The following is a 72,089-nucleotide window of genomic DNA, read 5'->3' on the forward strand; positions in this document are numbered from 1 at the left end:
CAAACACAAGTTTCCCCATCGATTAAACCCTTAGATTTGAAATCCCTACACTCACTAGATGCATGAAGGAAACAAAAGAAAAGTTGGGATGGAGAGGATGAAGAATAGAGGTTTGATTGTACCTTCTTTGATTAAAACGATCGGTAGAACAAATATAAATCCCGATTCTTCATCAACTCTTGGCAAGAATGGAAGAGTGGAGTAGAAGAACAAGTGGAGAGGATTGGAGAGGGGAGATGGGCGTGTGGAGGGAGAGAGAGACGTGAGTTTTGGGGGCTAGGTTTAGGTTTTGGGTTTAGTCTTCCCTTCCTATTTATAGGATTAGAATAGGCTCTCAAATAATTAGGAAGATTTAGAGAATTAATTGCATGAATATTTAAAAGAGATTAGGGGAGATTTGGGGGAGGGAATTAACGTGAATTTGGGGAGGAGTATGGTGAGATTTTCAAAAATCATGGCTAATTAATTAGCCTATGATTTTATTTGGTATTTCACGGAGTAGAATTAAATAATACGGAGCAGAAAAAATAATAACAAATCCTCCCACAATATGGAAATAGGCGTGCGATTTTAGCCCCACCCACAAGGAAAATTTTCCAAATCTCTAATGGAATAAAGTAGGCAAGATTGGGTAGAATATTTATTATTTATTCATGGAAAGAAATAAGTAAAGAATCAATTATATAATAATTAATTCCTCCTCTCCAAAAAATTAGGAGATTTCGAAAATCTCCATGGACAAGTCATAGGGGTCAAAATTTCCATGGAGGAAATAAAGAATAATTGGCTTTGGATTTAATTTGGATAATTATCCCAAGCAATTAATTACATCTAGGAAAAATAGAATTCCTCTCCAACAATTCATAGTGGTCGAAAATTCTAAATAAAAAGGCAAGATGAAAATTGATGATTCTATTTAAATCTCACTCCCTGAAATAAAATATAATTTATGGCAATATATTTCATTCCGCATCAATTAATTAAGGCCACGTCATCAATCAACGATTTGACTCGGTCAAATCAAAATTAGGTCACCAACGCAAATACATAACAATTCGTTATTTAATTGCGGCAATCAAAGTAATTAATGCAAACGTCTTAGGGTTCGAAAAGTGGGGCGTTACAAAACCTCTCGGCATCCTCGTCGTTATCGGTTCGACCTCCAATGGAAGCGCAAAGCAAAGGTTTCGGTTAGGTCACCCCGTCTCCGGTTGGCCGGCGGTAAGAAGAGGTTGAGCGGTTGAGGTGTCTAGCATGTCGGGCGAGTCCAAGGCAACCAGCTGTAGCAATTCGTCCCTTAGCTGGGTCATTGGGGAGTCAACGGTCACTACAACACGTGATGCACCAAATTGGGAGGGCGCCAAACCGCTTTCCAAAAGTAGATTTGTCTCCATGTCCATTTTCGACAACATCCCATTCTGTCTTCCAAAAGAGGATTTGTTCCTTTATCCACAAATGATGGTTCAACAACATTAGGTTATTGGAAAAGATGAAATCACATCAATGGGTTCGCGGGTTTGTTAAAGACAACTCAAAGTGAATGGAACTTTTTAGAAATTTAACACGATCAACCCGTTATAAGGAAGAAGAGAACAGGATAGCCTTAACTTGGTGTTGCAGAAAGAAAAATCATTGAGTATGAAACAATATATGTAGAGAAACCGAGCTAAAAAGAATTTCACTTCTGCAAGAAAGAACTTGTCACATACATGGTTACAAAATAAAGAGGTGAATCAGTAGTTCCAAGAATAATATTCCATTCTTTGAAGAAAACATGTCTGGAGGTGTGATCATACTGAAGGTCATAACTGCAAACAACCTTAGGAATGAATTTCAATGACGGAAGTTCATAAGGTCAACATATTGTCCTTATGAATGATGAATCAAAGGAGACTACTCAATCAAGCTATCCAATGGTACAAAGGCAAACACAAACTTTCGAGACAAGTGAGTCATAACTCGATATAGGGAAGAAAAAAATATAATGGACATTACTTGCAAATTGGGAGTCAACCAAGGTGTTTAAATAGACAAGGGCTCACGTTTATTCAAAACGTCCCGAAAGGAACTTAGAATCCAAGTAAGTACTGTTGAAAGTAAAACGTTCATTCTAGCTACGAGGGTCGTACTCCCTCGCACATTTTCGCGTGCCTGGACATGGTAACATCGTTCTATGAAATCGTGGATTCCAAGTTGAGATTCATCGTATCGTCGAAGTTAATAACTATTTTAGATGGTCGCATCTTCAAAGCCTTCTTGCCATGTCACGTAGTTTTCGAAATGCATTGCCATTGCACACGTGGTCTTAAAGTGTCGTAAAAGTCGTCGTACTTGTGTCGCATCGCCACTTTGGCATGGTATGCAAGACTGCATAGTTTTATTAGATCTTAGGTATGATCTCACCATTGTGAGGATATACCAAAGTTCGAAATATATACTTTCGTTGGTTTTATCACTCAGGAAAGTGATATTGCAGTTGTCAACTTACAACTAAGTTCTAGCACATTCAGTCTGGCCTACCTCGTAGGCACTCTATAATATCAAGTATAGCTTGAAGTCTCGTACTTCAACGTATATTTGATCATTACCTCACTCAAGCTTCATATGGCTTCTACGTTCGCAACGAAGTTCAAAAGTTCCACATTTCACTTTAATAGTGGTTCTCCACAATACCTCATACTTCATCGGTCATAGATTTTCACCACATAAATGTCATCCATACATTGCACAATCAACACATTTATTCGTATAAATCATTTGGTGTTCCATAGCATAACAAACATCGTACATTAATATATGTGAATAGCAACACTCAGTCAATCAATCATCCATGGAATAGCATTTCATAAATCATGCAGTTCATGCTCATCTGTATCACAATCACAACTCGCAACTACACGTGTATCATGCTTTGCATTTCACAATTTCATAGTCATGAAATTTTAACCACCTAGGCATAAAATTTTGTCGTTCCTGGAAGCAACATGTATTTTCTTCAAGTAAATTTTTTAGTTTCGTGGACGTAATAGCAAATCTCAACATCAACCAATACAAGTTCACAATCATACTTCAATATCTAGCACATTCAACGCCATCATGCCTCACTGTCAAACAAAAGCAATTGTATTATCTCATAGTGTCTCCCGGTTCATACCTTCACAACATTTTCCAAAAGCCATAGTATTTACTTATTTCTCACAGGTGTTGTTTCATAGTATAATCAAGTAATCACATGCATACTTCACGTTTCACAATTCATGTAATTTTCAATCATTTAGAATTTCATCAATCCAAACTCATAGAAGTCCAATCACATATTCGCCGATTTTCCTTATCGGGGTGTGCACAACAGTATTCATCATTTTTGGCATAGTCGTATTAAGCAATTTCATATCCATGTATTTTCATCATCCCACACTTCCAAACAACATTTTCAAAGACGTCATATTATCTTCGATTCCCATCGAAATAATTTCATTTTCCACCAGAGAAATATCCCCATCACACTTTCCAACATTTCACAGGTTCAGATCAAACTTATCGAAACGCTTGTTACCTCGTTCTTCGTGGTTGGGCAGAGACGAGTCGTGGTGTTGAGCCTTTGACGGTTATCAATTAGTAAATTTACACATGAATAAACTTTGACTCAACAAGGCTCTTGGGTCCAGAGCGGAAAGAACTGAGGCTCTGATACCAAACTGTCACGACCGCCCTTCTAGGGTAATTAAATGCGGTGATCGTGACCTAACGGGACTTAAATGCAATCAAAGAAAAGGGTTAGGGTTTTATAAAAAGGGATTTGAGCAAGGAAATAAATGAACAATAAATCAAGAGAAAAGGGTGAATCTTTGACAGATAGACCAAAAGGAGAAAACAATTATTATCATTGGTATTCAAAATAATACGGGTTCAACGTACTCCAAAATGTATCATGTCTTTAGATTCTAAAACGGAACTCAAAATAGTGTCAAGATTAAACAATAAGTAAAATAGATTTCAGTGGAAGCATCCAAGAGAAGAGTGAAGTTATGTATGAAGACACAACGACACTCACAGATCAAAGATATACAATTCATTCTTCAATTAACTTGCTCAACACCACCATACTCTCGTCGCCGCTCAACCTGCACATAGGGAAAACACATGCAGGGCTGAGTACTATAAAATACTCAGTGAGCTCATGCCGAAAATATTTTCAATAAAAGTATTATTTATCATGCTACACATAAGTGACCATCGGGGTTTAGCTTTAGAAAGGCCCGAGGCACTAAAATCATTTCCCATTGTAAAAGTCGACTGATCAGTCATTTTCCATAGACGTTAACCATATCTGCCAATACATGACTTGGAATGTGGCCACAAACCAATTCACTAGACAAGCCAGCCCGTACGCTAGCACACAGTGTACACTAATCCAAGTAGGGTTTGCGGCCCTACGAGGACCCGAATTCGATTTAAATAATAGTGGCAAAAGCCACATCAGATAGGCACGTTAAAATCAAAATACCGCGTGATAAATATAGTTGCATTCCCATCGATAAGATATTTAAGATATGGTCCTTATTTAAAAGAAAGCCCACCTCGACGGCTTAGATCTCAAGTACTTTCTTCCCATTTCTATCACGCTGAGAGCGCGAGTTATCACCTTTAAAATTTATGTGTTTCATAAATCAGTCTCAATTATCGACTCAAAATCATGCATGTCCCCAACGTTTCCCTTTTCCCATCAATTCATTTTATCAACATAAGGAAACACACCATAGCATACATCAACGTACAACACATCACTACATCATAGAATGGGTTCCTTAACACATATGCATCATGTATATCATTCAAAGCTTAACAACATAGATTATCTTTGCATGACTTAAATCTGGCAGAAAAGCGCAGTCGTTTTGTAAAAATCATTAAAACTCCATCCGACCTACGTTGGGGCTGAAGTTTTGCCACAACCCAGTATACACATCAAAGTTCATCCAGTTAAAATTTCACATCAAAATCACATGTTTAGGTCGGTCAAATCAAAAACGAAACTCATTGGTCGAGGATACAAATTCTGACAGAACTGCGCAGTCGACTTCAAAAATTCATTAAACATTCATCTTTCGACCAAAAAGGCTGATTTTCACACACAACACAGAAGACACCTTGAAGTTTACTCAGTTAAAATTTCGAACCAAAATAAGATCGTTTGGTTAGTAAAACATATGTCGGAATCTACTGTCCGAACACCACAGCTGTCATGCTTCCAAATTTTGAATTAGGGTTTATCAAATATTCATCCCAACATCTATATTCATACTTACAACACATAATCATGCTTCAAAAATATCTCACCATCATGTTCTCATATATTCACATAGCATTCACCACAAATCATCCACAAGTTCATTCATAAACAACCTAAATGCATATACATATCCTTTTTTCATGTAACCATCAATCCCCACCCGATTAAATATTAGATCTACGATCTCTACACTTATTATATGCATGATGGAATCAAAATCAAGGTTTCAATGGAGAGGATGAGGAAAAGAAATTTAATTATACCTTTCTTGATCAAAAGCAATCGATAGAAATAAAGTATATTCTTGATTCTTCAACAATTCTTGAGGCTTCATCCATCGGAAAGGGAATAGAGCAGGAGATCTCCTTGACAAAATGGGATTGGATAGAACCCGACTACTGCCGTATGAATGCCCTCACGGCGCCAAGACACCTCACAGCAATCATTAGGATGGATGCAATGGGAGTCCTGAACCTTCGGGTCCAAAATGAAGATGAAGAATAGGGTCAGGTGTTGGATGAAAGGAGTGTATAGTCTTTTGTTTATGCTCAATAGTATTTTGATTTTTGGGAGGGAGTATGATGAGGTCCGGATGTGTGGAACCGAACCGCATACTACTCTTGATCTTTGTGTAGGCACACCACTTTCGGGTGTGGCCACGTTCTGTATACATCTCCTTTTGAAATATAGGGATGAGGGACCCACGAACCCTCCATCGTGAAGGTGTTTGATTTAAAAAAAACAATTCTTGAGGCTTCAACTTAAATTCTTCTCAAAAGATGAAGAATTTATGGAGAAAAATAGAAGAAAAATTAGGAGAGGGTGGGGAGAGGAGAGTGGCGTGAGAGAGAGGGAGTAGGCGTATAGTTTTTTTTTTACACACACACACATTGGAGTTCGTGATACATTCGGCAAGCGAGCTAACCCTGACACACAGCCCCTCTTGGCTCGAGGACTAGCCCTGACACACACAGCCGCACACCAGCCTGTGAACAAGCCCCTCCTCAGGCCCGTTCTCTAGCCTCCTGTTCAACGGGTCCCGGGCAACCGGGGTCGGGACCGTAAACTCTCGCTATCAAGCGGGTCGGGGTCTGCAAGCTTGCCACGCCCCAAGGCAACAAGCCTTGTAAAGGCAACAAGCCTTGTAAAGGCCCACAGGGGAAATTAATCCCAAGTTGCGCCATCCAGGATTCGAATTCAGGACCTCCTGGATGGCTCCATATCCTTACCTCCCTTCTCAATCAGTTGAGCTAGGAGGCTTGGATGGGAGTAGGCGTATAGTTAGTGGGGTTAGGGTTAGGGTTTTCTCATGTATTTATAGAGATCAAGAATATAATCCCACAATTAAATAATTTGAGATTTGAGAAGATATGGGGGAAAGGAATTGGCGTGAAATCTGGGGAGAAATAAGAGGATTTTCCAATTCTAGGCTATTTAATTAGCCTATGATCTAATTTGGTATTTCACGGAGTGGAATAAAATAATACGGGTCAGAATAAAAATAATAAATCCTCCCAATAAATAGTGAGTAGGCGATTTTTATATATATTCTCCCACAAGGAATTAAATTCAAATCCTAATTTAAATAGGATATGGCAAGATCTCCTTAGATATGGTAAGATTTGCTAGGATGTTTATATTTATTCATGGAAGGGAATAAATAAGGGATCAAAATATATAATGAATAATTTCCTCCTCCCATAAATAGGAGAATTTCGAAATCTCCATGGTGTAAGGCATAGGTGTCGTTTTTCTCATGGAGAGAATAAGGAATAATCGGACTTTGGATTTACTTTGGATAAATATCCCAAGCAATTAATTAAATCCAAGGAAAAATAGGATTTCTTCTCCAATAATAACAGGGGTCGAAAATGCCAAATGAATACTTATGCTCCTATTTAATCTCACTCATCCTTTAAGAAATAATTCACCACAATAAATTTCACCCCGCATAGATTATTCACATAGCCACTCACAATTTCAACCATTTTCACTTCCACCACACATTCTCAACACTTTGACCTTTCAATGGCCACGTCATATGTTCCACATCTTTGACTATTCAACAGCCACGTCATATGCTCAACGGATTTGACTAATCAAATCAAATCTAAATTCCAAAATGCAATTAGGTCACACAGAAAACATGCAATTAATTCACTCATCATTTAATTCACATACTTCACGGCATTAAAAGCATTAAATGCAAAAATTTTATGCTTCGCAAATTAGGGTTCCGAAAATGAGGCGTTACAATGATAATAAATAGTTAAAGTAGAGAAAAAGTAAAATAAAAGAAAGAATAATATAGAAAAGACTCTTATCTATTATTCTCTCTTACTTTACTCTTTCTCCACTTAAACTATTTATTACTCCCACCATCTCAGCTTAAGTGAGACGTATTCCTTTTTGGTGCGTCCTAACCTAAGTGAGACGTTTCCTTTTTTGGCAACAATAAACTCACTCCTCTCTCCTACTTTATCACGCCTCTTACTTTAATATCTTTCTCTTACTTTACTATTAATAATTTAATTCACTAAACACCACAACCTAAATTCTTGTGCCAAAATAGAAACTTCTCGCTTAGGCTGGGATGGAGGGAGTATCATTTTTTCAAAATAAGTGCTCAAAATGAAACGCATCTACTATAGAGGATGGAGGGAGTACTATTAAATAGTTACATATAAACCATGAATTATGAAGATAAGCAAAATAAGAGTAATAATATGCTACATAGCTATTGTGAGTTCATTATGTGAGCATCACTTTCATTTGACTCCATAATCCGTTGTTCGTTTAGATTTAAAAAAATAAATTAGTTTAATTCTAATATTTTAAAAAAATGTTATTGAAATTTTTAATTTTATAAAGTTCATGAAAGTACTTGATTTGTTATTTTATTAATTTATTTAAAATTTAGAGAAAACAAGCAAATCAATTGTGATTTATATGAATTTTGTAAAATTAAAAAATTCAATAATATTTTTCAACGTATTAGAATCAAACTAAATATATAAATAAAAACGAACAATGGTAAACGGGCATTAAATGAGAGTGATGCTCATATAAGGAGAGATATGTAGCATATCATTCCTCTGCAAAATAATACTCCATTCGTCCTGTGTTACTTGCACTTTTCTGTTTCGGCTTGTCCCAAACTACTTACACTATTTCTATTTTAAATAAGAATTACGGTATTTAATTATACTAAATTAAGTGTTCCTTTATTAAGTGATCTCTCATTACACTTAAAATACTAATTTAATTACACTAAAAAATTAATTCTAAATTTACAACCTGAAAAGAAATGTGCGAGTAATGCGAGACGGAGGAAAGTATGTTAAATATACACTCAGTATTAAACTATAAATGCAAAAACATTAGCATGCGTATTATTCCATGCAAATTCGTTTATATTTATGTAATGTATGCCCAAATCTGCAAATTAGATTATATTTTTATGATGTATTTCCTAAAATGAGAAATGATATGCTACATACTTTATGTGAGCTCCTTATGTGAGCATTATTCTTGTGTGACGCACATTCAGCGTTGTTCGTTTCGATTTATATATTTAGTAGTATGATTCTAATATTACATCTTTAATATTAATGTGTATTGATTTGTGTTTGTTTTTTAATGGTAAAACACACTAATGGTAAAACACAATGTTCAGTTACATCATAACAAATTACTGCACATCATAATCATATTTCTTCATGGTATACTTTAATCTCTTCATCATTAAATCACATTTATGGTTAAAACACAATATTTAGTTAAAGCTACCAAATTATATCATTTTAAAAATAAATTTGTTCATTTTATATTTTAATAAATTCACCCTAATAAAGAACGATTTTATGTTCAACTGAAACTAGTTTCAAAAATCCAATACGCATAACTTCATCCAATTAAATAATAGAACTCACAACAAATACATTCTGGTAAAATTAATTAAGTCACAACATACCAAATATCTAGACCATATTTACACCACAACACAAATGAAATTCAGTCACATCATACCAAATCCCTTTATCTAATAAACAACTTATTTCATCTTATAATGTAATAAGTTCACCAAAATATGGAATCATTTTATGTTAATACTCCTATGAATATACTTTGAAAATTTCAAAACAAATATATTCATCGAATAATATACTTTATTCATCTTCTTACAAAATCACTTCATATATACAATCAATTCATATTACAAAATTAAGATGAAACAAATTTACCCAATCGAAAGATTCAAATTTATTTTTGCAGATCACAGAGAATTCCATAATTGATAACCAAAATAGTAAAAGTTTTAAGAGAAACGAAAATTAAACCAAACTATAAAAATAAAAATGAAGTGGAAACCACACCAAACCTTTGGTTATAACTCATGGGTTTAATTCCAGATTTTCGTTCATACACTACCACAAATGAAGAAAAATTCAAATAGATTGTAGAGGAATGGTGAAAAGAAAATTAAATCAATCGATTCACCTGCCTTTTCCAATTTGTGGTTTCTGCGTCTCCATTTTGTAGTTGGATTAAACCCTTATCCCTAGGTTTCTTTCGCTAAGAAGAAATCACAGAATTAGATTGAGAGTGGAAGAGAAATAGAGCGAAAACAAAATGGTGAAAATGGGAATGAAATCCCATTTACTATGTAACCTAACTTCGTTCATACCATAATTAACTGCATTGACTAAGTAATTCGAGTTAGGAATGAACTACGGAAATTTGATGTCTCCTTTCTAATCTAATCCATCTAAAATCTGATCTAATGATTATATTTTAGTCTATAGTTCTACAAGTCACTACCCATTACGACCGTGATTACACAGCTAGCTAAGAAAGTATTTCACTCTCTCCTATTACTTTCATCCTCACCTTTCTCTCTCTCTCTCTCTTTTAAAATAACAAAATTAAAAGAGTAAAGATAAATTAACAACTATTGTATATACAATTTGAGCTTATATTTTAAATCGGTTTTAATTTAAACCGATTTTCTTATTAAATATTATTTTCTTACCAACTTACCCTTTTTATAAAATATGGAAAATATGAAAATGTGGAAGACGAATACTATAAAAAAGGTGTCATTTATATTTGGAAATTTTATAAACTAAGATAATTTAATGGTAGCCAAGATTGTTGCTTATGCATATGTTTTAACAAACAAATATACTACTACTAATATTTAGCACTAAATTATCGTTGAATTCAAAATTATAAGATTACGTATCTTAAAACTTTTATATTTATAGTAATTTTTTGTGCATAACAGTAAAATGATGAAAACAAAAAGAAATACTTTACAATTTTAAATTAATGTCATATAGTACAAATTTAAGAAAAAAAGTAAAAGTTTAAAAGGACTAAGCTCCAACGTAGCTTTGGCTATTACATTACTATATGTCAATTTTAAATAAAATAAATAAATAAATAAAATAGTAAAGACTAAAAAGAAGGTGAATATTATTTTACTGAATGATCATATTAGAAAATTAAGTATATACATCCAGTCGTCTATACAACTAAAAATTTCAATGATAATTTAGACAAAATAATTGGATGTAATGTGAAAAACTATGATCATTTCCTTGAATGACGACACTAACAAGTTAAGTGTATATCCAAGTAATCCTTTTATAACTTAGAATTTTATAGATTATTTAATAGAATAATTGGATGCGAATCACTAATTTCGTCAGATGATAACACTAAGAAATTAAGTATATATACAAGTAATTATTTTTATAACTTTAAAGTTAAAGAATTATTTAACAAAAAATAATTGGATGTGAATGACTAATGTTATTTCGTTGGATGATAACAATAAGAAATTAAGTATATATAAACATGTAGTCGTTTTTATAACGAATAATTTTAAAGATTATTTAATAATAAAATAGTTGAAGGTGTATGACTATAATTGTTACATTGAATGATAACACTAAGAAGTTAAATATATATGTTTACATAACTTATATTTTATAAATACTATTAAAATAATTAGATGCGAATGACTAAGATTGTGTCGTTAGATGATAACACTAATAAATGAAGTATATATACATGTAGTTGTTTTTATAACTCAGAATTTTTATAGATTATTTTATAATAAAATAATTAGATGCGAATGACTATGATTATTTCATTGAATAAAAACACAAAAAATTAAATATATATAAATGTAATCGTTTTTATAACTAAGAATTTTATGAATTATAAATTGGATGAGTACGACTATTATTATTTCGTTGGATGATAATACGAAAAAAATTAAGTATATACATATGTATTTGTTTTATAACTTATAATTTTGAAGATTATTTAGTAACAATATAACCGGATGCGAATGATTATTATGTTTTCATTGAATGATAATATTAAGAAATTGAATATAATGCATATAGTTGTTTTTGTAATTCTAAATTGTAAAGATATTTCAAAATAAAATAATTTGCTGTCAATGATTATTAGATAGTGAATTAAAATTAGTACGTATTTATCAGTTTTTAGCAAACTCAAACGATAAATAAACTTTTATATTAGTGTGTGAATATTAAATAAAAGAGAAAAGACCAAAAATAATCCTGAACATATGCACATTTTACGATTTTGGTTCTAGACTTTATCTTTTGAACTTTTGCATCCTGAACATTTTAACTCGGATCACAATCGATTCTACACTAACTGTTCCGTCTATATTTAATAGTCAACGATATTAAACCTGATTTTGACGAAATTAAGTTGTTAAATATGATTCTTTATTAAGTTGAAATAAAAATATTAAATTCTAAATTACTTATCACTAATTGAACGGCTTAAAGTCGACGACGTTGCAGATGGATCAATAACTAAAATCGTAAAATGGACATATATTCAGGACCAATTTTGATCTTTACTCTAAATAAAATTCTTCATTTGTAATTCAATTCAAATGCTTTTATTTTGAAGAAATTCTCCATAGAGTAATACAAATTTGAAGAAATTTTTATTATTAATTTATAACAATGCTTTTATTTTGAAGAAATTCTCCATAGAGTAATTCAACAAATTTGAAGAAATTTTTATTGTTAATTTATCACTACCCAAACAAAAAATGATTCATTGTAGTACTATTAAGTTATACAAATTTAACAATTTTGTAGTAGTAATAAATTTTCAATATTAAATGACTGTTTAGCAAGTGTTTAAAATGATTATACTTTTGTTCTAGTTCTACAAGGTGACCGTTTGAATACAATTCACCCTCACTTTTCTCTCTCTTATGCACTCTCTCTCTTCCTTCCCTTTCCACCTTGTAAATCGGCAGATGGTTCCGTTTGACACACACACAGCGACGTAGTCATCTCCTTCCGGCGACCGACGCAGCACATTCATCTTCGTCCCTCGCTCCTTGTCTCAGCCTCTCTTTTGCTGCTCAACACACACACTCCGGTTTCCTTCCCTCTCTGAGTCGCTGCTGCCCGGCAGATTCCGGCGTGTCACCGCCGTTTTTCTGACTGCTCTAGGCCAGACTCATTACTCCTGTACGTAAGCAAGTCTCTTACATCTCTTACTTGTATATCTTCTTCTTGAATTTAAAGCTAGGGTTCATAATTAAGTTTTTCCCCAATTTGAATTTTGACTAAATCTGGCGAAACTCTAAGCTTTTTATAGCTAATTTCTGCCTAGAAATAGTTAGAGAGATGAAACTGGAAGTTTATCTTGATGAGTCTGGCTAGTGGCTAAATTTGCCTTAGTTTCTTTCTCAGCCCTTAGAGTGTGATCTGTTCGATTAGAATTTAGAAAATGGGTTGTGCTTCTCGTTGGTGAAATCTGAATTTTTTCACCATCTTCCTGCATCTATAGATGTTTAGGCTGATCTGTTCGATTAGAATTTAGAAAATGGGTTGTGCTTCTCGTTGGTGAAATCTGAATTTTTTCACCATCTTCCTGCATCTATAGATGTTTAGGCTAATCTTTTCAAATTCTGGAATGTTTTGACGAAAGTGTTTTAGAACATGTAGATTTGGCTAATTACTCCGTATTGTATCTCTCCTATCATGTTTCTATCTACAAACCCAGAGTCCTTCTAGGTTTGTTTAGTTTATGGTTTCTTTTGATTTTTTTTATCATTTATTAATTATTAGTTTTGTTTTCCTATCAGTAAACCCTGCGAGCAACAAAAACAAAAAGGAATCAAATTGGTAAAATTATGGTGATCGTTTTCAGTTCCTTCATCTCACATTTCAATTGGCGATGGTCCACAAACTCCTGAAAACGACATCATTCTTTCATTCTCTCCTTCTTTGGCCAGCTACTAATGGAACCTTACAGTTATGGAAAAGTGAGTACATTCTGTTTGCATATCAACCATTGTTTGCTTGTGCAATTTTTTACCTGTGCACTTTATTAATGCAGGAAACTGGAAATGCTGCACATCCTACTAATGCAACTCTGTCTTCCTGGGACTAATGTCTCTGAGCCATTTATGTACGATACTATCTCAGAGAAGGTATATATACTATGCACTTAACTCTTTAAATATCAATTTCTTAAACCTCGTGCCCAAAAAGTGCCTCGCTTATGGTTGGAAGGTGGGAGTAAAAAATTACAAACTATAGCTATAAGTTTATTTTTTAGTATTATCTTAGTTGATATCATCCAATATGTTTATGTCAACTTATTATGTGGTATTCCTTTTTCTAAAATGACATGGTGGATTGAGCAAAAAACTTTTAGAATGTTGACTTTTCCAACTCTTGGTATGATCATGCATTTTACCTAGATTTCAATTGAAGAATCCACGTTCAGCATGGTATGAGTGTTAGGTAATAAGCTAATTACTTGTCTAAAGCTGCATTAGTTTACATCATTCATGGACATTAGCAGCAGCCGAAAATTTACAAATTCTATCGGATTCTTTATCTAAAACTTGATGTCCAACATATTAGGTTGTATTTAGGTGGATACTTTTGAATACGCACTTTAAGTATTTGTTACTTATGTTGTGCTTCATTTCTTTATTTTTATTTATTAGCTGATTTATATATTGATTTTGTTTGTTTTGTGTTTGTTGTTTAGGAGTTGAGGAGGTGCTAACTTTTAAAGGGGTTATTAGAGTAGACTTCGTTTTTCTCAAGGGTTGATCTGCAAACTTAGTTGTTGCTTACTAATTTCTGGAGTCCTAGGTTTCCCGTGCTTCAAATAAGTGATAACAGTGTTCTTTGTTGCCCGATTTCTTGAGCTAAGGAGCGAGAACTATTCCGGTTTTGCAAAATTAATTGAAAATGCCATAGGGCCGATCGACTGATTGAGAGCTTTATGAGTTGCAATCTTGTTGATATTGGTGCATAAAAATGATTTAGGCAATAGGAATAAAGGCCAAATATCCAAATTATCACATGCCTGACCCTGCATAAACCCCTAGTGAGCCAGTTTGAGCCACAAAAGCCTAATTTCTTTGTTGAAAATTTTGAAGTCCTTATATCAGCTTACCTATTATATCCATTTGTTGGCCTATATTTTTTTCCCTAGTCACTAAAATTAAAGTGCTAGCACATTCTTGGGAGGGTATTATGGTGGCAAGAAAAAGATGGAGGTTCTGGACCATTCATTAGGTGGTATTCATACTGAGATACAAAAAGTAAGTGAATAGTTGTCCCCTTCAAATGAAAATAGAATAAAAAGGGAGCCTTTCATGAGTAAAAAAAAGCCAAGGCTAGAAAAAAAAAATAAAAAAGGCAGCCTTTCATGTCTAAAAAAAAGCCAAGGCTAGAAAAATAAAATAAAATAAAAAGGCAGCCTTTCTTGAGTAAAAAAAGCCAAGGCTCGAAAAAAAATATTGAGCGAAAAATAGAAATGATAAAAGAATGCTCAAAAGAATAAGTTGACAGATGGTTGAAAAATCTCATGTTTGGGGTGTTGAGCTGTAAGAAATTTGTACGCAGTGAGTGAGATGTGAAAGGTGTTGTGATGGATGTGCTAGTATTTTAAGAACGGTGGTAAGCTACTTAACCAAATATTATCCCACCTTTACCAAAAGCCCCATTACATCCCAATGAATAAGACCTTTTGATTTGTGCATCATATTGACTTTTGAGCGATGAATTTTGCTTGATTTTGGGAGAAAGATCTTATTTGCTTAAAATAAAGAATAGCCGGAAGAACTTCTCTTTATGAGTTAGTGATGATGGTTTGAGACTCCCAAGACACAACTCGAACTTAGATTGAAGCATGGGATGTCTAGTTCTTAGGGAATTAGTTCGTGTACAATTCTTGTTCTAAAGTTTTACCCGCGAGTGAATTCGGGGTCGGCCTATTTCCCTACTGACTTGAAGCAGAGGATTATCTAATATCTTGTGAGTGTGATTTATTGTGTAACTTGCTCGAGGGCTATCAAGACTTAAGTTTTGGGGGTGTTTGATGTGAGTGGGTAATTTTCTAACTTGTTCCTCGGACAGTATACAATGGAATGGAGGGTAGCGTAATACTGCTCCAAGCTAATTTTGGACACTTTGATATTAAGTGTCTCTCAGTTCATACTAAAGCCATCAATGAAGAACTACTGCAAAATCTTTCTGATGCTTTGTCTAAATCGGTCTTGCTTTGTCTAAATCTGAAGATCACGATACCAGGATGTGTGGTTAGCTATTCTCTTCCTTATACATACATTTAGATATAATTTTTGTTTAGTTGTAGGAAGTGGAATACACACAACAATTTATTATTTTTATTTCCTTGGATTCTTTCTATATTTCCACTAAACCTGTAACCCTTTTCTTTTCTGTATTCAGGAAAGAATTTTTGTTTGAGTCAGATTAAAGAGCTGTGTGCCAATCCTATTGCATTTGAGGCGATTGAGATAATTCAACATATGCTCGTGTTACTCTTAGTTGGTCTGAAGGCGGAAGGCGCCTCTCTAAGCATTTAGATTCATTCTTGCAAATGCTATCTCTTGTGCAACTAAGGTGCTTTCTGTGATAGTTCCTCGTGCAAAAATAGACTAGAATTTCTTAGTCAATCTGAAAGCCAAGGCCCAACTACATGGAGATCACTTCTTCAGGTGCTTTCAGTGAAACTGCCTAGTGCATAAATAGACTAGAATTTGTTATGGATACCAATTTTTACCTTTAAGCTTGTTTATATTAGTGGTGTTATAAACGCGCCGCGCAGGTGGACGAGCAAGATCTGGGGGCGGCGGCCTGGTGGGGGCAAGTCGTGTGGCGGCAGGGGGAGACTTAGTTCTTAACTTATAAGAAGCCGGGGGGAAAAGGGTGAGTCTGCTTTGCTTAATTTTCTTCTTCTTGGTTGTTGCGAATATATTTTTCTACTTATTTGATTCAATTTTTGCTTCCTTTTGCAGCTTTATAAATCTATCACATATATTTTTGGGTATTATACTGTGCCTGGTGATTTCCTATTTTTTCTAGTCCACTTCTTGCTACCTTGCATCTATATAATTAATATATACATATTATCTTTTTTTTGTGTCATATGTCGTGTACATAAATGTGCTATATTAGTATTTCTTTTCTTTGATATATAAACCCCATTGATTGTCAATCTTGGCATCTTAACATATCTGTTAAAAATTGTTTTCACATGCTCTTTCCCAAGTACTTCCTAGATATGTTTCTTTTTACTTTTGGCATTCGGTTTGTTGTACTTGCATCTAAAAAAGAAATCATGGGCCTTGGAAGCAGGATGAACACTCAATTAGTGTCAAGTGAAGATGCTTTCTATGAAGTTAGTGTTTATTTTTTTAAAAATCCCTCCCTATTAAGATCCCAAGGACACAAATAAAAGCAAGTTAATTTCTGTTGTTGTGTAAAGAAATCATTCTGTGAGATATTATTTGCCAAGACTAATTTTAGAATTTGCATCTGCCAGTGCCGTCTTGTGGTCTTTATAATTGTAATTTCACGCTCCTGTTTATGTGCATGCCTCCAGGAATAGATCAAGTTTCTGCGGATGTTCAGGACCTCTCTCCTAGTCACATTCAACCTTTGGGTTCACTTTTGAATATCTTTTTGGAAGCTTGTCCCTCTATTTTAAAGGTAATATGGCGACACACATTTTCATCACTTTTGAATACCTTGTTGGAAGCTTGCCCCACTATTTTAAATGAACACGTCACTGGAATATTCTTGCTTGTAAGAGATCAGTATTTCAAAGTTGTATGTGTTGAATTTTATGGCCAAATACTGATGCTAGCTATGATGGAGATTGCTTCTAGCATTTTAGCATTTCATTAGTAAAATGCTTAATTCTCTAAGGGATGTGGTCATTTTTTAAATAGGGAACAGTCTATATACGACTATACGTTTGTTAACTTTTGAGGAATACAATTTTTTTTTCCAAGTACCCTGAAAGGAAGCTGTTCTTTTTGGTTGGATCTTATATACTGATTGTTCTAAATTAATATACCGAAACTATTTTTTATGTTCAAAATAGTTCAATGTTTATTTCTGGTGGGCATGAAATTATTGAATCCATAGTCTGGTTTTGTTGTTGGATTTGTCATGATGTATAGCCAAAATTTCATGTACTGTGAATCTGGGCATGAAATTACTGTGACATGTCGTGCCTCTTAGGTTATGATTTCTTTTTCTTATGTATGGTGTTGGATTGATTTAAGCATCAAGTAGCTAGTTCAGAATTTTGAAGTCAATTCCTTTTTATGAAATGGTAACTAATGGATAATGCTATCATAGCAGAGATGTCATATGCAAGCACTTTCAAGAAAACTAAAGACTATCTCTATTTATTACATTAACTCTCCACTTCCTCTGATCTTTCTCAAGATTTTAATATTGCTGCGATGACAGCTTGTTATTAATTCTATGGCTGGCTGACTCCAGAAATCATATAAGCTCATGTAGGAAAATCAAATCAATGATTGGACATACATATTGGAGAAGTTTTAGAAACAATTTTCCTGCAGTAAATAATTTGATTACTCTTTCTGATTCGTTGATTCTGAAGGGTCGTTTCAGTAGTGTATATAACAATGCGAAAATACTAACACAGTTATGTGTTTTTAAATGGCAGGACTATGCCATGGAGCCTGATGAGAAACTTATACTAAATGCAGCACATTTGATGGTAGCAAGCTTGGCAGGAAGTCTTGCTAATGTAACATTTAAGGTATAGATAACCTTTGCTCTATTACTTTCTTATGTTAATTATTAATGATCTTGTGAATTTGTCAAAACATCACTTTATATACCTTGTGTGTTGATTGAAGAGGCCCTTACATCACATTTAGGAACCTTTACTTGGTTTAGTATCAAGCGAGCTCAGAAGGTCACTTCAGGGCTTGGCCGTAGCAAGTGATCTTCTAGAGCAGTCATTTCAGCTGGTAACTAATGATAATATCCTTTGCATCAATGTCTTGATTTCCATAATAACCATTAAAATAAAAGAAGTGAGGCGATAAAGGCTTGTTTGCATCAACGAAACTAATTGGTTTTATAAATGCAGGAACCTGGAAATGCTGCACATCCTACTAATGCAATTCTGTCTTCCGGGCTTCCTGGGACAAACCTTGATATTAGAATAAGTTGTTTTGATGATACAATCTCATTTTTATATGTTTAAACATATGTGTGCTTGCTCTAGATTATGAAGCACAAGTCCGAATAGCAGCTGTCGAAAAGGTTACAAATTGATTCTTTTTCTAGTCCTTCACATTGAGGTGTGGGTGTATGCCTACATTCTTCTTTTCTTTGTTTATAATTTATCCTATTTGTGTTTGCATGCAATGTTTTCTCTCTATTTATTGTCACCAGACACACTTTTAATGGGTTATTAGTGTACTTTTAGTTTCTCTCAAGGGTTGGAGAACTAAGATTCCCTAATTTCAAACACCTAACTTTTTAATATTTTAATAATATGTGAAAATGAACAGGACATGCTGTTGAACAAGACCATGTACATATCTTATATTTTCTATGGTGTCTTGATATATTCTTTGTGGTGAACGTGGAGTCTGTTGATGTTTTCACCGATGAATGGGATTTACTTATTAAAGCAATAATACTAGCAAATAACTTATTAAAAATTTGGTAAAGACTTGTGTTAATTTTGTCTATTGTGTATGTGTTTATTTTGTTGATGTTAGTTTTTTTATTTTGTCCTTGTTGCATTTTTTAACATTGTTCACATGCAGTCCAAACCAATGATTGGGAAATAGATCAACAACTTTCTATTAGGGGAAAACATAGAGATAGTGTTGTGCCACTTTTTTTAATGCTAGCCTTTATGTGCCAGGTCAAATGTGACCTTTGTTGAGGTGATAATTTACAATTTTTAGAACATCTAAGTTGATTCACGTGGTCAGATATATATTATCTAGTTCATCTTTGTGATCTTTATTTGTGTCTCATTTCATTTGCAGGAATCACAAACAGAGTTGACACCGATGAATGGAATCCATCCACTGACACTCCAAATTTTAAATATTATTCCAGCATTTGTGTTTGTCTATGACAGTTAGATCAGCTATCGAGGGACCAAATTTGCTTTAGATTGCAAACTTGAGTTTGCTCGTACTGCTCATCGAAATTCTGCTACTGTTCATTCCAGGTTGAGTGTAAGGCTGCGTAGCAAGTAGAACTCAGTCCCATGTAGAGAGCGCTACTTCAGTGTTGATAAGCTCTAGAGATGTCCCCTGATCTTCAACAGTGAGGTGTTATAGCTGTAACCACTACTCGTAGGATTTTTATGCTAGTACACTTTGAGCACAAACTTTTGCAGGAACTAACCCGGAGTTGTCCTGGTTCTCACTTCCAGTATAGGGGTGTGATCTTGGCACCACCCCTTACTTGCTTTCTACTCAAACAAGTAAGTATTCTATCCTCTTTACATTTTCTTGTCCTTCACATTGAGGGTAATGTTTGGAATAGTTTTGAGGTGTGGGTGTTTGCGTGCATTCTTCTTTTTGTGGTTGTAATTTATCCTATTTGTGTGTATATGTAAGGTTTTCTCTCTATTAATTGTCACCAGAAACACTTTTTAGTGGTTTATTAGTGTAGACTTAGTTTCTCTCAAGGGTTGGGGAACTAAGATTCCCTAATTTAAAACAACTTATTAATATTTTAATATGTGAAAATGAATTTGTGCTGCTGAACAAGACATGCTGCTGAACAATACCAAGTATATATATTTTCTATGGTTGCTGGAAATTTCCTCTGTGGTGAACATGGAGTTTGTTGATGTTTTTTTCCGTTGAATGGGATTTACTTTTTAAAGCAATAATACTAACAAATAACTGATATAAAAACTTTGGTAAAGGCTTGTGTTAATTTAGTCCATTGAATATGGGTTTGGAATTCATATTGTTTGTATTTTGTCCTTGTTACCTTTTTTACCTTGTTTACATGCATTCCAAACCAGTGATTGGGAAATAGATCAACAACTTTCTACTAGGAGGAAGCATAGAAACAGTGTTGTGCCACTTTTTTTTTATGCTAGCATTTATGTGCAAGGTCAAGTGAGCCTTTTGTGCTAAGCTAGGCCACCTGTCATATTAACAAAACAAGTTTACGAGGTGATTCTCTGACAAATTCTAGGACATCTAAGTTGATTCAGGTGGTCAGATATATATTATCTATTTTCATCTTTGTGATCTTTATTTATGTCTCATTTCATTTTTTCATTTCGTTTGCATAAGTTTGCTCGTTTTCTAGGCAAGAATCGATCCATCTAGAGCTCAAATGCATTACCAGTTTGCCCCTCCGCTTCATCAGTTGGTGGATTTTCCTGGAAATTTGCATCTCTACTTCTGACGGAATAGCACTGGAATTGGTGCTATTCCCCACACACCCGAAATTGGCTCTGACGAGATGGATCCTGTTGGTTCCCAGATTCCTACAGGGTTTGTTTAGTTTATGGTTTCTTTTGATTTTTATACTATTTATTAATTATTAGTTGTTTTTCTATGACTAAACCCCGCGAGCAACAAAAACAAAATTGAATCAAATTAGTAAAATTATGGTGATCGTTTTTAGTTCCTTCATCTCACATTGCAATTAGCGATGGTCCACAAACTCTTGAAAATGACATAATTCCTTCATACCTTCTTGCTTTGCCCAGCTACTGAAGGAACCTTCCAGTTACGCAAAAGTGAGTACATTCATATCAGCCATTATTTGCTTGTGCACTTTTTACCTATGTAATTTATTAATGCAGGAACCTGGAAATGCTACACATCCACTAATGCAGCTCTGTCTTCTGAGTATCCCGGGACAAATGTCTCTGAGCCATTTATAACCTTTGGGTGATGCATTGCATATGTACCATACTATCTCAGAGAAGGTATATATACTATGCGCTTTAACTCTTTAAATATCAATTCCTTAAATCTCGTGCCCAAAAAATTGCCTCGCTTATGGTTGGACAGAGGGAGTACAAAATTACAAACTATAGCTATAAGTTTATTTTACTATTATCTTAGTTGGTTGGTATCCTCCAATATGTTGATGTCAACTTATTATGTTGTTTTCCTTTTTTAAGACATGGTGGATTGAGCATAAAACTTTTACCGACTTTTCCAACTCTTAATTTGATCATGCGTTTTACCTAGACTTCAATTGTAGAATCCACATCCAACAAGGTATGAATGTTATTTAATGAGCTAATTACTTGTCTAAAGCTACATTGCTTTGCATCATGGACATTAGATTCTTATGTAGGTAAATTACTGCTTCTATAACTGTTTGCAATGAACCGAGCTTAAGCATATTGTTCTTGAGTTACTCAAAATATGCAATGATTCTCAGGATAATATTTCCGATGATGACTATATAATTTCATAAGCTGGGCTCGGTCTAGAAGTGGGAATGATGTCAATCCTACATGGTATGTAAAATTAATGTGCAAAAATATATTTATTATGTTGTTTAGATTGATATGTTTTTTCCTTGATATCAAAATGAATTGTTTTGATGATGCAATCTCATTTTTATATGTTTAAACATATGTGTCTGCTTCAATGTTGTCAAAATGTCGTTCGGGTCGTTCGGGTCGCCCGGGTCGCCTGGGTCGAGTGGGTCGAGTGAGTCGCCTGGGTCGCCCTAAACACATGCTATCTCTGATTTTCTCAAATCTCTCACATGTTTTCTGACTCTCTCAATCACAATTCTCTATATATATGCATGCACTACATCAAACAATTCAAAGATCTGTTTCTGCCACCCTTCATATATTCCTTTGTTTTGATATTTTCAGACAATGGTTTCAATTATTTATTGTGTTATGACGTATGAATTGTTTTGATATTTTGATCATTTCTATTTTCCATTTTATCTCTATTCACATGAATTGCGTCTACATTTATATTATTTGATATATTATAAACATTAGAGCAATATATTTATTTTATTTAATATTAAAAGGCAAAAAAATTAACCTAGCTTTGTTGGTCTCTCGACCCCGTCGACTCGTCGACCGACCCGAATTTTCACCCCATCGACCCGGTGCGCCCCGCGACCCTAACAACACTGGTCTGCTTTAGATAATGAAGCACAAGTCCAAATAGCAGCTGCCGAAAAGGTTACTACTTCTATTGGATTCCTTGTCTAGAACTTTTTGTCCAGCATATTAGGTTGTATTTAAGTTGATACTTTTGAATATGCACTATATGTTTTTTTACATTTGTTGTGCTTCATTTCTTTATTTTTATTCACCAGCTGATTTATATGGTTGATTTGGTTTATTTTTGTGTTCGTTTTGTAGGAGTTAAGGAGGAGCTAACTTCTAAAGGAGGCAAGATGAGAGAAGAAATACCTAACCCCCATTCACCTAACTTCCCATGCAAACAGGGGAGTATTTTGTTTCCCATCAGGCCATCACATATTTTTTCCTTCACAATAAAGGGCAATGTTAAGATTAAGATTTGGGGTGAGGGTGTTTGTGTACGTACATGCTTGATTATGTGGTTGTAAATAATATGATTAATCTATCTCCGATGTGTTGATTCTGAAGGACCCTTTTTTCATAAGTGTATATATAACAATGTGAATACTGAAGAAGTTATGTGTTTTTAAATGTCAGGTCTATGCCACGGAGCCTGATGAGAAACTTATACGAAATGCAGCACATTTGATGGTAGCAAGGTTGGCAGGAAGTCTTGCTAATGTAACTTGTTAGGTATAGATAACCTTTGCTTTATTACTCTCTTGTCTAATAAATGTTAATGATCTTGTGAATTGTCTAAACACCACTTTATATACCTTGTGTGCTGAATGAAAAGGCCTGTACATCACATTTAGGAACCTTTACGTGGTTCAGTATCTAGCCAACTCAGAAGGTCACTTCAGGGCTTGGCCATAGCAAATGATCTTCTAGAGCAGTCGTTTTAGCTGGTGACTAATGGTAATCTCCTTCCATATAATGTGTCTTTATTTCCATAATTATGTTAAAATAAAAGAGATGCGAATAAAAGACTTGTTAGCATCAACCAAACTAATTGGTTTTAATTAGAAATACTATACGGCTTTGCAGGAATCACAGGCGACGATGACACCGATGAATGGAATCCATCCACTGATACATATCTTCCTCGATTGATAGCCGCTCTGGAAATGTTGTGATACACTACAAATTTTAAATATTATTCCATCATTTTTATTTGTCTATGACAGTTAGATCAGCTATCCAGGGACCAAATTTGCTTTTGATTGCAAACTTGAGTTTGCTCGTACTGCTCATCTAAATTCTGTTGCTATTCTTTGCAGGTTGAGTGCAAGGCTGCGCTGCAAGCAGAACTCCGTCCTTTGTTGAGAGAGCTATTTCAGTATTGATCATGTTCCAGAGATGTCCCCTTTTCTTCAACAATGAGTTGTTATAGCTGTAAGCACTAAACGTAGGATTTTTCTGCTAGTAAACTTTGAGCACACCCATTTTTAGGGACTAACCCAGGAGTTGTCCAGGTTCTAGCTTCCGTTATAGGGGAGTGATCCTGGTGCCATCCCTTACTTGCTTTCTACTCACTGCCGCGTATTGCTCTTTTTTCACAGCAGAATCGATCCACCCAGAGCTCAAATGCATTTCCAGTTCACCCCTCGGCTTCATCAGGAGCTGGATTATCCAGGCAATTTGCATCTCTACTTCTGACCAAATGAGTGCTAGCATTTACTCATCTGGCCTTGTTAGCACTTGAATTGCTGCTATGCTCCATACACCGAAAATTGGCTCTGACGAGATAGAACCTGTTGGATCCCAGAATCCTACAAGGTTTGTTTAGTTTATGGCATCTTTTGATTTTTATATAATTGATTAAATATTAATTATTAATTGTTGTTTTTCTATGAGTAAACCCTCCGACCAACAAAAACTAAAAGGAATCAAAATAGTAAAATTCTGGTGATCGTTTTTCAGTTCGCTCATCTCATATTTCAATTGCTGATGGTCCACAAACTCTTGTAAACGACATCATTCCTTCATTCCCTCCTGCTTTGGCTAGCTACTGATGGAACCTTCCAGTTGTGCAAAAGTGAGTACATTTGTTATATATATGCCATTGTTTGCTTGTGCATTTTTTTACCTGTGGAATTTGTAAATGCAGGAACCTGGATATGCTGCACATCCTACTAATGCAATTCTGTCCTCCGAGCATCCTGAGACAAACCTTGATATTAGAATGAGTTATTTTGATGATACAATCTCATTTTTATATGTTTAAATATATGTGTGCCTGCTTTAGATTATGAAGCACAAGTCCGAATAGCAGCTGCCGAACAAGTTACAAATTCAGTCGGGTTCTTAATCTTGAATTTGCTGTCCAACATATTAGGTTGTATTTAAGTTGATACTTTTGAATATGCAATTTAAGTATATGTTACATAATATTGTGCTTCATTTCTTTATTTTTATTCACCAGCTGATTTATATTATTGAATTTGTTTGTTTCTGTTTGTTTTGTAGGAGTTAAGGAGAATTTTGTTTCCCCTCACATATTTTTTCCTTCACATAAAGGGCAATGTTAAGATTAAGATTTGGGGTGAGGGTGTTTGTGTGCATGCTTGATTATGTGGTTGTAAATAATTTGATTACTCAATCTCTGATGTGTGCATTCTGAAGGACCCTTTTTTCCATAGTGTATATAACATTGCGAATGCTAAAGAAGTTATGTGTTTTTAAATGGCAGGTCTATGCCACGGAGCCTGATGAGAAACTTATATGAAATGCAGCACATTTGTAGTAGCAAGGTTGACAGGAAATTATGCTAATGTAACTTGTAGGTATAGATAACCTTTGCTTTATTACTTTCTCGTGTTATAAATGTTAATGATCTTGTGAATTGTCAGAACACTACTTTATATACCTTGCATGCTGATTGAAAATGCCTTTCCATCACATTAAGAAACCTTTACGTGGTTCAATATTTAGCCAACTAGGAAAATCACTTAAGATTTGGGCCATTGCAAGTGATCTTCTAGAGTAGTCATTTCAGCTGGTGGCTAGTGATAATCTCCTTTCCATCAATGTTTCTTGATTTCCATAATAACTATTAAAGTAAAACAAGAGAGGCGAATAAAGACTTAGTTAGCATCAGCCAAACTAATTGGTTTTAATTAGAAATACCATATGGCTTTGCAGGAATCACAAACGGAGTTGACACTGATGAATGGAATCCATCCATCGATGCACATCTTCCTCGATTGATAACCGCTCTGGAAATGTTGTGATACACTCAAAATTTTAAATATTATTCCCGCATTCGTGTTTGTCTACGACATTTAGATTATCTATCCAGGGACCATATTTGCTTTGGGTTGCAAACTTGAGTTTGCTTGTACTGCTCATCTAATTTATGTTGCGGTTCATTCCATGTTGAGTGTAAGGCTGCGTAGCAAGCAGAACTCGGCCCCGTGTTGTGAGCTCTACTTGTTGATCAAGTTCTTGAGATGTCCCCTTTCAACAGAGAGGTGTTATAGCTGTAACCAATACTCTTAGGATTTTTATGCTAGTACACTTTGAGCACACACTTTTGTAGGTACTTACCCCGGAGTTGCCCTGGTTCTCGGTTCCGGTATAGGGTGTGATCCTAGCCCCACCCCTTATTTGCTTTCTACGCAAAAAATTAAGTATTCTATCTCCCTTTATATTTTCTTGTCCTTCACATTGAGGGTAATGTTTAGAATAGTTTTAAGGTATGGGTGTTTGCGTGCATTCTTCTTTTTGTTGTTGTAATTTATCATATTTGTGTGTGTTTGCATGGTTTTTTCTTTATTAATTGACACCAGAAACACTTTTTATGGGTTATTTGTGTATACTTAGCTTCTCTCAAGGGTTGGAGAACTAAGATTAATTTAAAACACCCAACTCATTATGATATTAATAATATTGAAAATGAATATGTGCCGCTGAACAAGACCAAGTACATTTCTTATATTCTCTATGGTTGGTGAACATCGATAACATGCTACCCTACATATAAGTTTGTATTTAAGTTGGTACTTCTGAATGTACACAAGTATTTGTTTACTTATGTTGTACTTCATGGCTTTATTTTTATTCATCGGCTGATTTATATAGTTTATTTTGTTTTTGTGTTTGTTTTGTAGGAGTTATGGAGGATAAAGGAGTGTTCTATCTCGCCTCACATTTTATTATCCATCACATAAAGGGAAATGTTTAGATTCATTTTTGGGGTGTACATGTTTGTATGTACTATGTGCACCGTGTATTTTGTGTATAGTGTGAGTGTAGTCTAGTGTAGTGTAGTGTGTGCATTATGTGTGTTTAGTGTTTAGTGTGTGAACTGTGTATTTTGTGATTTTGCGTGCAAGGTGTATTTGTGTGTTTGTAGTGTAAGTATTTTATGTGTGTGTGCGCGAGCGCACGCGCAATGTGTTGTGTGTTTTTTGTGTGTGGTGCGTAAAGTGTGTATTGTGTGAACTGTGAGTTTGTATTGCATGTATTTTGTGTATAACGCGTTGTTTATATTGTGTATAGAGTGCATAAGGTGTATGTGTAGCGCACTGTTTGTATTTTGAGTGTAGTGTGTGTATATATATGAAGTGTATGTTGTGCTTTTGTAGTGCATGTATTTTGTGTATATGTATGTGCCTATGTATTTTGTGTATAGTGTTTAGTGTAATGTGTGTAGTATGTTGTGCTTTACGTGAATGTATTTTTTGTTTACTTTGTGTTTTTTTCTTATAGTGTATGTGTTAGTATATTGTTTGCAGTATGTAGTGTATGTATTAATTTACCCTACGTGTGTATATTTTTTGTTTACTTTGTGTTTTTTTCTTATAGTGTATGTGTTAGTATATTGTTTGCAGTATGTAGTGTATGTATTAATTTACCCTACGTGTGTATGTGTTGTGTATATACTCTATGTTTGTTTTGTGTATATACTCTATGTTTTCTTTTTATAGTATGTGCTTTCGTATACTGTGTGTGCAACTTGTGAAGTTTGTAGTGTATTATAATAATGTGTGCAACGTGTTGTGTGCGTGGTGTGTGTATGTTGTGTATGGTTTATATTGTGTATTGTGTGCATTTTGTGTTTAAAGTGAGTGTGTGTAATGTAACGTGTGTTATGATAATCTCCTTTCCATCAATGTTTCTTGATTTCCATAATAACTACTAAAGTAAAACAAGAGAGGCGAATAAAGACTTAGTTAGCATCAGCCAAACTAATTGGTTTTAATTAGAAATACCATATGGCTTTGCAGGAATCACAAACGGAGTTGACACTGATGAATGGAATCCATCCATCGATGCACATCTTCCTCGATTGATAACCGCTCTGGAAATGTTGTGATACACTCAAAATTTTAAATATTATTCCCGCATTCGTGTTTGTCTACGACATTTAGATTATCTATCCAGGGACCGTATTTGCTTTGGGTTGCAAACTTGAGTTTGCTTGTACTGCTCATCTAATTTATGTTGCGGTTCATTCCATGTTGAGTGTAAGGCTGCGTAGCAAGCAGAACTCGGCCCCGTGTTGTGAGCTCTACTTGTTGATCAAGTTCTTTAGATGTCCCCTTTCAACAGAGAGGTGTTATAGCTGTAACCAATACTCTTAGGATTTTTATGCTAGTACACTTTGAGCACACACTTTTGTAGGTACTTACCCCGGAGTTGCCCAGGTTCTCGGTTCCGGTATAGAGTGTGATCCTAGCCCCACCCCTTATTTGCTTTCTACGCAAAAAATTAAGTATTCTATCTCCCTTTATATTTTCTTGTCCTTCACATTGAGGGTAATGTTTAGAATAGTTTTGAGGTATGGGTGTTTGCGTGCATTCTTCTTTTTGTTGTTGTAATTTATCATATTTGTGTGTGTTTGCATGGTTTTTTCTTTATTAATTGACACCAGAAACACTTTTTATGGGTTATTTGTGTATACTTAGCTTCTCTCAAGGGTTGGAGAACTAAGATTAATTTAAAACACCCAACTCATTATGATATTAATAATATTGAAAATGAATATGTGCCGCTGAACAAGACCAAGTACATTTCTTATATTCTCTATGGTTGGTGAACATCGATAACATGCTACCCTACATATTAGTTTGTATTTAAGTTGGTACTTCTGAATGTACACAAGTATTTGTTTACTTATGTTGTACTTCATGGCTTTATTTTTATTCATCAGCTGATTTATATAGTTTATTTTGTTTTTGTGTTTGTTTTGTAGGAGTTATGGAGGATAAAGGAGTGTTCTATCTCGCCTCACATTTTATTATCCATCACATAAAGGGAAATGTTTAGATTCATTTTTGGGGTGTACATGTTTGTATGTACTATGTGCACCGTGTATTTTGTGTATAGTGTGAGTGTAGTCTAGTGTAGTGTAGTGTGTGCATTATGTGTGTTTAGTGTTTAGTGTGTGAACTGTGTATTTTGTGATTTTGCGTGCAAGGTGTATGTGTGTGTTTGTAGTGCAAGTATTTTATGTGTGTGTGCGCGAGCGCACGCGCAATGTGTTGTGTGTTTTTTGTGTGTGGTGCGTAAAGTGTGTATTGTGTGAACTGTGAGTTTGTATTGCATGTATTTTGTGTATAACGCGTTGTTTATATTGTGTATAGAGTGCATAAGGTGTATGTGTAGCGCACTGTTTGTATTTTGAGTGTAGTGTGTGTATATATATGAAGTGTATGTTGTGCTTTTGTAGTGCATGTATTTTGTGTATATGTATGTGCCTATGTATTTTGTGTATAGTGTTTAGTGTAATGTGTGTAGTATGTTGTGCTTTACGTGAATGTATTTTTTGTTTACTTTGTGTTTTTTTCTTATAGTGTATGTGTTAGTATATTGTTTGCAGTATGTAGTGTATGTATTAATTTACCCTACGTGTGTATATTTTTTGTTTACTTTGTGTTTTTTTCTTATAGTGTATGTGTTAGTATATTGTTTGCAGTATGTAGTGTATGTATTAATTTACCCTACGTGTGTATGTGTTGTGTATATACTCTATGTTTGTTTTGTGTATATACTCTATGTTTTCTTTTTATAGTATGTGCTTTCGTATACTGTGTGTGCAACTTGTGAAGTTTGTAGTGTATTATAATAATGTGTGCAACGTGTTGTGTGCGTGGTGTGTGTATGTTGTGTATGGTTTATATTGTGTATTGTGTGCATTTTGTGTTTAAAGTGAGTGTGTGTAATGTAACGTGTGTTATGATAATCTCCTTTCCATCAATGTTTCTTGATTTCCATAATAACTATTAAAGTAAAACAAGAGAGGCGAATAAAGACTTAGTTAGCATCAGCCAAACTAATTGGTTTTAATTAGAAATACCATATGGCTTTGCAGGAATCACAAACGGAGTTGACACTGATGAATGGAATCCATCCATCGATGCACATCTTCCTCGATTGATAACCGCTCTGGAAATGTTGTGATACACTCAAAATTTTAAATATTATTCCCGCATTCGTGTTTGTCTACGACATTTAGATTATCTATCCAGGGACCGTATTTGCTTTGGGTTGCAAACTTGAGTTTGCTTGTACTGCTCATCTAATTTATGTTGCGGTTCATTCCATGTTGAGTGTAAGGCTGCGTAGCAAGCAGAACTCGGCCCCGTGTTGTGAGCTCTACTTGTTGATCAAGTTCTTTAGATGTCCCCTTTCAACAGAGAGGTGTTATAGCTGTAACCAATACTCTTAGGATTTTTATGCTAGTACACTTTGAGTACACACTTTTGTAGGTACTTACCCCGGAGTTGCCCTGGTTCTCGGTTCCGGTATAGGGTGTGATCCTAGCCCCACCCCTTATTTGCTTTCTATGCAAAAAATTAAGTATTCTATCTCCCTTTATATTTTCTTGTCCTTCACATTGAGGGTAATGTTTAGAATAGTTTTGAGGTATGGGTGTTTGCGTGCATTCTTCTTTTTGTTGTTGTAATTTATCATATTTGTGTGTGTTTGCATGGTTTTTTCTTTATTAATTGACACCAGAAACACTTTTTATGGGTTATTTGTGTATACTTAGCTTCTCTCAAGGGTTGGAGAACTAAGATTAATTTAAAACACCCAACTCATTATGATATTAATAATATTGAAAATGAATATGTGCCGCTGAACAAGACCAAGTACATTTCTTATATTCTCTATGGTTGGTGAACATCGATAACATGCTACCCTACATATTAGTTTGTATTTAAGTTGGTACTTCTGAATGTACACAAGTATTTGTTTACTTATGTTGTACTTCATGGCTTTATTTTTATTCATCGGCTGATTTATATAGTTTATTTTGTTTTTGTGTTTGTTTTGTAGGAGTTATGGAGGATAAAGGAGTGTTCTATCTCGCCTCACATTTTATTATCCATCACATAAAGGGAAATGTTTAGATTCATTTTTGCGGTGTACATGTTTGTATGTACTATGTGCACCGTGTATTTTGTGTATAGTGTGAGTGTAGTCTAGTGTAGTGTAGTGTGTGCATTATGTGTGTTTAGTGTTTAGTGTGTGAACTGTGTATTTTGTGATTTTGCGTGCAAGGTGTATGTGTGTGTTTGTAGTGCAAGTATTTTATGTGTGTGTGCGCGAGCGCACGCGCAATGTGTTATGTGTTTTTTGTGTGTGGTGCGTAAAGTGTGTATTGTGTGAACTGTGAGTTTGTATTGCATGTATTTTGTGTATAACGCGTTGTTTATATTGTGTATAGAGTGCATAAGGTGTATGTGTAGCGCACTGTTTGTATTTTGAGTGTAGTGTGTGTATATATATGAAGTGTATGTTGTGCTTTTGTAGTGCATGTATTTTGTGTATATGTATGTGCCTATGTATTTTGTGTATAGTGTTTAGTGTAATGTGTGTAGTATGTTGTGCTTTACGTGAATGTATTTTTTGTTTACTTTGTGTTTTTTTCTTATAGTGTATGTGTTAGTATATTGTTTGCAGTATGTAGTGTATGTATTAATTTACCCTACGTGTGTATATTTTTTGTTTACTTTGTGTTTTTTTCTTATAGTAAATGTGTTAGTATATTGTTTGCAGTATGTAGTGTATGTATTAATTTACCCTACGTGTGTATGTGTTGTGTATATACTCTATGTTTGTTTTGTGTATATACTCTATGTTTTCTTTTTATAGTATGTGCTTTCGTATACTGTGTGTGCAACTTGTGAAGTTTGTAGTGTATTATAATAATGTGTGCAACATGTTGTGTGCGTGGTGTGTGTATGTTGTGTATGGTTTATATTGTGTATTGTGTGCATTTTGTGTTTAAAGTGAGTGTGTGTAATGTAACGTGTGTTATGATAATCTCCTTTCCATCAATGTTTCTTGATTTCCATAATAACTATTAAAGTAAAACAAGAGAGGCGAATAAAGATTTAGTTAGCATCAGCCAAACTAATTGGTTTTAATTAGAAATACCATATGGCTTTGCAGGAATCACAAACGGAGTTGACACTGATGAATGGAATCCATCCATCGATGCACATCTTCCTCGATTGATAACCGCTCTGGAAATGTTGTGATACACTCAAAATTTTAAATATTATTCCCGCATTCGTGTTTGTCTACGACATTTAGATTATCTATCCAGGGACCATATTTGCTTTGGGTTGCAAACTTGAGTTTGCTTGTACTGCTCATCTAATTTATGTTGCGGTTCATTCCATGTTGAGTGTAAGGCTGCGTAGCAAGCAGAACTCGGCCCCGTGTTGTGAGCTCTACTTGTTGATCAAGTTCTTGAGATGTCCCTTTTCAACAGAGAGGTGTTATAGCTGTAACCAATACTCTTAGGATTTTTATGCTAGTACACTTTGAGCACACACTTTTGTAGGTACTTACCCCGGAGTTGCCCTGGTTCTCGGTTCCGGTATAGGGTGTGATCCTAGCCCCACCCCTTATTTGCTTTCTACGCAAAAAATTAAGTATTCTATCTCCCTTTATATTTTCTTGTCCTTCACATTGAGGGTAATGTTTAGAATAGTTTTGAGGTATGGGTGTTTGCGTGCATTCTTCTTTTTGTTGTTGTAATTTATCATATTTGTGTGTGTTTGCATGGTTTTTTCTTTATTAATTGACACCAGAAACACTTTTTATGGGTTCTTTGTGTATACTTAGCTTCTCTCAAGGGTTGGAGAACTAAGATTAATTTAAAACACCCAACTCATTATGATATTAATAATATTGAAAATGAATATGTGCCGCTGAACAAGACCAAGTACATTTCTTATATTCTCTATGGTTGGTGAACATCGATAACATGCTACCCTACATATTAGTTTGTATTTAAGTTGGTACTTCTGAATGTACACAAGTATTTGTTTACTTATGTTGTACTTCATGGCTTTATTTTTATTCATCGGCTGATTTATATAGTTTATTTTGTTTTTGTGTTTGTTTTGTAGGAGTTATGGAGGATAAAGGAGTGTTCTATCTCGCCTCACATTTTATTATCCATCACATAAAGGGAAATGTTTAGATTCATTTTTGGGGTGTACATGTTTGTATGTACTATGTGCACCGTGTATTTTGTGTATAGTGTGAGTGTAGTCTAGTGTAGTGTAGTGTGTGCATTATGTGTGTTTAGTGTTTAGTGTGTGAACTGTGTATTTTGTGATTTTGCGTGCAAGGTGTATGTGTGTGTTTGTAGTGTAAGTATTTTATGTGTGTGTGCGCGAGCGCACGCGCAATGTGTTGTGTGTTTTTTGTGTGTGGTGCGTAAAGTGTGTATTGTGTGAACTGTGAGTTTGTATTGCATGTATTTTGTGTATAACGCGTTGTTTATATTGTGTATAGAGTGCATAAGGTGTATGTGTAGCGCACTGTTTGTATTTTGAGTGTAGTGTGTATATATATGAAGTGTATGTTGTGCTTTTGTAGTGCATGTATTTTGTGTATATGTATGTGCCTATGTATTTTGTGTATAGTGTTTAGTGTAATGTGTGTAGTATGTTGTGCTTTACGTGAATGTATTTTTTGTTTACTTTGTGATTTTTTCTTATAGTGTATGTGTTAGTATATTGTTTGCAGTATGTAGTGTATGTATTAATTTACCCTACGTGTGTATATTTTTTGTTTACTTTGTGTTTTTTTCTTATAGTGTATGTGTTAGTATATTGTTTGCAGTATGTAGTGTATGTATTAATTTACCCTACGTGTGTATGTGTTGTGTATATACTCTATGTTTGTTTTGTGTATATACTCTATGTTTTCTTTTTATAGTATGTGCTTTCGTATACTGTGTGTGCAACTTGTGAAGTTTGTAGTGTATTATAATAATGTGTGCAACATGTTGTGTGCGTGGTGTGTGTATGTTGTGTATGGTTTATATTGTGTATTGTGTGCATTTTGTGTTTAAAGTGAGTGTGTGTAATGTAACGTGTGTTATGGGTGGAGTATTTATATATAGTGTGCAGTGTATGTATAGTGTATATTTTTTATACAAAGTTTTTAGCAGTAGTTTGTTGTATTTTATGTGTATTGTATGTATTATGTGTACTTTGTGCAGGTCATATACTGTGTCAAGTGTTTGTATTATATTTCTGTTTATAGTTGGTTGTAATTTATGTGTAGTGTGTATATAGTGTGTATTTTTGTATAGCAATGTGTGTAATATTTATGGTTTGTGTATGTGTGTTTATTTTGTGTATTGTGTGTGTGTGTATGTATTTATTTTTTGAGGATTATATGTATTATGTGCAGTGTATGTATGTATAATGTGTTAAGTGTTTGTATTATGTTTGCGTTTATACTTGGTTGTAATTTATGTGTAGTATGCATAATGTGTATTTTTTGTATAGCACTGTGTATGTAATATTTATGGTTTGTGTATGTGTGTTTATTTTGCGTATTGTGTGTGTGTAGTGCAGTGTATTTATTTTTTGTGTATATGTGTGCTCGTGTGCATTTTGTGTAATGTGTGTAGTATGTGCATAATGTGTTTTGAGTGTATTTTCCCTACTATGTGTGTATTTTATGTATGCTTAGTGTTTTCTTTTTTTGGGGTGTGTTTGTATCGTGTGCAGTTTGTATTGTACGCATTTTCCCTACCTTTGTGTATTTTGTTTATATTTTTTTTTGGTAGTATGTGTGTTTGTATAGTGTGTGTAGCTTGTGAAGTTTGTAGTGTATAATATCAATGCATGTTATGTGTGTAGCGTGTTAGTTATGTAGCATGTTATGTGTGTACAGTGTGTATTTTATTTTTTAAGTGAGTGCAATGTAAAGTATGTAATGCGTGGAGTGTATATATAATGTGTGGAGTGTGTATTTTTTGTATAATATGTTTAACACACTGTTTGTATTCTAAATATACTGGGCATTGTTTGAAGTATGTGTAGTGTGTGTGCTCTGTATGTATATTATGTGAGTGTTTGTATTATACGTATATGTATACTATTTGGTTATTTTTTGTGTGAACGGTGTACAGTGTACAATGTGTGTATTTGTATACTATTTGGTTATTTTTTGTGTGAATTGTGTACAGTGTACAATGTGTGTGCAACATTTGTGGCTTATGTATTATTTGTGTGTATTCTGTGTATTGAGTGTGTAGCGCAGTGTATGTATATTTTGTGTATTGTGTGCGTCATAAGTAGAATTTGTAGTGTGTATTCTTGGTGTATGTGTGCCCAATGTATATTTTGTGTATGAGAGTGTATTGTGTGTATTTTATGCATTTTATGTATTTTTTGTGTAAAGTGTATGTATTATGTACAGCATGTGTATTTTGTGCATAGTTATGTGTATTTTTGGTGTAGTGTGTTTACAGTCTGTACGAGGTGTGTTTATATTGTGTGTGGTGTTTGTTGTGCTTGTATTTTTTGTATACGCATATGCATTGTGTAGTTTGTGTGTATACATTGTGTAGTATGTGAAATGAGTGCATATTGTGCCAGTAGTGTATATTATCTATATTTTCTGCTTTTTTTTTATTTAGTATAGGAAAAATGTGTGCAATGTGTGTATTTTTTTTTGTAGTGTGTAATTTTGCAAGTAATGTGTTTAGTAAGTGTGTAGTGTGTATTTTTGTATAACGTGTGTATAGTGCGGTGTTTATATTGTGTATTGAGTAGATATTTGATATACTGTGTGTATTGTGTATGTGTAGTCAGCTAAATGTGTATTTTTTATAGCGTGTGATTCTGGGTATAATGTGTTTAGTATGTATATAGTGTGTGATTCTGTGTATAATGTGTTTAGTACGTATATAGTATGTGTATACAGTGTTTATATTGTGTATAGAGTGTATGTATATTATGCGTATATATATACTTGGTTGTTTTTTGTCTGAACTATGCGTACAATGTACGCTTTTTTGTATAGCAATGTGTGTGCAACATTTTGTGGTTTGTGTTTTACTTGTGTTTATTTTGTGTATTGAGTGTGTAATGTAGTGTATGTATTTTTTTTGTATTGTATGTAGTGTGTGTTCTTTGTGTATGCGTGTAATGTATATTTTGTGTCTGAGTGTGTAATGTGTGTATTTTGTGCATTGTATATATTTTGTGTGTAAAGTGTATGGATTATGTATAACATGTGTAGTTTGTGTATAATTGTGTGTATTTCTTGTGGAGTGTGTGTATATTGTGTGGGGTGTTTCTTGTGCTTGTATTTTGCGTATACATGTGTGTGTTGTATTATTTTGTGTATACAAATGTTTGCAGTTTATGTATTTTGTATATACGCGCATCTGCATTGTGTGTTCTGTGTATTTGTGTGTATTTTGTGCATGTGTGTATTTGTGTGTATTGTGTGTATTATGTGCAATGTGAGAATATAGAGAATCTAAATTTACAAAATAATACCGCAAAATTAGGAGATTTTGATAATAAATAAAATCAATTCTTAAATCAAGGTAAAAAACTAAGAAAAACTAGGGAAGAAAGGGTCTCTTTCTTATTTTTATATTAATTAATGTACATAATAATAAATTTTGTATTACAAAAGAAAGGGTAAATAATGATAAAACTTTAATCTCGTATGAAGTAGCAGAACTTATTAGGAAATCATATAAGAACTTGACAAATGAGACCGAAATCATATCTCAGTAATATAATGGAGTGACAAAAATGCCCTAATAGGGCCTCAGGGTGTTTTAGTCTGAAAAATCTCATTCGTGAATATATAAAATGCTATGGTTATCTAAGGAAATTTTTTTTTGTCAGAGGAGGTTTGTGGTGCAACAATCCTAAAGGTTAGGACTAATGGTGCAGTTCACCCAACAAATAAAAGAGAAAATATAAACAATATTTATACAAAAACATCTTTAAGAAAATTACACATGCCATCCATCCTCGACAATAACGCCATTCGATGTGCAATAAGAGGCAAGGTCAATGTTTTGCAATTAAGCGCATGTAGATCCCAACTGATAGAAACCTTAACTCAATATGTGCAAGAAGAGACAAGGTCATAATTAAGCGCATGTAGTTATATCGTTGGTACCGACTCGGACCTCTTTTGCAGAGTCAAAGAAATCTTATACTCCCTTCATCCGCCAATAAATGTCTGGAAAGTAGGTATCACAACACAAGCATAATCAAAGCCATGGAATCTACACTAGACAAACTCAATTCAAACCAGTTGATCAGTTACCATTTGCAAGTGTTTAGTTAGGTTAGGATGATGGATCAGTTTAGCTAGTTTAGATCCCCAGCTTACTCAGTTAAGAAGGATAAACTTAACCCACCTTGTATGTGTGGCAGCAGCCATTCCCAATTTGTCCACAATAAATGTGTGGCAACAGCCATTCCCAATTTGTCCACAATAAATGTGAAACACATCGCCTCTGTGGGATTCGACCCTTACTTTCCTTTTCTAATTCATATTATTGTGGGTTAAGGTTTCGAAGGCCCTTGTTTTTGTTTGTGCACACCCAGTGACACATGCGTAGGTTTCGTCGAGTCGACTTGATAAGTCAAATTCTACCACTGGAGCCATTCACAAGTTCTCACATATAAAAGGAAGGCATACCAGCTGGATCAGGCATACCAACTTGATCACTTCACGACAACCAAATCATAATTCAGCGTGCACGGAAGATATTAGGATCGGGGCGTTTCATGGGGATAAGTCCGGATATCTGCATGCATATCAGGCTGGAGGAAGGAGCTAAGGAAAATCGAGATCCACATCGGAAGTTGAACCCGAACATGCAGGAGGAAGTTTTAAGAACGACAAAAATGAGCTGGTACCCACCCGGCTGGTCACTGGATGGCGGATGTGCATCGACTACCGCAAGCTGAATGCCGCCACTAGGAAGGATCATTTCCCCTTGCCATTCATGCATCAGATGTTGAAGCGACTGGCTGGGAGACAATATTTCTGCTTCTTGGACGGGTACATTAGTAGGTATTTCGAAATCTATGTAGACCCTGAAGATCAAGACAAAACCACCTTCACCTGCCCGTTTGGAACTTAAGAGCATATCAAAATGTGACACCAATTATTCGGTTTAATAAATCGAGTAAGGGGTGTTACAATTTTGTATCAGAAGTTGAATTTTCACACCCCAAGTCCCAATTTTCATTAATTCTTCTCAATGTTAGAAGTAGAATTTTCACACCCACTTTCAAAATAGTTGAAATTAGAGGTTAGATTCTTGCATAAGCTCTTTAATCTTGTTAATAAGTTTAGTTTTGATGATAATTGATGTGAATTCTTTGCCTCAAGTTGAATAGGAAATAAAACCAAGTTTGCCTTTTATTATAGGTTTGGAAGTTTGGATATATGATTGAAAGTATTGATGAAGCAAGACTTTATTACGGTTTCCTTGTTTGGTTTAGAGTATGAAAACATAATTTAATTAGATATTATGTTGGAACCAAAAATTAGGGTTCATGCAATTGGGGATTTTGTAGTTTGATGCTTTTGTGTAAATTGCCTTTGAAAATATGCAATTGAGGCTGGGATGTGATATAGTTTGTATGGAAATGATAGTTTGTACGGAGTAAAATAGAATTATATATATGTGTGATTTTAATGACTTGTTTTGTGATTAAAGAAATAGTATAGAAATGGAAATAGATAGGTGTGATGATTTGGTTTTTACTTGTGTTTTGAATGTTTAATTACGAATTATGTATGTGGTTACTTGAAATTAGAGGTGAACCTGGTGTGAACACAAGGGATAGGGGTCAAGACAAGATTCAGTAAGCAAGTAAAGAGTTTTTGTTGACACGTACAGATAGTGTACGCATGTTCTAGAACTGAATGGTTTTAATTGCGATAAACATTAGTATGTGGTTTTATTGTTAGTTTTAGTTGACGTGTAGAGGTAGTGTACGCATGTTCTAGAATTGAATGCTTTTAATTGCGATAAACATTAGTATGTGCTTATGTAGTTTTATGATTGTACAATGGAGCTTAAATGAAATTGTGGATACATGAGGTTTCTTTAATAACATGTGGTAATGTAAAATAATTAAATAGTATCCTAAACTTGTGTAAACTATATGATTAAATGTGATATGACAAATTGATGATATTCAAAGGTAAGATTGTGGAATTTGTTGGAGTTATATATATTTAAATTGTGAATATGTATATGATATGAAAAGTAATTTGTTCAAAAATTTGTTGGAATTTGTTCTAGAAATGAATGCTTTTAATTGCGATAAATGTTAGTGTGTGCTTAGATGGTATATCAGTATTGAAAGTAATTCGTTATTTGAAAATGCATATATTGGTTGTTTGACTTGATTGGATTATTTGGGGACTAAAAAGGTTATAGAGAATGATATATGTACTTAAAAATGATTCAAATTGTTGTTCATGACTCAAGGTATATGTTTTGTTGATTAACGAAGAAAGGGATAAAGTTGACATGATATTATGTTATACTGTGTTGCATGGATGGAGTATGGTTTATTTGTCAGGTAACATATTAACGGCGATAGTGGCGATAGTACAGTATGATTAGTATGATTATGCTTAGTATAGGATTTGGTAGAATTGTTATTACATAAATTGGATTATCAGCTTGGAGGATGTAATATAAATAGATGTTATATGACTTCTCAGGTAACAAAGTTGTATTTTTATGGTGATATCGATGAAAAATTTGAGACTATATTCTGAAATGCGATTACACTACGAGCTTAAACTCACAACTCCTCCCCCTTCCTTCTCCTTTTGTAGAGTATAGCAGTGTGGAATTTTGCTAGTTGGGCAGTTGCACGTGTCAAGTCACTATCCATTTAAAGTTAAAGCTGTGTATATGTGGCATATTTAGTTGAGGATTTATATATGTATAGTTGATAGATGCTTGTTGTAGCAGGTTGCTAATTATGTAATAGTGTGTGTCTGTTTATGTGTTTCAAAAAAGAAAAAAATACCAGTAGAGAGTCAGGTTCTTAATAAGAGCTTGAGCATATCAAAATATGACACTAATTATTCGGTTTAATAAATCGAGTATACATAGAACCATATGAAATATAATAAATCAATTTAATAAATTATGGTAAGTATTAATGAGTGGGGAAAAATATACTAATAGATTATATCTAAAACACATCCTCTTATTTTGAGTTGAATATACGTAAACAATTTTAAAAATTCAATAACGCACAGGTCAAATTATTAATTGCAATGGGATGGTTAAATTGTACCTTATACATAAAATACAAAATGAATATGAACTTTAATTGCATACCTATAAGAATTCTAATAACGACACAAAGGCCCAAAATAGAGCAATTATTCTTTACTATGTAGTAATTTTTATGCTTTTACAAACATTAAATGAGAGGCCAAGGTGCTGAGAGAAAACGGGGTGGAATGTATTCAGCAAGTTGCGGCTAATACACTTTTTATTAGCACTATAAATACCTGCAAGTATACAGAGTAGGAATAGTATAGTTAAGTTAGTATCGGATATTGATCACGGGGAAAGCACACACAAATTGTCTATCTTCTACTAAAACTCAATTACTATTTGAAAAACTGGAAAATTGGAAGATTTTTGAAAACAATTAACTTTGAAAACAAAGAAACAACTAATCGCAGATAAATCACAGAGATAAGGGAAATTTCAGGGATGTGCTTTTACAATTATGATTATACAAATTCCAACTACAACACCCTAGCACAGTTCTTACTTTGATAGAACGAGTCACCTAGCTTATGCTCATGCGATGGAAACGTTGATTACGAACATTAGGGTTGTCAATCCTAAATATGTAACTCCTAAAAGCTCCTAAGACCCTTGAAAAGTCCTCACTCTCAATTAACAATGTTGTTTTAAAGGAAGCTAATTGTAGTGTCTATTAAGTGGATCTAACTCGCCAACCTTCTCTCACGATTATGTAGCAAGTTAGATTAAATCATCACCGAATGTGTGCCTCAAACGTGAAGTATTACGGAATAACTTAAGGAAGAAACAAAGTAAGAACAAACAGATATTAAACAGAAATAGGAATTGTATAAACCAATAAAAGTTATTAACACATCCCTAGAATCCTATGAGTTTAGTTACATATGATTGGATAAGCTAAAAACATAGATTGAAGGGAAGACAATGAAAACATAAGAACTAAAGCAATAAAACTGTAACGCCCGCCTTTTTCCTTCCATTTTGGGATATATTTTTTTTTTCAATATCTCCACTCCCTAAAATCTCTCCAACAAACCAAATCTCCACAGAATTATTATATATCTCAACTACTCCATATCAGTTTCCAATCTACAATTTATATGGGAATATATATATACCCAAACCGCTCTACATATTTCACGTTCCACACATCCAAAGAAACCGAGAGGGAGTAGAGAGAGAGAGAGAGTTACGGTGATAGTATCCGCGCGAGGGCGATTGAGACGCAGTGTTATGTGATTGCGGCAGCGCAGGCGGGGAACCACAGCGATGAGAGAGAGACTCTGATTTCGTCCACCCAATTCTATCATGCAATTGCAAAATCTTTCTCCCTTCCAAAAAGATATACTCCCTCCCAATTCCAATTCCTATTGTGTACTTCGTACTGGAGCATACCATACAGTTAGAACTCAAATTCTGCTAGAACACGTCAATTTGGAATCGAACCAACTTGAAAGAAACTAACACTGAAACCAACATCAATCGAACTTTAATTCACGAAATCAAATTATGAACTTAACTTGCGGAAGTTGATCGAGGCGAATCGAAGCCTGCAGCGGCGGCACTGTGGGGAGATGTCGGCGGCGGTTGGTGAACGGAGCTGAGACGGCTGGAGCTCGGCGGTGACGGAGAGGCAGCAGCGCCGCGGCGGTAGCAGCAGCAACGGCTGGATGACGACGGAGGGCTGCGCTGACCAGGCAGGCGTGGCGGCGGCCCGGTGAAACAGCAGCGCCTGTCCAACGGCGACGGCCGGATCTGCAGCAGCGGTGACCCCACTGGAGCTGATGGGATTTTTGTAGAGAGGGGAGTAAGAGGGAAGAAAGAGAGATGAGAGAGGGAGAAACGGAAGGGGAAGAGAGGGGCACCACCGGAGGCAGAGGCGGACGGCGGCGATGGCACTGCGGCGTCGACGGGAGGGAAGAAAGAGAGAGAATGGCTAGTTTTTCTAATTTGAGAAGAAAAAGGAGATAGACGATGGTGGAGAGGGGAGTATGTAGACTTTTTTTTCTTTAATTGTTGGGCTACACAAAATAATTTGAAGAATAAAAGTGAGCTGGGATTTTAAATACTTGGGCCGTTCTAATTGAATAATCTTTGGGTAGATAGTAAGTTTAACTGTAGGGAATCATTTAAATAAATCCCGGACTAATTTGAAGGGCGAATAATATTATCCCAGGTACGAAATAAATTTATTTAAGGGAAATTGTTGCAATAATTTAACTATGCGTTTAAATAATTTTGCGAATATGTTTCGATATCATGATGGAAAATACGACGAGCCAACGGAGGAACATTGGGCGACCGCCGAATAATCGATAACCGAGAAACGAGATAAACGATTTTAATTCGGGTGCATGCATCTTATTTATTTACTTGATTCATTGTGTTGATTTATGTGTTATTTAAATGCTAAAGGTGATACCTTGCAAGCGAGACGTGATATCAAGGGAAATGAAATAATTTCGGATTAAGAACTTGAGGTAAGCTTTCTTTTTAAATAAGGGCAATGCCCTAAGTATATTTTTATGTGAAAATAATATGAATATTTGTCATGCCGTGTTTTGTTTTATCTATGGAACCTATCTGATGTGGCTTTGGCCATCAATGGATAATCGAATTCGGGTCTGTCTAGGTGAGTCCCTATTCAGGCTAGTGTACACCTATGGAGATCGTGCGCTATCTTTTGAGTTGGCCGGTCTAGTGACTTGGAATGTGGCCACGTTCCTTGTCATCAATGGATCAGATATGGTAGACATCTATGAGAAAATGACTGCAGTATGAGTTTTACGATGAAAATGATTTTAGTGTCTTGAGCGATTTCTAAAGTTAAAACCCCAAGGTCACTCAATGGTGGCATGATAAATATTTTTTATAAAATGTTTTCGGCATGAGTCCACTGAGTGCATCAAGTACTCAGCCCTGCATTTTCTTTTTAAAAATGTGCAGGTTGAGCGTGACGGGTGCGGTGGGTGTTGGGCAAGACCGTTGAAGAAATTTAAGTGTTTAGAATGTGTCATGTCTTCACACGTGGCATATTCTTTCTCTCAAATGCTTCCACTGAGTAGTTGTTTTCTTTTGAGTTCTTGTATCGTTGAGATAATATTCATTTTTGAGTTGTTGATTGTTGAGATATTCTGATTTTATTCGAGCTATTCTCATTTGTTTCGAGCTATGGTCGAGTTACGTTGTTTTCCCCTTTCTTCCCCGCTTCTTTAACCCTCGCCTAGTCGCGATCAACCGTGTTTTCTATCCTTAGAAAATGCGGGCGTGACAAAAACTCAAAGGTTGAATCCTTGCCTTGATGATCTTGAATCCTTCTTCAACTCCTTGCACAATGAAGCACTCTAACTTATGAACTCTGGAAGTATTTTGCAAGGAGAAGAACTTATTTTTGATGAAGCTTTGGGGGCTATTTATAGGGGAGAAATCGCCCTTCTCAAATAAGGAAAAGGGTTGCAAAATATGGTAAATCTTGAAGAGAAAGTAGGTCAAATCCGCTCGCCGCTTTTTCATGGCGGGCCGCTGCACCTTGGTCAGCGGTCGCCATGAGTTGGTCTGAGGCTTCTGACCTTTGGCTGGCGGTCACTGCACTTGTTTCAGCGGTCGCCATCCATCATCCCGTAACTCTCTGGACTCTCGGTAGCGGTCACTGGGCGTGTCTTGACTTCATGCACAACTCTCCCGGAGCGGGCCACTATTGGCTTAGCGGCCGTTGGGTGCCAGCGGTCACCGACAATGTTGCAGCGGACCGCTGGACATGCAGAACAGCTTCAGATTTCCAACTTCGCATTTTGACTCCCTTTTTAGGCTCAAATATGCACATTTCTCACAAAACATGTCAAAATACCAAAATAGGTAAAATATGCAAATAATGGACATGTAATGCTATTTTGACATTAAAAACGGACCAAAAGATGACATGTAATGCGATTTCTCACATGCAGCGTATCAGCTGCACGTGAGATGAGATCCAGCGAAACTGGATCACAGATAATAAATCCTACAAAAAGACCCGAACTCTTCACTCTTATATAAACTAGTATCGCTATACACGATCTAATTTATATATGTCAAATTATGAAATATTTATTTGAAGTAAGAAATAATATTATTATATAAGATTAATTAAAACTATAAATGTATTTAATGATAAGTATATACGATTATACATTTGATAAAAATAAATAATTATATTGGTTTAAAATTATAATTATACTTAGTAGTAATAAACGTATATAATTGTTTAAATTAATTCTGGAATGCGTAAGGTAAAGGGAAATAAATTTAAATACATATGCAATCGATATCTACTCTTAATACGAAGTCAGATTTAATAATTCTTAAAAACTTAGGAAGCTATTTTCACCTCCAATTTTATTTGATATTATAACTTTAGGGTAGATAGAATAAACGGTTAAAAGTGTGTAAGTATTTTAGAGTTATAATAAAGTTTTCTTGATTTTATCTTAATTATCGGAATTCCAGCATTTTAATCGATATTAAAGAAATTCTACATTTATAAATATCAATAGCAATAATCATTATAATATGCACAATTTAATATGATGGTCGTTTTTAAATAATCAATGTCAATAATCAATGGCATAATTACTATAATACGTACAACTTAATGCTCTTAACTAATTGTGTCTCCTAATAATATCATTGTTTGTGTGATTAGCCAGCGGTAAAAATATCGCTTAGTGATACAAATGAGGCTTTGCCCCTATACTTCTTCCTCCATGCATAAGTAACACCTTAGCATTAAAAAAAATATTAAATCTATTTTTAATTGCATAATTCCATATCAAAATTAATAAATTTTATAATTAGATAGATTTTCAATTAATGACTGAATTCTATTAATTATTAGATTGTCAATCATAAAAAATCTACAATTTATATTAATTACTCCAAAAAGATAATGCAATTAATATTAATTATTAGATTGTCAATCATAAAACATCTACAATTTATATTAATTACTCCAAAAGATAATGCAATTAACTTTATTTATAACAGCCAATTTCATTTAAAAAATATTCAAAATTTAGTTATATATTCTTAAATATTTTAAATGTGGCCCAAAACTCAGCTTTTATATATGTTACTAGTGTTAGCCCACGCGCTATGCGCGACACATAATACTTTTGTTCTATTAATTATATACATTGTGAATAAACTAAATAAAATAAAAAATAACATCATTACATAAGATTAAAAAATAAAAAAATAATAGTGCAATGTGTTAAATAATTATACATATAAAATTAAATAAATTCTAATTTAAGCCAACATAAAATTATTTGTTAATTACGACACTTATAGGTCTATACATCGAAGAATAATATCATTGTTACAACATACATACTTCAATACTAAAATATTATCAATATTAAATTGGAATAAAAGATTTAATACACAACTAAAAAGTATAATGAGGACAATGATATCGTGTAAAAAGATAGAATGATGCACAAATTAAAAAACACAAATATAAACATTTGAACAATAAAACAATAGTAGTAGTTCATAAGACACAAAAAAACTTATATGTGAACAACCTTAATTGTACAATAACAAGAATAGAAAAATAAATAACAAATAACAAAATAAAACACAAACTCCAATATCCCTAAAATCTTCCCCAACCTTATTTTCCTCCTTTATCTCAGAATTAATGATTTATGCATACGCACGAAACAAATGTGATAGTTTATGATCTTCGTCTTGATGTGCCCCTTGCATAGCGGAAGACTTGTACAAAACAAATAAATTAGACAAGGATCTATTTGACCGATTATGCGATTATTCAATTCACCTGTTAAACATATAATTGCATGCTAGAACGCAACTAATTCATGCTTAAAGAAAGTAAATCCTATAACATGAATTCTACGGTTTAGAGTTACCGATTTTGATTCTCCAAAGAATTGTCGATTGCTTGCGCCTTCTCCACTTGGTGATCTTCAATACTAGACCATAGATCTTCTGACTGGTTCCCAAACTGTATCTCGATATCAGGGTGGGCTGATCTTATCAAAATACTAGGACTTGAATAAAGAAGACAGAACTTTCTCACGGAGGAGAGCTGAAAAACTCACGAAGGAGAATAATAATTAAAAAAACGTCTCACACTCTAATTAGGAGTGGACGTGATTTTCATGGAAATTAATAATCTTAATTCTATTTCCTTTATTCTCCTATTTATACTCCCTCCGTCCCAAAAAGATTTTCCCAGTTCACATTTTTGCACTCGTTTTGCAAAAATAGTAATATATAGGTAAAGTTGAAAGAGAGTAAAATATGAGAAAGAATAATGTAGGTAATACTATTCTCTACATTATTCTCTCTTTTACTTTACTCTCTCTATATTTTAACTATTTATTATTATTTTTACAAAACGAGTGCGAAAAAGGAAATGGGACAATCTTTCTGGGACGAAGGGAGTATTAAGTTACATATTGGGCATAGTCAAAGGATCTATGGAAGGTTTTGGATATGGCCTCCCCCAATTAGCTTTTTACGAATTATATTGAACCCACAATTTAATACAAGCTTATAAATATTACGAGCAGCCACTACAGATATAATATTGCACTGCCTATCCAAATCTGAAATTATAAGTAATCCGGGCTTCCTCGTTTAAATGATTATTTCTCGCGTTTAAGATATAAATGTCCATTAACTAATTAATTAATGTCTGCTATGGACTTAATTAACTAACATCTTATTAATTCCAAGAGTGAACTTTGCAAGAAACAGTTATTTATTATTCATGGAATGATTAAATTCCAACGAGCCAGTTTTCGAATAATAAAACCTTGTTCGAGCTCCTCTTGAGGACGTTATCAAACCAGACTCACCAGGCGCGTGATTCAACATAATAGCAATCATAGCACTGTTAGATATTAATTACCACTATCCAATATATCAGGATTATTGGGTTGCGAAAAACCCGCACCATTTGATAAGTCAAAGTAATGCATTATCAATAAGGAATGCTCAATGCTAACGTATGTTGATTAAGAAATAGTTGTTTATCAAGACCTACTCTTCCAGCAGATAGCATGAAGACATGTCTTGCTGTTAGATCTTTTCAGTGCTATACCACACCAATTGTCACGACCGTATTTTGCCAAGGATAGCAAAAGCAGATAAATCGCGACTAATAAAAGGATTTAAAGAAATATGGAAGAAATGAAGATAGAACTAGCACATTGAAAAGTCAAACAATATGATAGATAAGATCCAAGTATTCGATTACAAGGATTTGAATAACAATGGCATTTCATCAAAATTAATCAGAGTTTCGATGGTGAGTGTTCACTATACTCTCTTAACAAACTGCAGCGGAAAGGTCCAAAGAACAACCTCGCGTATGAAGACACGAAGCGTCGAGAGATCCACCTTATTTACTTAAGTAGCATCGACTCTGATCAACACGCCTCCACCCTATTGTTTAATCTGCACATTTATAAATACATGCAGGGCTGAGTACAGGAGTACTCAATGGACACGTGCCAAAAACAAAACATACCAATATATAAGTTGTCACCCATCAACAGTATCACACGGGGGTTTTTCTTAAAAAGGCTCGAGCATACTAAATTCTTTTGTGATCTTAAAAGTCCGACTGCAGTCTAAGTTCTTGGTGAAATCCCGTCATGTCTGATAATCTAGTGTACCGTGAAGGTGGCCACCTTCAATAGTATCCTCGCCGGCCAACCTCTAGATGGCTCACGACTCTTGTGCACCCCAATCCGAATCAAAACGTTTTGGCGTAGCCAAAACCAACAAACAATTATTTCCAACATGCAAGTCTCGAAAAAAACACTTTATGGCATGACAACAACTTTAAAAGAAATGATCAAATATTCATTTTTGAGAAAAAGGTATTTCATAACTTCAAAACATTTGCTTTGTATCCACACTATAGTGCTGGATATTAAAAGAAAGCCCACCTGATACGTTTACTCCTCAAATAAAATTCTCCCGTCGGCCTCCCAGCCAAAAATAGCCTTTTTAACAAAAACAACGTAACATGCTAATTAGTACTTGAACTATTTCTTTGGAGAAAAGAATGCATGCATCCTACTAGGTAGTACCTATATCTTAGTCTCGACTTATAGGATTTTTCTTAATCCTATCTCGGCTTCACTACTCTACAGAATTAATTTATTCACTTTACTAAGTTCGGAGTAATTATATTTTCTCGAAAACAAAACTCGGACACTTATCTAATAAAATATGGATTCTAGGAGAATCCCTTCTAATTCATTTCTTTGAATTTTCTTAAGGTCCGCAACGCCGGTCGGCCTTCGCTTCTCCAACTTTAATATTTTTCATCTTCGGAAACTTAGTAAATTATTCGGGAATTAATTAATTGAGGTCCAACTCAAACCTTTAAATTAATTCCAGTCCAACAAATAACAGTTCTCGGCCCAAATGATTAAATTCCCCCTTTCCATCGTCTCCTGCTTCTCGTGATCACCTTTCCTCTCAATTCCACATCTTAAATCCCAAATCTAAAAATCCTCAAAATTGAAGATGGAGAGGCAGCGCCTCCCTTCTTCTCTCTGGATTCAACGCCGACCTACTCCCTCCGGCCGGTTCCTCCGATTTCGCACGGCGCCTCCATCAGTCGCCGCTCCTCCATCATCCCGATGTATAACTCTCTGTCGAGCTCTCTTTCTCTCAGTGACTCTGCAGCTAGCCTCCGATGCTGTCCCAGCGGCGATTCCGTGCTGGACCCAGAGTCGCTGCTGCCACCTCCGTCGCACTCTCACGACGGCAGGTTCCCTCTCGACGGCATCGCTGTCTCCGTCGCTGTGCTCAGCTCGGCATCGCGCAGTCGGTTGGCGCTGCTCTCTGCCGCCTTTCCGCTCATCGCTTCCGGCTCTTGTGATCGCCGTTGCTACCACCGAGGAGTCCACGCGGCTGCCCTCGTGGCTTAGCCGCTGTCGGAGATCGTGGGGCAGCCCTTCGGCTTCAAGCTAAGTCCTCTAACTTCTACTAAAACTTAATTCTTTCTGTTCGAGTTTCCGGTAGCAACTATGTGTGATCTTAGAAGCATGGGCAATAGTTGTGACTAAAGGCTTGATCTTGATGTTGGTACTAACTGTTGATTGATGCTACTGTTAGGGTTTTGTATACTAGAAATCACCTTTCGAGTGATTGGATAATGTAAAACTCTAATGGTTATTTTCCAATAAATGCAACAGATTATTTTTGTCATAATGTTGTTATGTTTTACATTTAATGGTTGTTTATTACATATTTAAATATATGAGCAAACGTAACAAAGTCTAAGTCTTTGTTTTAGTAGACCGGTTGTGGGCGTCGTCCAATTTAAGGTAACACGGTCAGTTTTAAACAAAGAAAAATAAGAATTTCACAACCTAGATAGGCCTAGACTACCTATCGCGAAAGGTTGCAATGTCAGTCCGATTATTTCTAAACCTTATTGAAATAAGATGACGTTGGTGTGGTATAGCACTGAATGGATCTAACAGCAAGACGAGTCTTTATGCTATTTACTGAAAGACGAGGTCTTGAAAATTAATTTCTTAATCAATGTACGTTAGCATTGAGCATACGATATTGAGGATCCACTACTTTGACTTACCAAAGGTGCGGGTTTTTCGTAACCCAACGATCCAGGTATATTGGGTAGTGGTGATCATTATCTAGAGGTGCTAGGATTGCTATTATGTTGAAACGTGCGCGAGGAGAGTCTCGTTTGATAACATCCACAAGAGGAGCTCGAAACGAGGTTTTATTATTCGGAACCTAGCTAGTTGGAGTTTGATTACTCTATGAATAATAAATAAGAGTTTCTTGCTAAGTCCACTATAGGAATTCGAAATATGTTAATTAATTAGGTCTATAGCAGACATTAATTGATTAATGGATGTTTCCATCTTAAGCGCGGGAAATGAATCAAATGCAATTAAAGGAAACCCGGGATACTTGTAATTTCGGATTTGGAAGGCAGTGCAATATTACTTCTGTAGTGGCTGCTCGTAATATTCCAATATAAGCTTATATTAAATTGTGGGTTCAATTTAATTAGTAAAAAGCTAATTGGGTGAGGCCTGTTCCAAATTCTTCCTTAGATCCCTGACTGGGCCCAATATGTGACTTATATAAATAGGAGAATAAAGGAGACAGAAAACATAACAATTTATTATCAAAATTTTCGTCCCCCTCTAAAGAGAGAGCTCGAAATTTGTGCCTCCTCCGTGAGCTGAGTTCTGTCTTCCATTATTCGAGTCCTAGTACGTTGGTGAGATTTGCCCACACAAATATCAGCGTATAGTCCGGGACACCAGTCAGAAGTAGGGGTGGGTCGGAACGGTATACCGTACCGACCGTGCTATACCGTACCGGAAAGTACGGTATGAAAAAATTCAATACCGATACCGTACCGAATTTTCGGTATACCGAAATTCCGGTATACCGGAAATTCGGTATGATATTTTTTTATACCGGTTACCATACCGTTATTACGGTACGGTATACCGTAATAGCGGTACGGTACGGTATGCCGTAATACCGAAATAAAGATTCAACAATAGTAATAATTATTTGTTTCTTGATTTGTTCATTTACTAATGATAGTTTTAGATTTTTTAGATGATAAAATGATACTTTTGTACCATAAAATGATAGTTTGAGGGGATAAAATGAGAGTTTCAAATGATAAAATGATACTTTTGTTTAATAATGATAGTTTTAGATTTTTTGGATGATAAAATGATACTTTTGCATCATAAAATGATAGTTTGAGGGGATAAAACGATAGTTTCAAATGATAAAATGATACTTTTGTTTTAAAATGATAGTTTAGATTTTTTGGATGATAAAATGATACTTTTGCATCATAAAATGATAGTTTGAGGGGATAAAATGATAGTTTCAAATGATAAAATGATACTTTTGTTTTAAAATGATAGTTTAGATTTTTTAGATGATAAAATGATACTTTTGCATCATAAAATGATAGTTTGAGGAGATAAAATGATAGTTTCAAATGATAAAATGATACTTTTGTTTTAAAATGATAGTTTTAGATTTTTTGGATGATAAAATGATACTTTTGCATCATAAAATGATAGTTTGAGGGGATAAAATGATAGTTTCAAATGATAAAATGATACTTTTGTTTTAAAATGATAGTTTTAGAATTTTTGGATGATAAAATGATACTTTTGCATCATAAAATGATAGTTTGAAGGGATAAAATGATAGTTTCAAATGATAAAATGATACTTTTGTTTAATAATGATAGTTTTAGATTTTTTGGATGATAAAATGATACTTTTGCATCATAAAATGATAGTTTGAGGGGATAAAATGATAGTTTCAAATGATAAAATGATACTTTTGTTTTAAAATGATAGTTTAGAATTTTGGATGATAAAATGTTACTTTTGCATCATAAAATGATAGTTTGAGGGGATAAAATGATAGTTTCAAATGATAAAATGATACTTTTATTTTAAAATGATAGTTTTAGATTTTTTGGATGATAAAATGATACTTTTGCATCATAAAATGATAGTTTGAGGGGATAAAATGATAGTTTCAAAGGATAAAATGATACTTTTATTTTAAAATGATTGTTTTAGATTTTTTGGATGATAAAATGATACTTTTGCATCATAAAATGATAGTTTGAGGGGATAAAATGATAGTTTCAAATGATAAAATGATACTTTTGTTTTAAAATGATAGTTTAGATTTTTTGGATGATAAAATGATACTTTTGCATCATAAAATGATAGTTTGAGGGGATAAAATGATAGTTTCAAATGATAAAATGATACTTTTGTTTTAAAATGATAGTTTAGAATTTTGGATGATAAAATGTTACTTTTGCATCATAAAATGATAGTTTGAGGGGATAAAATGATAGTTTCAAATGATAAAATGATACTTTTATTTTAAAATGATAGTTTTAGATTTTTTGGATGATAAAATGATACTTTTGCATCATAAAATGATAGTTTGAGGGGATAAAATGATAGTTTCAAAGGATAAAATGATACTTTTGTTTTAAAATGATAGTTTAGATTTTTTGGATGATAAAATGATACTTTTGCATCATAAAATGATAGTTTGAGGGGATAAAATGATAGTTTCAAATGATAAAATGCTACTTTTGTTTTAAAATGATAGTTTTAGATTTTTTGGATGATAAAATGATACTTTTATATCATAAAATGATAGTTTGAGGGGATAAAATGATAGTTTCAAATGATAAAATGATACTTTTGTTTAATAATGATAGATTTAGATTTTTTGGATGATAAAATGATACTTTTGCATCATAAAATGATAGTTTTATATATATATACCGGTATACCGTGGTATACCGAATATTCGATATACCACGGTATACCGGTATACCGTGGATTCGGTATATACCGAAGTTTCGGTATACCGTGGTATACCGGAATACCGTGGATTCAGTATACCGCGGTATACCAAGGTATAGAAAAAATGATACCGTTACCGTACCGAAACACTGCGGTACGGTATCATACCGTACCGAAACTGCGGTATACCGAAAAATCGGTATTTTCGGTATTTTTCCAGTACTGTAAGTCCGATATTACGGTATTTCGGTATAATATCCCACCCCTAGTCAGAAGATCCGAGGTCTTGTATTGAAGATCTTCACGTGGAGACGGAGCAAGCTATCATCGATTCTTGATTGAATCAACAAGGTAAATTGGCTAATTCCGTAGTAAGCATGTTTTAGGGATTTTATGTGCTAAAGCATGTTTTAATTCAAGTTATGAGCATGATACATGTGACCATTACGCGAATAGATTTTGTCTAAATAATCTGCTAAATAGATCAAATTCATGTGATCCGTTTTGAACGCACGCTTCCGCTGCCAGCCCCTTCAGTTGGTATCAGAGCCAGTCTTTGGCTCTGATTATTTGGATTTAAATTTCTCGAAATTCATGTATGCATGTGTTATTTGATTACGAAGCATGTTCTTGGTGATTTTGTTTAATTTTATGCACGATGAACTCAAGAACTATCGAATCAAAGAACTTGAATTGCTCGAACGCACCACGTGCGATCGAGGTAGGGATGTCGAGACAGTGGGAGCAGGGAGCCGTGATCACGGGGCGACGCGCAGACGAGTAGGGCTCGTGCGCGCCGCCGGCCGAGACCACACGCACAAGACCGAACCCGGATCGAGGTTGGAGCTGTCCGAGAGCGGGCGCGCCACCGTGCACGCCGCTGGCCAAGAGCTCGCGCCACCCGACGGCTAGGATGTTCGAGACGGGCGCCGAGACGCTGGCCAAGAGGCGCACGCCGCCGCGTGCGCGCCTAGCCGAGAAGCGTCGGCACCCGACGAGCCGAGACGCCGTGACGGGTGCTCGCCGCTGGCCGAGAGGAGCCGCGCCTCCGCGCACATTCCTGGCCGAGACGCTGGCGACACCCGACGAGCCGCTGGCCGAGACGCTGGCGCGCTGGTGGCCGAGACGCTTCGTGCGTCGTGGTCCGACGAAGAACTCGTAGGATTTTCGTCGTTCATCGTTCGTGCGTACCTCGTACGATGAGATAACGATGAAAGATTATTTTAATGATTATTTAATTATTTTATTAAAAGATATCATTAAAATATTATTATTTAATGGAAATAAATTCTTTTTGGAAGATTTACCTAGATTTTAGGAATATTTTTATTATTATCTATATCTATGGAAATAAATAATATTATTTTATTCCTAGATGATATAGATGAGAATAATTTAATAGTTTTCTAATATTTATCTAGATTTAAGGAATATTTTTATTATTTTCTATATCTATGGAAATAAATAATAATATTTTGATTCCTAGATGATATGGATAAGAATAATTTAATAGTTTCCTAATATTTATATATCTAAGATCCTGAAAAGGATAGATATGTATGAATACATTAAATAATAAAATATCTCTTCCTAATCTTGAACATGGAATTAATTTGAATTTAATTTTTCATGTCTTATTAAGAATTAAATAATTCATTTATTTTAGTCAAATCTTATAATAGACATGAATAAGAATTATATTCTAGAATAATTATTCCCTAAAGGAAGATACCAATTAATAAAAGATTTAATTATCCAATAGATTAAATACCAACAGAATTTAACCAAGTCTTTCTCTACCCTAAGACTAAGGATAATTAAAGAAAAACCATAACCGAAATATCTAAGCTATAATTACGAACTCAACGTTTGTATATGGTCTCCATCAATTGGTCTGCAATTTATGAAGCCTTTTTCTAATATTATCGCCACCTTCTCTGTGGGGACAATAATCCTAAGAAAATAGCAAGTTCATGAGGGCGGACTTCTCAAATATAAATAGTATGAACTAGAATGTGGTTTCCAATATTATCGCCACCTGCTCTGTGGGGACAATAATCCTAAGAAACTACGAGATTCAGAAGTTCACACAGAATTTATGAGATAGCTTGATCTTGTTAGCAGCACATAAGCATTGTTATGGGAGTATGTTGTAGAAACAAGACTCTGTAATGCTAAAGAGATGGTCTTGCTTAGGCAACATTTGGCGGCCATGCCACTCTGTGGTCTCTGGACTATTCGTCGGTGTTGTGACCAGTAAAACTGTAAGATTTTAATGCGTATTGACTTCCTCTAGAGGGTACAAAATTTTAATTTTACAGTTGTAAGATTTTGAAAAGTTTTATGGTTAATCTAATCAAACTTCTTACATAAGTTTATGACAATAGTAAAATACTCTGTTTTGCAGTGCAATCCAAATCGTCAATATGTCGTTCAATCCTCTTTCTGCAATTCTCAAAGAAAATAAACTCGAGGGCCAAAATTACATAGAATGGAAACAAAATTTGGACATCGTTCTCACAGCAGATGAGTACATCTTTGTGCTCACCACCCCGCGACCTCCAGTACCGGCGGCTAACGCTGCGGCAGGAGTCAGAGATGCACATAGACGGTGGCATAAGGCGAATGAGATGGCTAAGTGCTACATTTTGGCATCTATGTCATCAGTACTCAAGCATCAGCATTCTGCTATGGAAACTGCTGCCGAGATTATGCAGAATCTTAAGAATCTTTTTGGTACTCAGAATCGAAAGGCTAAGTCTCAAGCCTTTCGGGGTATCATGTCGAAGACAATGAAGGAAGGCTCGTCTATGAGGGACCACGTCCTCGAGATGATGGGCCACCTCAACCAAATTGAGGTCTTGGGAGGGACGATCGATCCCGAGTCCCAGGTGACTATCATCCTTCAAAGTCTTCCCCCTAGCTTCCAACAGTTCAAGCTCAACTTCGAGATGAACAAAAGGAATTACACCTTGGCAGAGCTGTTGACTGAACTTCAGTCGGGAGAGGACCTTATGGTCCAGGCTAAGGCGGCCATGATGATTTCGGCACCTCGTTCCTCTGGCTTAAAGCCTAGCAAAGGAAAAAGGCAGGCACCGAACTCAGGACCGGCCAAGATAGCTAAGGGAAAGAAGAAGAAGAGGGCTAACAAGAAGCCCACGGGGAAGTGTTTCAAGTGTGGAGAGAAGGGGCATTGGAAGCCAGACTGTCCTAAACGGGGCAAGGCTACAGGTATGCACCAGGCTTTAGTTGTCGAGTCTTGTTTGACTTCGACATCAATTTGCACTTGGGTTATTGACACATGAGCCACTGATCATATTTGTTTTGATCCTGACTTAATGCAGGTGACAAGACGGTTACATGATCGTGAGATCGAAGTCCAGCTGGGCGACGCTACCAAAGTGTCAACCGTAGCAGTGGGAGACATTTATTTGCGTTTTAGTAGTGATAGATTTTTTATTTTGAAGAATGTTTTGTTGATACCTTCTTTTAGAAGAAATTTAATTTCAGTTTCTAAATTGGTTTATGATGGATATTCGATTTCTTTTAATGACAACTGCGTTATTAAGAAAAATGGTTCTAATATCTGTCGTGGTATCATGGAAAACAATCTGTACACAATCACTTCTACACAGTTTAAAAATCGCAAATCAGAACTCAATACAACATCGAAGAAACGAAAGGAACCTTCAAGTTCAATGAACGAAACGTACTTGTGGCACCTTAGACTTGGTCATGCCAATGAAAGGAGGATCCATTCTCTTGTTCAACAAGATCTTATCAAAGGTCTAGAGGAGGAACCTTTTCATAAGTGTAAGTCATGCTTAGAAGGCAAGATGACCAAGAGGCCTTTTAAGGCTAAGGGCAATAGGGCCAAGGAAGTACTTGAGCTCGTTCATTCCGATGTATGTGGACCAATGTCAACTGAGGCAAGAGGTGGTTTTCAATACTTCATCACATTTATTGATGACTTCTCGAAAATTGGATATGTCTACTTGATGCGTCACAAGTTAGAGTCTTTTGACAAGTTTAAAGACTTTAAGACTCTTGTGGAGAAGTATCATGGGAAGAATATCAAATGCCTACGATCTGATCATGGAGGCGAATACCTCAGTGCCGAATTTTTGGACTACTTATCGGAAGTGGGAATTCAATCCCAACTGACTGCGCCGGGCACGCCCCAGCAGAACGGCGTGGCTGAAAGAAGGAACAGGACCTTATTAAACATGGTTTGATCGATGATGAGTTATGCACGTCTGCCTATTTCGTTTTGGGGACATGCCTTACTTTTCGCAAGTCACATTTTAGACAATTTACCATCAAAATCCGTACCTAAAACTCCATATGAGTTGTGGACTGGGCGTAAGCCCAATCTAGCACATCTCAAGGTTTGGGGTTGCCCGGCTCATGTATTGGAAAAGGATCCAACTAAGCTAGGATCTAGGACGGAGGTATGTTTGTTTATAGGATACCCCAAAGGAACGAAAGGTTATGAATTCTTTAGTCTCCGAGATAAGAAAGTCATTATGAGCACTCACGCGACATTCTTAGAGGAAGACTATGTAATGAATCATAAACCCAGCAGTGAAGTGGCTCTTGATGAGCTAACTTCTGTCACAAGTTCCATTAACCAAGAACAAGTACCAAGTGTACAAACAATTCCTGAAACTTCAACTTCTACTCAAAATATTGTAGTGCCGCGCCGCAGTAGGAGGGTCTCACATGAGCCCGACAGATACATTGGTTTGTGAGAATCTATGGATCACTCCTCGGACAGCAATGTATTAGATCCCTGGAACTTTGCGGAGGCGCAGGCAGATGTCGATCATTGCGAATGGGTAAAAGCAAAGGATTCGGAACTACAATCTATGATAGACAAAGACGTCTACGATTTGTCCGTCCTACTCGAAGGTTGTACTGCCATTGGGAGCAAGTGGATATATAAACGTAAACGTGGACCCGATGGATGAGTTAAAGTCTTCAAAACAAGACTAGTGGCCAAGGGGTATACCCAAAAGGAAGGCATCGATTATGATGAGACCTTCTCCCCAGTGGCCATGCTCAAATCGATCCGGATACTGTTGTCTATTGCAGCTTATATGGATTGGGATGTATGGCAGATGGACGTTAAGACTACGTTTCTAAATGGCAGTCTTGAGGAGACCATCTACATGGAACAACCCGAAGGATATGCCATAAAGGACAAAGAACACATGGTTTGGAAGCTTAAGAAGGCCATTTATGGCCTCAAGCAAGCATCCAGATCGTGGAACCAATGTTTCGATCAAACTGTTTGCAAGTTTGGATTCGAAAAGTGCCCAAGTGAAAGCTGCGTGTATAAGAAAGTTGATAAGGGGAATGTGGTGTTCTTAGTTTTATATGTAGATGACATTCTTCTAATTGGAAACAATAAAAAGATGTTGTCATCAGTTCGAACATGGTTATCAAACCAGTTCGAGATGAAGGATATGGGAGACGCGGGACACATCCTCGGGATCAAGGTTCTTCGGAATCGAGAGAAGAAGATGTTGTGCTTATCTCAAGAATCTTACATCGAAACAGTACTTAGTCGTTTTAGCATGCAGGACGCCAAGAAAGGTTTCTTACCTTTTAGACATGGCATCCATTTATCTCAAGAGATGTGCCCTAAAACGCCGTCTGAGATACAAGCAATGAGAAGGATTCCATATGCTTCGGCAGTTGGAAGTCTCATGTATGCTATGCTTTGTACTAGACCAGATATTTGCTTTGCTGTTGGTATGGTGGCAAGATATCAGTCGAATCCGGGCCAAGGACATTGGACTGCCGTAAAGAACATACTCAAGTACCTTAAACGGACTAAGGACTATGCTCTAGTTTACAATGCAGCCGAGCTCTGTCCTTTGGGATATACTGACTCAGACTTTCAAGCTGACCAGGACTCGAGAAAATCTACTTCAGGATATGTGTTCACCTTAGGAGGTGGAGCCGTAATTTAGAAGAGTGTGAAGCAGAAATGCATCGCGGACTCGACCATGGAAGCCGAGTATGTGGCCGCTTCGGAGGCTGCAAAAGAGGCTGTATGGTTCAAGAACTTCCTTATGGATTTAGGTGTGGTTTTGAATCTGCCGAAGAGCATCACCATTTATTGTGACAATTCTGGTGTTGTGGCAAACTCGAAAGAACCAAGAGCTCACAAAGCGAGCAAACACATAGAGCGGAAGTATCATATCATTAGAGATATAGTGCAGAGAGGAGACATAAAAGTGGTTAAGATTGCGTCAGAGAACAACCTAGCAGATCCTTTTACAAAGGCTTTGGAGGTAAAACCGTTCGAGTGCCACGTTGAAGGGATGGAAGTTCGACTCATTCAAGACCTCAACTCGCTTTCAGTATAAGTGGGAGAAATTTAGACGTGTGCACTACTATTTTGTATACTCGAAAGCTGTTTTGAGTATAAGTGGGAGATTGTTAGGGTTTTGTATACTAGAAATCACCTTTCGAGTGATTGGATACTGTAAAACTCTAATGGTTATTTTCCAATAAATGCAACAGATTATTTTTATCATAATGTTGTTATGTTTTACATTTAATGGTTGTTTATTACTTATTTAAATGTATGAGCAAACGTAACAAAGTCTAAGTCTTTGTTTTAGTAGACCGGTTGTGGGCGTCGTCCAATTTAAGGTAACACGGTCAGTTTTAAACAAAGAAAAATAAGAATTTCACAACCTAGATAGGCCTAGACTACCTATCGCGAAAGGTTGCAATGTCAGTCCGATTATTTCTAAACCTTATTGAAATAAGATGACGTTGGTGTGGTATAGCACTGAATGGATCTAACAGCAAGACGAGTCTTTATGCTATCTACTGAAAGACGAGGTCTTGAAAATTAATTTCTTAATCAATGTACGTTAGCATTGAGCATACGATATTGAGGATCCACTACTTTGACTTACCAAAGGTGCGGGTTTTTCGTAACCCAACGATCCAGGTATATTGGGTAGTGGTGATCATTATCTAGAGGTGCTAGGATTGCTATTATGTTGAAACGTGCACGAGGAGAGTCTCGTTTGATAACATCCACAAGAGGAGCTCGAAACGAGGTTTTATTATTCGGAACCTAGCTAGTTGGAGTTTGATTACTCTATGAATAATAAATAAGAGTTTCTTGCTAAGTCCACTCTTGGAATTCGAAATATGTTAATTAATTAAGTCTATAGCAGACATTAATTGATTAATGGATGTTTCCATCTTAAGCGCGGGAAACGAATCAAATGCAATTAAAGGAAAGTCGGAATACTTGTAATTTCGGATTTGGAAGGCAGTGCAATATTACTTCTGTAGTGGCTGCTCGTAATATTCCAATATAAGCTTATATTAAATTGTGGGTTCAATTTAATTAGTAAAAAGCTAATTGGGTGAGACCTGTTCCAAATTCTTCCTTAGATCTCAGACTTGGCCCAATATGTGACTTATATAAATAGGAGAATAAAGGAGACAGAAAACATAACAATTTATTATCTAAATTTTCGTCCCCCTCTAAAGAGAGAGCTCGAAATTTGTGCCTCCTCCGTGAGCTGAGTTCTGTCTTCCATTATTCGAGTCCTAGTACGTTGGTGAGATTTGCCCACACAAATATCAGCGTATAGTCCGGGACACCAGTCAGAAGATCCGAGATCTTGTATTGAAGATCTTCATGTGGAGACGGAGCAAGCCATCATCTATTCTTGATTGAATCAACAAGGTAAATTGGCTAATTCCGTAGTAAGCATGTTTTAGGGATTTTATGTGCTAAAGCATGTTTTAATTCAAGTTATGAGCATGATACATGTGATAATTACGCGAATAGATTTTGTCTAAATAATCTGCTAAATAGATCAAATTCATGTGATCCGTTTTGAACGCACGCTTCCGCTGCCAGCCCCTTCAGCTACTCCTATGTTCTCTATGTCCTATCTTACAATTGCTATGTTGGGATCTATATGAATGCTATTTTCGTAAAAGATGTTGGGGAGAATTACCTTGCTTTGGTGATTCCTTAGTTGTTGTGGCTATTGCTTGCTGCCACTATTTGATCTTCTCCCTCCCTCTGCTGCACTCCTTGTGGTGTATAAAATTTTGGGTGTCGAAAGGGGTGGGAGAGAAAGGGGGTTTGTGGATGTTTATATAGCTAAATTTCTTGGACTTTTGTGGCCGACCTTGGGAGCTTCCACTCCTACTTTGAGCTATTGTCCCTTCCACCTTTTGAATTTGAGCTTAAAGCTTCTATGCCTAAATTGGTGTAAGACATTGGAGAGCCTCTATACTTGCTATTTCTCAAATCTCTTGGTTATTGTGTGGAAGATGCCAAATTCCCTTTTGAGCTAATTGTTCATCTCTCTTTTGTTGAGCTAAAAAGCTTCTATACCAAATTGGTGTAATGCCTTGGGAAGCTAATTATTTGATGAGTTCATTGTGGTTTATTTCTTTGGAAGAGAGATATCAATGCAGAGGCTCTTTGCAAGATCTTAAATGGCTACTTACCATTTTCATGAATAAACTTTTTCCTTGGGTTTTGTTGATGGAGGAATCTAACCATTTTTTGGAAATTTCCTTGGCAGGCGGAAGGACAACTCATGCTATCTCTAGGAGACTACAAATTGACCTCTTGGCATGGAGTGGTATATGGAATCGAGATGGGTGTGGAGGAAATCCTCAAGGATTTGTGTAGTTCATAGCAATTGTTTCCTTGCCCCTTTATAGCTCTCTATGTAGGATAGCTTTTGTAAAGTAGATATGTATTCTTTTCCAAAATTCTTATGTAACCCTTTTTTTCCATGAAAGATGGACTTCTTCCTTGTAAAGTGTGTCCTTGAATTTCTTGTTTGGGAAAGAGTTTAATTAGGACTTTCAAATTCCCATGCATACATAAACATTATACACGTCCATACATTCCCTTATGTATATGTGTAGTATATCATTTGATAACTCTTAGCATCCTTTCTTATTTCTATTTCCAGCCGTCTATTCATCCTAATTTTTTTTATACTCCGAATCCGTGTACGAAAACTCGGGGTGTTACACCAATGTCATCTTATTTCAGTAAGGCTTAGAAATATCGGACTGACATTGCAACCTTTCACGATAGGAAGTTTGAGCCTATCTAGGTTGTGAAATTCTTGTTTTTCTTTGTTCAGAACTGACCGTGTTACCTTAAAGTGGAAGACGCCCACAACCAGTCTACTAAAACAAAGACTTCGACTTTGTTTACTTCTTATGCATTTAAATGTTTATAAAACATCCTATAAATGCACAAGCAAACACAATGTAATAATGTTAGTGATTCTATTCGTGCGAAACTACTCAAATAATATTGAATCGGGTTAAAAGTGGACTGTAGAGTTTTTCGTATACAAGCAAGATTATATTCGTGCTCGAAACATGCTTTTCAGTGTACCAAACCTAACAATCTCCCACTTATACTCAAAACATGCTTTCGAGTATACCCACTGGAAAAAACTCTCCCACTTATACTCAAAGCAGGTCTAGGTGCTGGATATATCGAACTACCATTCATTTCACATCATGTTTGAAACATGTTGCCATAAAGGCATTTTCTGTGAAAAAAGAAAAAAAAATCTACTTGGTTTATCTCTGATCATATCTTTGCCACCACTATGTCTTTGCTGCTTACTTGATCTTTAATTAATTTCATCTCTCTATGTGATTGCTTAACTTATGATCTCGTGTGTCCCTTGAGTTAGCCTTCACTTGAGTAATTAAAAATAATACTCTTAGGCATACTCAAACTTACAATTAAAGCTATTAGGAAGATACTTGTCACGCCCGCATTTTCTAAGGATAGAAAACACGGTTGATCGCGACTAGGGGAGGATTAAAGAAGCGGGGAAGAAAGGAGAAAACAACACAACTCGACCATAACTTGAAACAACTGGGAATAGCTCGAATAAAATCAGAGTATCTCAACAATCAATAACTCAAAAATGAATAATATTTCAGCGATACAAGAACTCAAAAGAAAGACAACTACTTAGCGGAAGCATTTGAGAGAAGGAATATGCCACGTGTGAAGACATGACACATTCTAAACACTTAATTTCTTCAACGGTCTTGCTCAACACCCACCGCACCCGTCACGCTCAACCTGCAATTTTTAAAAGAAAAGCAGGGCTGAGTACTTGATGCACTCAGTGGACTCATGCCGAAATCATTTTATAAAAAGTATTTATCATGCCACCATTGAGTGACCTCGGGTTTAACTTTGAAAATGCCCGAGACACTAAAATCATTTCCATCGTAAAATTCGGTTGATCAACCATTTTCCCATAGATGTCTACCATATCTGATCCATTGATGACAAGGAATGTGGCCACATTCCAAGTCACTAGACCGGCCGACCCAAAAGACGGCTCACGATCTCCATAGGTGTACACTAGCCTGAATAGGGACTCACTCCCTAGACAGACCCGAATTCGATTATCCATTGATGGCAAAAGCCACATCAGATAGGTTCCATAGAATAAGACAAAACACGGCATGACAAATATTCATATCATTTTCACATAAAAATATACTTAGGGCATTGCCCATATTTAAAAAGAAAGCCCACCTCGTTCGTTTAAAGCTTTAACTTGTGTTTCATTCTATCCTCGAAAAGCGTGCGCGTGAAGTCACCCATTGATTTAAAGTACTCCGGCCCAATCTTCCATTCTATTAATTTGTCTCAACCCAAATCAATTCCAACTCCTTATCAAAACAGTAAGCCCAAATATTAAAATTAACTCATTAGGCCCAAATATTTAAATTAAATCCTTGGCCCAACAAGCAACCCAAGAAACACTCACCTCTCATCTCCATCATCTTCGAAAAAAAAAGACTCTCACTCTTGACCTCGATCGCTGCCGTCTCCATTGCTCATCGTCACTGGCGTCGATACTGTGCTGCCGCTGTCTCTGTCTCAGCACCGTCATCGGCCGGTTAGCCGCTGCTGATCAAAACGCCACCACTGCCGATAATGTCGCGGCGCAGCATGAGCTGTTGCTGTTCGTCGTTGTTCGCTCTCTCTCTCCGTGTCAAATCGCCGCCACTGTTCTTCACTGATTTGCCGACGCGAGCTGATGTCCGCCGCTGTAGTCGCTGAGATCGCCGCTGCTGAACGGAGTAGGAGTCGTCGCCGTCCGGCCGGCGGTCTTCCTCTCATTCGGTTCTCTTCCACCGCTGTCTCTCAGCAGTTGCAGACGCGTTTCTTCAATCCCGGTCTTCTTCATTCCAGCAGGCATATCAACGTAGTAGTTCATGTGATCGAATGCTAGTGACAACTGGGTGAAAGCGGGCACCATTCCTTTCCTGGATCCATCCACAACATAGCTATTACCTTCAGATAGATTTCTTGCCGTCATCTCTTTTCCTTCAACAACAGGAGCTGTAGAAGTTGAGCTTCCATCAGAGGCAAGACCCTTCTTATTGGAATTCACATCTGGGATAAGAGATTTCGAATCTAGTATGGAGATTTATACTGCAGAGTATAATCGGGAATTTGTTGTGGTTTAGATTTGGAAGAGATTTAGGAGTGGGATATATTTTTTTTGAACGTGGGAAAAGAGTGGGACACGGTTAGTTAATTAATGAAAATTTAATTAGGATTAACTATTTTATTTCTTTGGAATTTTATTTACAGCTCACGGAGGAGGAAAATCTCTATATAATCTTTATTTAAAATTTGAACTAAAGAATAATTGGTGACCAAAACGAAAAAAAAAAGATTTAATTAGATTAATTTGATATTTTTTTTTCTCTCTTTTTTTGGGGTGTTACAATCTACTCATCTTAACAAAAATTTCGTCCCGAAATTTGCTTACGTCCTTCGAATAAAGAATTTCTCCATCATCTTGTCTTCCAAGCAGCTTCCTCATGTTGTTTAATTAACATTGTAGTTGAAAGTCACATCGCTGTCACTTTTAATAAATTACGCGAGATTAACTATACTAATTAAATTGTGATTATGATCTCTCGTCATTGCATGGACACATCGTCTAACAAATCTTCTTGTCTTGCACCCTCTTTCGTGTTTGAAATCATTTCGTCTATGTGATCTTCCTCTTCTTGAAATTTTCCTCGTATTCTTTTTGATCTTATCGTTTGGGGAAAAACTATAGGAAATAGTAAAATAGTTCACACGTCAAGCTTGCTCCAACGTTTCGCGCCATTCCAAGAAAAAGTTTCATGGTCCACCGACCTCCATTCGCACTCTCGATCTCCTTGCCTCGTCGTGCCTTGACAAATTAGGGGTTCACCCAAACTTTCAGATTCTCGTTCGTTTTCGTCACTCGGGAAAGTGATAGATTATCTCAACCTAAAACTACGGTTCGCGTGTATTCAATCTAGCCTACAACATAAGCACTCTATATTCGCCACATACTTCATCACTTCTCATCTCAACATCTACCACAATTAACGTCATTCATACCACAAGATAAACACACAACATTTTCACATCTCATAGCTAAACACTTTCGCACTTCACATTTGCATTCATAAAATTTTGACACAGAAGCTTTCTTCAAACTCTTTCACACTTTCCTCAAAAATTTCCACATCTCACTTTTAAAGTAAAAGTTTTGACTCAAAACTAAAACATACTTTCGCATCAACTTTCATCCCTCGTATAAAACACTCCATAGAATAACGCATCATATTTTGCACCTCATAACATAAATATCACCACACTTCCATAGCTCAATTTTCCAAACGAAAAAGTTAAAACTAATTTTCTCGAAACTCAAAAATTTTCGAACAATTCATAAACACAGCATTTTCCATTGATCAAATCTTTTCATAAAAGACAAGTCACCCCATTGCATAACATATCGCGAAACACACACATATATTTTTTTATAACCATAGCTCCTCTATCCCATTGTAAAACATACTTTGTTCTCATAACCATAGCTCTTCTATCCCATTGTAAAACATACTATATTTTCATAACCATAGCTCTTGTATCCCATTGTAAAACATACTTTGTTTTCATAACCATAGCTCTTCTATCCCATTGTAAAACATACTCTCTTTTTTTTCATAACCATAGCTTCTGAAAACTTTCTCATAAAAATTTTTCATGAAAATAAATTACCTCTTTCTTGATTGAGCGTGGCGAAGCGGGATGTTGAGTCTTCAATGCATAGTTATTATCACTATTATTTTAGTCTAGTGAAACAAGTCTAGACTAAGACTGAAAAAGACTCTCGGGTCCAGAGCGGAAAGAAAAATTGCTCTGATACCACTTTGTCACGCCCGCATTTTCTAAGGATAGAAAACACGGTTGATCGCGACTAGGGGAGGATTAAAGAAGCGGGGAAGAAAGGGGAAAACAACACAACTCGACCATAACTTGAAACAACTGGGAATAGCTCGAATAAAATCAGAGTATCTCAACAATCAATAACTCAAAAATGAATAATATTTCAGCGATACAAGAACTCAAAAGAAAGACAACTACTTAGCGGAAGCATTTGAGAGAAGGAATATGCCACGTGTGAAGACATGACACATTCTAAACACTTAATTTCTTCAACGGTCTTGCTCAACACCCACCGCACCCGTCACGCTCAACCTGCAATTTTTAAAAGAAAAGCAGGGCTGAGTACTTGATGCACTCAGTGGACTCATGCCGAAATCATTTTATAAAAAGTATTTATCATGCCACCATTGAGTGACCTCGGGTTTAACTTTGAAAATGCCCGAGACACTAAAATCATTTCCATCGTAAAATTCGGTTGATCAACCATTTTCCCATAGATGTCTACCATATCTGATCCATTGATGACAAGGAATGTGGCCACATTCCAAGTCACTAGACCGGCCGACCCAAAAGACGGCTCACGATCTCCATAGGTGTACACTAGCCTGAATAGGGACTCACTCCCTAGACAGACCCGAATTCGATTATCCATTGATGGCAAAAGCCACATCAGATAGGTTCCATAGAATAAGACAAAACACGGCATGACAAATATTCATATCATTTTCACATAAAAATATACTTAGGGCATTGCCCATATTTAAAAAGAAAGCCCACCTCGTTCGTTTAAAGCTTTAACTTGTGTTTCATTCTATCCTCGAAAAGCGTGCGCGTGAAGTCACCCATTGATTTAAAGTACTCCGGCCCAATCTTCCATTCTATTAATTTGTCTCAACCCAAATCAATTCCAACTCCTTATCAAAACAGTAAGCCCAAATATTAAAATTAACTCATTAGGCCCAAATATTTAAATTAAATCCTTGGCCCAACAAGCAACCCAAGAAACACTCACCTCTCATCTCCATCATCTTCGAAAAAAAAAGACTCTCACTCTTGACCTCGATCGCTGCCGTCTCCATTGCTCATCGTCACTGGCGTCGATACTGTGCTGCCGCTGTCTCTGTCTCAGCACCGTCATCGGCCGGTTAGCCGCTGCTGATCAAAACGCCACCACTGCCGATAATGTCGCGGCGCAGCATGAGCTGTTGCTGTTCGTCGTTGTTCGCTCTCTCTCTCCGTGTCAAATCGCCGCCACTGTTCTTCACTGATTTGCCGACGCGAGCTGATGTCCGCCGCTGTAGTCGCTGAGATCGCCGCTGCTGAACGGAGTAGGAGTCGTCGCCGTCCGGCCGGCGGTCTTCCTCTCATTCGGTTCTCTTCCACCGCTGTCTCTCAGCAGTTGCAGACGCGTTTCTTCAATCCCGGTCTTCTTCATTCCAGCAGGCATATCAACGTAGTAGTTCATGTGATCGAATGCTAGTGACAACTGGGTGAAAGCGGGCACCATTCCTTTCCTGGATCCATCCACAACATAGCTATTACCTTCAGATAGATTTCTTGCCGTCATCTCTTTTCCTTCAACAACAGGAGCTGTAGAAGTTGAGCTTCCATCAGAGGCAAGACCCTTCTTATTGGAATTCACATCTGGGATAAGAGATTTCGAATCTAGTATGGAGATTTATACTGCAGAGTATAATCGGGAATTTGTTGTGGTTTAGATTTGGAAGAGATTTAGGAGTGGGATATATTTTTTTTGAACGTGGGAAAAGAGTGGGACACGGTTAGTTAATTAATGAAAATTTAATTAGGATTAACTATTTTATTTCTTTGGAATTTTATTTACAGCTCACGGAGGAGGAAAATCTCTATATAATCTTTATTTAAAATTTGAACTAAAGAATAATTGGTGACCAAAACGAAAAAAAAAGATTTAATTAGATTAATTTGATATTTTTTTTTCTCTCTTTTTTTGGGGTGTTACAATACTTCTATGGTAAACACATATTATGAGGATGACTTATTCGATCACTGATTAGTCATAAGACTTCAGTGTAACCCCAAGGACATTACATGAATGACTGGTAAACTAGAATATAGCGATAGCCTTTCTCAAGCGCTATGGTATATTCTTACCTCAATCAAAGTCCTTTACCATGGTTAATATGATATATACTTGCTATGCAAAAATACAGCTAATATTAAACTAAGTACACATCATAGCATACATGAGACATCTATCTCCAAAACTAGTCTCATTATTCTTGATCTCACTAAGTGTACGACACTTGACTAGAGACAAGACAATTCCATCTTGAATGGTAAAAATATTTTCATGGAATTTCTAATGCTAAAATGTTCCAAGCAATGTATAGATATAGGATTCCTAAGAGAATCTCAACATTCTTTCTAGCGATCTTAAAAGATTTAGATGCTTAGAATGTAATTGGTTTTTCTCAAATCCTTTATCTTAAACTGGGCAGACAACCAGTTTCCTACGCTAGATGCCAATCTTAGTTGTTTGCAACTTTGTAGATTTCATCATCGTAGTGTACCAATAATATCATATTTAATTCACTTTCAACTTCCTTGTGCTTGTAGCACTATTAAGGGCACAAGTCAAATTTAAACATTTGACAATTCTGATAAAACACATATACTCTGATTTTGATGCTTGCCTAAGACCACAAAGGTCTTCTTAAGCTTCCAATCATGTGTTTCTGGCAAATTATTACATACCCATTAGGATGTTCTATGTAGATGATCTCCTGAAGACTTCTATTTATAGAAGGTTGTCTTGACAATCATAATACATACATTCTAATTTATGTAAGTTCTAATAGACAATATGATCAAATAAATCATGGCACAACGACAGTGAGAAAAACGTTCTCTTTGGGTATAACTCATTGTCATTGTCTAGCCCTTTTGACATCCACATTTACATTTTCAAATTTACTAGCACCCACTGATTGACACAACCTATAGGTAGTATTGCAAGTCTTGCAAAATATGTTGTCTATATTAGATCGTAGTTTGGAATCTATCACCTTTTCAAGGATGAATATCCAAATGAACCAATGCTACATTATAGTTAAAGGGATTATGCTCAAGTTAATCTAAGACTGACTCTTACGACACTCTTAGACCCATGAACTTGTTATGTTCCTTAGGAACGCTCCCACCACGATATGGTTCTTACAATCTAAGGAACTGAAGTTGATCTTATAACTGCATAAGTTTCTAATGGTATGACTTCTTGGTAAGTGGAAAAACGATATCTCTCTTTATGTTGAGAGTTATCACGTTGTTAGGCTTTTAGTTCCTCTCTTGATCTTCATAAAAGATTTCTATCTTTGAAGATTACAGAACTTATAATCTTTTATCATTTGGGGTATATCACACCTCAACCCCTCTGACGTATACTCTTTTAATAAATAAATCCCTTATCATAAAAGCAATCAATACACGTGTCTAATTCATAGAACGCCCATATTATATAAGTTCAAACCAACACTTATCCGAAACATATTTCAAAATATCCTGTAAAGTAGTGGAACCCTCTCACCACTCTATATACTATACATTTATCTACATGCAAAATGATGAGGATGAGAAGGTTGCCAATATGCGTCAGCCGCCGAACCTGATAACACATGGAGTTCCTATGACCCACGTCAGTCAAAACTTTACTGCTATCTTATTCCTGAAAAATTTAGTGGTTTATATGAGCCACAACTCAGTATATATAAATTTCCACCTTTAATCTCACATGCTACAAACATCAAGCATATTCTTTTATTAATACATATAATCATAAACAATATATAACATAATTTAAAACAAACCATTTCATATTCATATGCATATGCCACTCTATTCAGTTTATTATTCTGTAACAGTCAAGCCTGGTATCTGCCCGGGATTTCTAATATGATTGGCCCGTAGGTCCCATTATGATTTGACCCGAAGGTCCCACTGTGATTTGACCCGAAGATCCCAATATGTTTGACCCGAAGGTCCCAATATGATTGACCCGGAGGTCCCACTATGATTTGACCCAAAGCTTCCGATATGTTTGACCCGAAGGTCCCAATATGATCGACCCGAAGGTCCCAATATATCCACTGTGATTTCAGATCCAGGGCAAAACCGTCACAAATCATCTGTAATCCAATGATTCACATAATCGGTATCATAAACATATCATTTGCCCAAATAACATATCCATATCATATTCCATCAAATTATCTAATATATCTAAACAAACATGTCCATTTCAGCAATCAAATATTCATATCATATTCGACCATCAAAATCAAATAATTCATAATCATATCAATTTCACACCATATAATCCAATAATTCACTCCAATTCAACATATAACAATCAACCACATAACACATGTAAAACTAAAAGTGTGATTTATACACACCTTATCACGATAGGTAATCTGCTCGAATACTAGCTCTTGATTCCCGATCTACGTTCCTTGATCCTATACAATTAGTACACATTTAATTTCATAGACCTATTTACACACATTAATTGATAAAGAAAAATATTACTATAAGCTAAACTCTTTTCATTATCCTTATTTTAACATCCTAGATATAAAACATAAAGTATTTCCATTGTTATTCTTTTAGCTTCTAATCCTTACTGCACTGGACCAACTTTTTACTACTGCTATTAATTCATTCGGAAACATTTAGAGGTTTTGCTTAACATATTCATACTAGTTTCACAACATATGATTCAATTATTCAATCAAATTCAACACATAGCAATCAACCATATAACACATGCATAACAAATGTAAAATTAAAAGTATACATACAAAACTAAAGATATGGTTTATAAATACCTTAAGATATATATAACTAAAATTTTCGATTCTGCTTTGCGATCTCTTTACTCTTATTTCTTTTCTTCTTCTAATTTTTCTCTCGTCTTCCTCTAGTAACTATTATCATTCTCTTTTCCTTTCTTTTTTTTCTCCCCAATCTACGTGTACATATATAAGCATGCTAACCCGATTAAAAAATAATAACTTAAGGCTACTGATTAAAATAAATAGTAACATGCATGCTATATAGTTTTTTTTTACATTTGTCATATATTATCAATGGCACTATCAACTACTGACCACGTACATACTAACATAATTGTATTTTCAAACTATGCTACTACTATTATATAATATTATATTAGTTTAGGTCACTATCATTTTCTATTTAATATATATATACGTACGTACATAAATACTAGTACTACATGGTACACATGCACACACATTTACATAACTACTATATATATACTAATTTATATAATAAAATAATATATACATATCCCTTTTAACCATTCCCGTAAATCAAAACTATCCATATATTCGACTATATTGAGTCGTCATAATAATAAATATATTCTCTATGACACACTTAATATCTATGTAGTAAAAATGAAAATTTAATATGCAATGACAATATAATATGATAATATGCAAAATAATGCAAGTTTCGGGTTAGGGATGTCATAGGGTAACCTTAAAACATACCCCAGTACTCAACTCCAATTACTTGGACATCTTTCCAACACGTGTTGGAAAAACATTACATCTTGAGAAGTGCTAGACTAGAGACGCTCTAGTCCACAAAATCGTGTTTTGTTGAAGGTACTGATGTTGATAGTTTCTTTAAGGTGTTGCTTGTTATTTCTAACGCTTATCCCATCAATTATAAGATTTTAATGAATATAACTCATCACTTAATCAAATTTTTCTTAGAAACACTTCGATTCATTCTTATCCCATTCTTAAGAAGAATGCTTGGATTCGTCAATGAAGATTAGACTCCCACTACTGATCATAACCCTTCGCTCGTCTCCTTATGGTGTAAACCATTGAGGCTCTGTCACGACCGCCCATACTAAGGATAGCGAGGACGGGAAAATGTGACGAGGGGAGGGACTAAGGAGCGGGGAAGAAAAGGGGGAAGCAAATATGTAAAACCCAATTAACTTTAAAAAGAAATGTTTTAGTTTATTGAAAAGTTAAGCAACGGATTTTAGCCTCAAAATACTTAATGTCATAAAACGGTATTAAATAGTGCGGAAGACTT

At 35.5% G+C, this 72,089-nt stretch overlaps 1 long non-coding RNA gene across 33 annotated transcripts; it reads left to right on the plus strand.

The window, feature by feature from the left end:
* The first annotated feature begins 12,526 nt into the window (after positions 1 to 12,526).
* LOC121805150 lies at positions 12,527 to 27,048 on the plus strand. Of its 33 annotated transcripts, none has more exons than XR_006051294.1 (24): positions 12,527 to 12,831; positions 13,452 to 13,631; positions 13,706 to 13,799; positions 14,369 to 15,645; positions 15,748 to 15,929; positions 16,081 to 16,349; positions 16,460 to 16,560; positions 17,237 to 17,343; positions 18,338 to 18,433; positions 18,770 to 19,976; positions 20,045 to 20,131; positions 20,961 to 21,412; positions 21,479 to 21,604; positions 22,069 to 22,147; positions 23,024 to 23,437; positions 23,541 to 23,662; positions 23,792 to 23,873; positions 24,025 to 24,139; positions 24,307 to 24,523; positions 24,668 to 24,782; positions 24,855 to 25,082; positions 25,214 to 25,289; positions 25,437 to 25,530; positions 25,889 to 26,071. It is a non-coding gene; the product is annotated as an uncharacterized LOC121805150 (long non-coding RNA). The 33 variants fall into 33 exon arrangements; XR_006051291.1 differs by having other exon boundaries at positions 20,977 to 21,412; XR_006051295.1 differs by having other exon boundaries at positions 20,081 to 20,131.
* The last annotated feature ends 45,041 nt before the right edge of the window (positions 27,049 to 72,089 follow it).

This window comes from Salvia splendens, chromosome 5 (assembly GCF_004379255.2).
Source record: "Salvia splendens isolate huo1 chromosome 5, SspV2, whole genome shotgun sequence".
Classification (NCBI taxonomy): domain Eukaryota; kingdom Viridiplantae; phylum Streptophyta; class Magnoliopsida; order Lamiales; family Lamiaceae; genus Salvia; species Salvia splendens.